Here is a 71,371-nt window from a genome sequence, read left to right as displayed (position 1 = left end):
TTACCTATTTACATGCCCACGGCTAGGGTATGAGAGCACTGGCATCTGTACAACTTGGCCATTCCTCAGTGTAATAAAAAAACGTTGTTTTGGCCAGGTGTGATGATGGCTCACACCTGTAATCCAAGCACTTTGGGAGGCCAAGGCAGGCGGATAACGAGGTCAGGAGTTCGAGACCAGCCTGACCAACATGGTGAAACCCCATCTTTACTAAAAACACAAAAATTAGCTGAGTGTGGTGGTGCACACCTGTAGTCCCAGCTACTCAGGAGGCTGAGGCAGGAGAATCACTTGAACCTGGGAAGCGGAGGTTGCAGTGAGCCGAGATCATGCCACTGAACTCCAGCCTGGGTGACAGAGTGAGACTCCTTTAAAAAAAAAAAAAAAAGAAAGAAAATTGTTGTTTTTGGCTGGGCATGGTGGCTCACACCTGTAATCCCAGCACTTTGGGAGGCCAAGGCAGGTGGATCACCTGACGTTGGGAGATCGAGACCAACCTGGCCAACAAAGTGAAACATTGTCACTACTAAAAATACAACAAAATAGCTGGATGTGGTGGCATGCGCCTGTAGTCCCAGCTACTCGGGAGGCTGAGGAAGGAGAATCGCTTGAACCCGGGAGATGGAGGTTGCAGTGAGCCAAGATCGTGCCTCTGCATTCCAGCCTGGGCAACAGAACGAGACTCCATGTCAAAAAACAAACAAACAAACAAACAAACAAACAAACAAAAAAGAGGTTTAGAGACTCAGAAATGTGATGTCCAGACTGCCTGCCAGTAGTGTATCCACCCTCAGAATGTGAATCCCACCCTCCCAGTTATACCTTGCTTGTCTACATGGGGAAGTTATCCCAGATATTATAGCAACTGTCCCTGCCTGTGGTCCACCTTAATTTAGGAACCCTTGCTTGCTGAAAGGAGGCCAACACTCATCAGTTGTAGACTCCAGGTCCCTTAGGATATTCCTGGGCTGGTCATGAGTTGCACCCTGAGGTCTCCTGGTTGGTGGCTAGAGAAGGGTAGAAGGCAATTCTGCCAGAAGAGCCAGTCCTCTTGCGATATATTGGAAAATTTTTAGCAAATATTCAGTCACTTTCCTCTCCTTGGAGCAGAGTATATTTTCCTGCCCCATTGGCTTTGGGCTTGGCCATATGACTTGCTTTGGCCAGTGAAATGTAGATAGATATGATGTGTTAGGAACAGAAGCTTTAAAGCTTCACGTATTTGTTATTAGTCATGGGAAGAATGTGCCCCAGACAGTGGATGGTTCAAGGAGAATACAGAGAAAAGGGGAATGGATTTGAGCCATAAAAGCCTAGAACCAAACCTAGAATTTGCAGACAGACACCTAAGCAAGAAAAATAAATGCTTGCTATTGTAACCTGTGAATTAAGGGGTGACTTGTTTTGTAGCATTACTGTGGCTATAGCTGACTAATACACCTTTCTTTGGGGGAGTCATCCAGGCCAAGAGGGAGCTTTCTGGGCACTGGTGATGGAGTGAGCAATGGATCCACAGAATGGGAACCTACCCTTATTGTGACTCAGGTCCAGCAAAGGGGCCTGGCAGGAGTAGGTCAAGGGCTTCAGGGCCCTGGGGAGGATGCATTTCATGACTTGATTCTAGCCCAAGGGGCTGTAGGGAATAGAAGCCAGCGGGCATTCTTTTAGTTCTAATCTATGAGATTGAGGAAAGATCTTCTGTCCCCACTGCCCAATTCTTGGCTGATGAGGAAGAACTTTATTCTAAATATTCAGAGCTAGCTGGGCGCGGTAGCACGCACCTGTAGTCTCAGCTACTCAGTAGGCTGAAACAAGAGGATTGCTTGAACTCAGGAGTCCAGCCTGGCAACATAGTGAGACATGGTCTCTAAAAAGTAGATAAATAAAAAAATTAAAAATAATTCAAAGCTGCTGGCTACTTCTCTTCCATCAGATTAAGACCTGAAAAGCTATGGTGTCTTACCCTGCTCTCAAGATCCCTTTTGATTCCCAACCCACAAACTGGTACAGTCCAGTGGACATGAAATCTTCACTGGATGTAGAAAGTTTCTGAAAGGGGCTGAGCTTGGTGGCTCACATCTGCAATCCCAGCACTTTGGGAGGCTGAGTTGAGAGGATCACTTGAGGCCAGGAGTTCAAGACCAGCCTGGGGAACATAGTAAGGCCCTGTCTCTACAAAAATTTAAAAATGAGCAGGGCATGGTGGCATGCACCTGTAGTCCCAGCTACTGGGGAGCCTGAGGTGGGAGAATCACTTGAGCCCAGGAGTTCAAGCCTGCTGTGAGCTATGATCACACCACTGCACTCTAGCTTGGGCAACAGAGCAAGACCCTGTCTCCCACAAACAAATAAATAAACAACAAAAAAGAAAGTTCCTGAAGGGGATCAGGAGAATGGAGGATCATAACTCTGTCCTCAGCTACTCAGAAAGTAATGTGTGGGCAACAGGACAGTGGCCGGAGGTTTGATGATTAGACGGACTCTTCTTGGAGTTAAGGGTGGGTTATATGCAGTGGAGAGGGCTGAGCCTTTTCCTTCCCCAGGGGTGACTCTGATGCACAGGGTAACACTCTGGCAAGGGCTCTGAGTCTTTTAATTCAGCTTCCTCAGCTCTGGAGTCCTAACTGTTTGCAGATGGCTGGCTGATATCCTCATTTTTTTAGATCTGTTTTGAATTTTTATCCTCTTTTTAGCTCTTTATTGGTATTTTAAGGGGAGGGGTCTTATAAAGGACTTAAATACCAAGATGAGTTAGTAGTATCTGTCTTTGATTAAAAAAAAAAAAATTGACTAGGTGTGGTGGCTCACGCCTGTAATCCTAGCACTTTGGGAGGATGAGGCGGGTGGATCATCTGAGGTTAGGAGTTCAAGACCAGCCTGACCAACATGTAGAAACCCCGTTCCTACTAAAAATACAAAAAAAATTAGCCACGCTTGGTGGCAGGCGCCTGTAATCCCAGCTACTCGGGAGGCTAAGGCAGGAGAATCACTTGAACCTGGGAGGCAGAGGTTGTGGTGAGCCGAGATCATGCCATTGCACTCCAGCCTGGGTAACAAGAGCGAAACTCCGTCTCAAAAAAAAAAAAAAAATATTTCCTGAGGGCTCCTAATAAGGCAGGCAGTTCTAGAGGGTAGCTTGGGAAGGGTGTGCTAAGCATGGGTTGAGCACATGGGAATGCTAGCTTAGCTCCAAAATCTTCGTCTCCAGAATCTCTCTGCCCGCTCTCTTCACTCCCACCCCAATTCCTCTGGCAAAGCCACCATCATCTCTTGCCTGGACGGTTGCAGTTGCCACAGTAACTGGCATCCTTGCTAATTTTTGACTATGCCAGTTACCCTCTTACGGCAGGACTTTTGCACTTGCTGTCTCCTCTGCCTTAGATGCTCTCCTCGGGGATTTGCATGGCTCACTCTTCACACATCACCTAGCTGAGAACTTCCCTGAGTGTTGGATCTAAAAGCACAATTTCCCCATCCCCAACATTTCCTGTTATATTTGCTTATCACCTTCTAACCTACCATATATGTTGTTTATTACCTATCACCCTGTCCTAGAACAAGAACTCCATGGTGGCAGGTTTCTTTTCTTTTGCACACTGATGTATCCCCATCTACTACATATATAGTAGGTATGTAGTAAATACTACCAAATGCATGCATTTGATGACCTCACCTGGCCATTCGTTGATGGTTGGAGAGTACTGGCTGGTTGAAGGGTGTCAGAGGGCCCCTGTGCCCCACCTGTGAAGGTGCAGTTCATAGCTGGAGTCAGGGGGACACCGACTACCTAACCTGTATGAAGCCCATGCATTCGGCATTCGTAGGCTTGTCCACTAGGGTGACTGTAAGATGCCCCCTAAGAGCTTGGAAAGAAAAGTTCTTAAGAGTGTCTTCTGTGAGTTCTACTCTGAAATGGACCCACAATGGAGGAGATTAGAGACAAGCAATGTGAACTTAAAGGCACAGAGCGAAATGAAAGGCTATGAATGAAGTGTGAGTCAGACGGGAGGATGGAGAGGGATGTATTGGAAACAGAGGCAGGATGCACCAGGAGGTGGAACCCTGGCCCAGGGACCAAGTCCTGTGCTTGGTGCACTAAATAAATAACCTTTCCCTAACTCCTCAGCTTTGCCTGTGAGCTCACGAAGCAGCTTTCAGACCACAGACTGGCTTCCCATCAAGCTCATTTATTGTCATAAATACATTGGCTTGTTGATGGTTAAGTTATATATCCCACTAAAAATTAGCACATTGGCCGTGGGCTTACAAACTTTATTTCCTAGTGAGTTAGGAAGTCCATGTCAGCTTATATGAGACTGGTCACCAGATCTGCTTTCTGGACCTGTAATACTGAAGAATAGATAAATGACTGGCTGGGGGAAAGTTCACTGAGCAAATAATACTGCACAGAGTCTTTTGGGATGCAGCTAGCCAGGGATTTCCTAGTGTCCCCCTTTCCTTTTCACAGCTGTCTTTCAAAATCCTAAACATTTGACCAGGGCTGTGGCTCATGCCTGTAATGCCAGCACTTTGGGAGGATGAGGCAGGTAGATCACCTGAGGTCAGGAGTTCGAGACCAGCCTGGCCAACATGGTGAAACCCTGTCTCCATTAAAAATACAAAATTAGCCAGGTATAGTCCCAGCTACTTGGGAGGCTGAGGCAGGAGAATTGCCTGAACCCTAGAGGGGGAGGTTGCAGTGAGCCAAGATTGGGCCACTGCTCTCCAGTCTGGGAGACAAAGCGAGACTCCATCTCAAAAAAAGAAAAGCAAAAACTCAAACCCAAAAACCTAAACATTTGGTCAGTCTGGGAAGATATCCTTGAGGCAGATGGCTTCTGGGATAACTTGTTTTTGCTAGGTTCTTGGTGAGAGGGGGACCTCTTAGCTTATGTTGCTTGCAAATTAGATAACTGGATACAGGCTTGAAATGTGTGATGGCATGTGTAGCAGACACCAGGAATGCCTACCTGAAATCTATTCTCTGTTTCTTCTTGCTGTCAGAATCCTGATTTTGGCAATGATCCTCAATCATCCTAAAGCGAGGGTTGACAAACTTTTTCTGTAAAGGGCAAGAGAATAAAATTTAGGCTCTGTGAGCCAAGAGGCAAACTTGAGAATATTATGTAGTAATGTTCATATAATTTTCATGTGTCATGAAATATTATTCTTTTGACTTCCCCCTCCAATCATTTAAAAATGTAAAATTCAGGCCAGGTGCAGTGGCTCACGCCTGTAATCCCAGCACTTTGGGAGGCCGAGGTGAGTGGATCACGAGGTCAGCAGATGGAGACCAGCCTGCACTTCAGCCTGGGTGACAGAGCAAGACTCCCTCACAAAACAAAACAAAACAAAAAATGTAAAACTCATTCTTAGTTTGTAGTGGGATGAGTTTGGCCTGCAACATTTTTGCACCCCTGCTCTAAGCCAACCACACCATCCTGTTCCTCACTTTACCAGTCTCCTGGGGAGAGTGGTCATGCCACCCAGTTCTGGCTCGTAAGACCCTGGGTGGAGGTATGCAGAGAGATGGTTTCAGGTGAGCTTTTGCTATCTTGATAAAAGGTGGTGGATGCAACAGCCCAGATCCTTCTCCTCTCTCTGCCTTGAACAAGAACATGAGGATCACAATGGGGCAACGAAAAGGTCAGAAGCCAACACACCACAGAATAAGAAGCAGTTAGGAAGAATTTGGGTCCGGCCAGGTGCGGTGACTCATGCTTGTAATCCCAGCACTTTGGGAGGCCGAGGTGGGTGGATCACTTGAGGTCAGAAGTTCGAGACCAGCCTGGCCAACATGGTGAAACCCTGTCTCTACTAAAAATACAAAATTGGCTTGGAGCGGTGGCTCACACCTATAATCCCAGCACTTTGGGAGGCTGAGGAGGGCAGATCACAAGGTCAGGAGATCGAGACCATCCTGGCTAATATGGTGAAACCCCGTCTCTACTAAAAATACAAAAAATTAGCCGGGCATGGCAGTGGGCGCCTGTAGTCCCAGCTACTTGGGAGGCTAAGGCAGGAGAATGGCATGAACCTGGGAGGCGGAGCTGGCAGTGAGCTGAGATCGCGCCACTGCACTCCAGCCTGGGTGACAGAGCAAGACTCTGTCTCAAAAAAAAAAAAAAAAAAAAAAAAAAAAAAATTAGCCAGGCGTGGTGGTTCATGTCTGTAATCCCAGCTACTTGAAAGGCTGAGGCAAGAGAATCGCTTGAATTTGGGAGGCAGAGGTTGCAGTGAGCCGAGATGGCGCCACTGCACTCTAGCCTGGGTAACAGAGCAAGACTCTGTCTCAAAAAAAAAAAAGAGCTTTAGTTCTTGACTGGCAATGCCAGCAACCACCTGTCCTATAACTTGTCAAGTGAGAAAAATAATGCCCCAGGTTTATGCAGCTATTGATCCACTTCCTTATTGCCTGCAGCTGTGCTCTTAGCTGATCCGGTGTGCTAGGGATGTCATCATTATCTGCCCCATCCCCACCCTCAGATGCTGGTGCCCAGACAGCTGTGTTTTGCCTCACATGATCCATCTCACTCCCATGTGCCCACCCTCACTGTTCAGACCTGACCCAAAGTTAGCCAATCCATAGGTTGGCCAGTGACCAATGATGTTTGTGGCTTGGCTCAGTGGATGAATGGGACCAAGCTGACTCCCTCTCTCAGGAAAAGGAACGGAGATTTCTTTTTTGGGTTCTGGCAGGGCAGAAGGAGGTGGACCAAAACAAAATGGTGGAGTCACGTGAATGGTGAATCCTGGAAGAAACATCCCTAAATGTCATGGCTGAGGTGTCTGCAAATGCTTCTGATGCATCCTTACCTCCAACTCCTGGCTCTGAAAGTTCAGCCTGTTGTGGCCCTAGCTCCTGGATTTCTTCTTGGTTCCAAGCATATCCCGCAAGTTCCACTTAGTTCCTCCCCAGACCGCAGCAATTTTAGAATGTAGGCTGGCGTCCTGCTCAGCATTCCCTTTGTTTCACTGCTTCCCGAAAGGCCTGGGGACTGGGGAAGGGAAGAAAGTCCTGGCCAGACCCTTGACAGCAGTGCCATGCCCTCTTGCCCAAAGGCCCCAGCACCACTTGGGCCCAGTGAGTACGGGTCCACTGGGCTCCCCAGAGAGCCATTCCGAGCAGAGAGGCTGCGGGACCAGTTTACCCTTTACAAGCATCTGGTTTTATGCTTTCCTGAAGCCACAAAAAAAAAAAAAAAAAAAAAAAAAGGAAAATTTTTTCCAAGTGGATGGTGAACATGCAACCCCTGTGGGTGTAGTAGGATGGGAATAGAAACAGGATCAGGAGGTCTCTGAGGAGTTAAAGCTCTGACAGGGCACTGAGGGAGGGTGACTGAGGTCCCAAAACTTTCTCCAGGACCTGTCAGCACCCATTGGAGGAGGGACTAAGGGTCTGGCTTGCAGCATGACAGTGAGGAGCCTTTGGGGGCAGGGTGGGGCTCCAGATGGGAGGGTTAGGTGACCTGGAGGGCGCGTAGAGCCCATGTTCCTGCCAAAGTCCAGGGCGCAGCTGGTTCCTTGCAGCCTCTAGCCCCCAGAGGACTGGTGGGACCAGTGGGGGTGAGGGCCTTGCAAGGTTGGTGATGGTGAGCCAGCCGCCAGACAGGCAACAGGGCAGTGTCCCAGAGAAGGGTCAGTGGGCCAACTCCCCAGATCCAGTATTTAGTAAACACTTCAGCCCAACCCCAAGTAGCCCAGGGGACAGAGCCCTGTCCCCTGTGGTGGATGCAGGTGCAGATTCTATCGCAACCCAGGATGACTGGGTGTGAGCTACGAGGGAGGCTGCAAGAAGTGCAGGGCTTGGCAGGGGATCTGTGTATGGCAGGAGGAAGATGAAGACTCTGGAAAATGGGGAGTGGAAAGGGCCAGCAGGGTCAGGGGCATCATCATGCCCAAAGACAGTAGAGGAGATAGGAGATACTACAGTAGGCGAGTGGCCTTGGGGCTTGTATTTGGGGTGTCTGGGGGTCACCCAGGGGAAGGACGAACACTAACATCTGGAGCTAGCGACAGCCTCTTGGGAGTCATTTCTGTACAAGTGGTCATTGAGATGACATGGAGTGGATGAAATTGTGTGAAGAGTTGAGAAAAAGAGGAATAAAACCCCGGGGAGCATTTAAGAGTGGAGAGAGAAGCCTGTGGAGGAGGCAGAGAGAGAGTAGGGTCAGCAGGTCAGAAGAGATCCCAGAGGCATGGCTCAGAGGCAGGGAGGGAACATTCCAGGAATCAGGGAGTGGCCACCAGTGTGGACTGCAGCAGAGAAGGAGGGGAGGAGACCAGGGAAATGGAAGGTCCCAGGTGACTTGCAAAAGCAGCCCTGGGGATGCTGGGGACAGAGGTCCCGGGAAGAGTGTGGGAAGAAAGCAAGGTGGGCAGTGACAGCCCAGCTGGAGAGGGAGGGCAGACTGGAGCTGGGGTCCTTGAGTGGGAAGCAGGAATGAGGCTCTTTAAGGATGGAGGTGGGCACTTGGGTGAATGCTAGTGTCCTTGGAGGCTTGCTTCTGTCCCTGTCACATCTCACAAGACCATCCCTTTCTCATTCACAAACTCCCTCAGGCCTCACCCCATCCCTTGAAGATCATGTAAAGAAATTCCTACTGGCTGGAGACAATGGCCCCATTTTTTTTTTTTTTTCCACAGGCGTCTCAGGGACAGTCTTTCTAATCAGATGTGTGGGCCCGGCTGGGGATCTGAGCTACCTGAGGACCCAGCAAATGGTACAGTGAATGCACTTCTTTCAGATGGTCCCCAAATCACTAGCAAGAGGCTGCCTCCTCCAGAAGGGCTGTTGTTATTTTTTCCCATCCTCTTGGCCACCCTATGACCCTTTGCCATGTCCCAGAATCAAATTCAGCAGCACAGTGCTTTACTGATGATTAGAACAAGGTACCTGGATGCCCTTGCTGTGGCATGGTCTCTCTGGGGGCTCTGAAGCCCTCCTGCACCTCCTGTAGGCTCACAGCCTGGTGCAGGGATACAGGAGGAGGTAGCTGTATCTGGGGCCCCTGTATCCCAGAGACAGGCTGAGGTTCAAACATCAGACATATTTTCCAGATTGCTTACCATGCCTAGAGCAAGTACAGGGCAAGCTGCTGGCCTTCCTGCCTCCACTCCCACTCGGTTAACTGGGGCAGGGAGGCCCACAAATCCTCCTGATGAAGGTTCCATTCCCTCCCTCCCCTTTTGCCCCACTGTTGACTTTCTGTGGGATCAGCTGCCCTGGCATGTGGGACTGTCAGAGGTGCTGGAACCAAAGTTACTCCATCTTAAATAGGGGCTGGGTAAAATAAGGCTGAGACCTACTGGGCTGCATTCTCAGGAGGTTAGGCATTCTTAGTCACAGGAAGAGACAGGAGATAGACACAAAATACAAGTCATAAAGACCTTGCTGATAAAACAGGTTGCAGGAAAGAATCCGACCAAAACTCACCAAAACCACGATGGCAAAGAAAGTGACCTCTGATTGTCCTCACTGCTCATTACATGCTAATTATAATGTATTAGCTGGCTAAAATACGCTCCCACCAGCACCACGAGAGTTTATAAATGCCATGGCAATGCAAGGAAGTTACCCTATACGGTCTGTAAAGGGAAGGAACCACCAGTTCTGGGAATTACCCACCCCTTTCCTGGAAAACTCATGAATAGTCCACCACTTGTTCAGCATATAATCAAGAAGTAAAAATAAGTATGAGCCGCTGAGCAGCCCATGCTGCTGCTCTGCCTATGGAGTAGCCACTTTTATTCCTTTTTTCTTTTTTTTTGAGATGGAGTTGACCAGGTTGGAATGCAATGGTATGATCTTGGCTCACTGCAACCTCTGCCTCCCGGGTTCAAGCGATTTTTCTGCCTCAGTCTTCTGTGTAGCTGGGATTACAGGTGCCTGCCACCACACCTGGCTAATTTTTTGTATTTTTAGTAGAGACAGGGTTTCATTCACCATGTTGGCCAGGCTGGTCTCGAACTCCTGACCTCAGGTGATTCACCCGCCTCGGCCTCTCAAAGTGCTGGGATTACAGGTATAAGCCACCGTGCTCAGCCTATTCCTTTACTTTCTTAATAAACTTGCCTTCACTTTACTCTATGGACTTGCCCTGAATTCTTTCTTGTGCAAGACCCAAAAACCCTCTCTTAGGGTCTCGATAGGGACCGCTTTCTGGTAACATGACCAACTTTCACTCTGCTTGGAGACCCTCTGCAAACCCAAGGCTGCTGTTGAAAGAGGTCTTGCTCTTCCCTGTCCCAGAGGCCAATGTTCAATTCTTTGACACTGCAGTCTGCCCCCTTACTCACCACTGATTTGACAGATGGCCCCTACCTCTGCCAGAAGACAGTGAGGCTGTCTCCTGGTGTCCCCAGCTTTGGGGCAGCCAATGTGCTGCAAAGTGGAGCCCTCTTTGGAGTATGCAACATTCTGTCAGCACCCAACATGCTCCCAGCCATAAACTTCCCTTCCTGTGCCTCCAGGGAGGCCAGGCCTGAAAGCCCAGAACCTGCTGTAGACTCACGGTGTGAAATGTCTGCTTCCAGGCCGTAATACTGGCTGCCTTTTTAACTCTGTAAAACTTGGGTGAGATGCCTGAAATTGTGGGTGACCTTTCAGATAGACTACCTGCCTGGTAAAGAATGGAAACTTTGGGCTCAAAATATTGGTCTATGTGGCCGCAGCAGCTGGGTCATCCAGTTCAGAGCACCCCAGACAGCCCAGTGTATTGTCTAACCCACTGTTCTCCCAAGGGTCCAGTGGGCCACAGCCATCACCTCCATGCTGGTTGGATGTATGTGGTTGATACTATCCAGCTGAAGACTGAAATGCCTGCAATCTCATGGGAATGTGACAAGTAGGAATATGACATTTTACTCAAAGCTAACAAGCATGATTCCTAGGTATGGGTTCTTTTGCTAGCCATGTACAGCTATCTACTCGGGCTTGTATATCTTTTCATGTAAAGTTATATTTCACCCATTTACCTGATGGCCACCTTCCTCACTGAGGCCCTCAGAGCATCACATAAGCATCAGGGGAGACTGACAAAAGGACAATCTGTGCTTAGGATTACTATTTGGTTCACAAGACTGATCATGTGAGTTTTAAAACCTAACAACCCAAACAACCCGCCCCCCCCCAGGTCCTTTGGTCATGCTAAAACTCCCAACAGACAGCAGCCATCAGTTAAGGAGTCAGTGAAGTTGAAACTAGAAAGGCGAATATAGACCCAATCTTTTCTGTTGCGGGTCTTTAGTTCTTGACAGACTTTAGGGGAAAAAAGTAGTTTTTTTTTTTTTTTTTTTTTTTTTTTTTTTTAATGGGTTATGAGCTAAAGAGGGACAGTTTGCACAGTTTGGACAAAATAGAAGTACTCTTACCAATAAATATGTCTCAAAATGACAAATAAAGCTCTCCAATTGGTGGCTCGGAATCCCAGCAAGAAGTGATGGGCACAGGCACGATGAGCTATGTACAGAGTGTAAACAGTAAGGCCCTTGAGGGGAAGTAATAAGGGCTAGGGCCAGGTGATGGGGTGTGCACGGAGGAGCCTGGGTGGCGGAGAGTGGGCCCAAGGATAAATACAACAGGCTTGTATGACGGCCATACAATCTGCCACCAAAGCTTGTGTGGTGGTGGTAGGTCCACTGGGTTCCTCCAGTCGGCAGTAAGAAGGAGAAATTTGTCCATTGAGGAGCCCTGGTCCCACTGACTTTTTCCCTAAGGGAGGCACTGGGGTAGCCGGCCAAAGCTTCTGTGCCCATTCCCCAGAAGAGGAGGGGCAGGCCTTCCTGGGCATGCTTGGGGCTGTCTACTCAGGGTTCAGGGCATGGAGGATGGGGCAGTGTTTCTCAAATAGGGATTGGGAGCAAATGGCCCCACGGAGCCCGCAGCCCCTCCCTTCTAAGAAAAGAGTTCTGGGCACCTGAGTCCAGCAGGGGGCCCCATTACTTTTCACCTTTCGAGGGCTCCAGCCTCAAGCTCCACCCAGTTCCTCAGGGATGCCACAGAGCAGCTGCCCTGATCAGTTTCCGGGTCTCCGATTTGCACGGGGTCTCTTAGAACAACGCCAGCCTCCCTCTCTAGTCCCCCTTACCCCCAAGCCCAGCACACTCCGCGGCCTAGCTCTGGGGTCCTTAAATATCAGTCTCCCGCAGGTTACTGTAGTCGGCCAATTCGTAGGCCTGGCAGGCGGCGCCCTCGGCCACCTCGTGGGGGACGCCTAGGGACACGGCCTCCACCTCTGAGCGCTGGGAGCACGCTGCCTCTGCGCGCTGCGCGCCCCCGGCGCGGATCTTGTGCGACAGGCTGGAGACTTTGGCGCGCAGCTGGGTGGTGGGTCTCCGGAGAGGCCCCAGCAGCCTCCACTCGCGGAAGGCGCTGGGTGGCTTTCGACGACTGGCCACGGGAGCCTGCATCTCCGGCGTGCCTGGGGGGTCGGGGTCGGGGAGCGCGGTGAGGGCCAGCGGCGCTCCGGGAGGCGCGTCGCCCGAGCTCCGGGTGCAATCCTGGCGCAGGCCGCTGGTGGAGGCCCGCCAGTGGTGGCCGTAGACGCGCCAGAGAGGGCGGCGGCGCCGGCGACGACGGCACTGGCAGCGCAGGAGACGGAGGAAGGCGCGCTTGAATTCGCGGCTGGAACAGGGGTAGATGAGCGGGTTCACGCAGCTGTTGAAGTAGCCGAGCCAGAAGATGACCTTGAAGACGCCCTCCGATGGCTTCAGCTGCGGGAACAAGGAGCCTGTAGGGAGCAGAGACCGATACTGGTTAGCTGCTTGGGGAGGGGGAGGCCAGGCGGATCTGGGCGCAAAGGGGAGATCCTTCAGTAGCCTTGGCTGAGTCATTGACTAGGAGTTCTCAAGGGATCCGTGCTGTAAATCAGGAGGTCCATGAACTTGGATAGAGAAAAATAATAATTGTTTTCACTCACCTCTACCTGATATTGAAGATTACCTTCAATGAATGTAGGCAACAAACCAGAGTAGTTAGACAAAACCAAGTGCAATTGCTGTATTTGTAGCTCAAAACCGGTTCAATATTGGCAGTTTCGAATTATGAGACAAAGTAACAAACATAGCCATGTTTGCTCATTTCTGCGTGCCAGCATAATTTCACAAAGTCCCCGACTCTGTGACAAAGTACGGCTCTCTGGAAAGATGCGTTGAAGATAAAATAGGATAGAACATATGCCCCCGCCTCCCTGCCACATCTCTTGTCTGAGTCACTATATTCCTGAAATGATAAATGACCCTAGTTCTTGCCTCTTCCTACACAGAAGATAACGTCTGACTAGGTTAGTAATTATCCTGCTATGAACAGATATACTCTTACACCCCAAACTCAATATAATTCTGCTTTAATAGAACTTCTGAACAAGTTCAATATAATTTTGTACATATGGAACCCCCACCACCTATATATAAACAGTAGATTAAAATACTGTGCTGGAGCAGTCTGATATAACCTCTCTGAAGGGCTGGGCTACAGGGCTTAGTCTATAGTCCTCAATAATACTTCTAAATAAAACTAATGTTAATTTTTAAAAGCTTTTTTTCTTTAATTGATAATATGATTCAAACGAATATTAGCAGTCCCCACAGATACTTTCCTTTCACTTTCAGTTGTTGCAGATGTTTTGAAATACTCTCTATGCTCACTTTTGGGAAGTGACAGTCATTAGAATGCACCACAGATCTTGTTTTTTTTTTTTTCAGACCCACAGAGTCAATTTATTTGTGATAAAGGTACAAAGATAATTCAATAGAGAAAGGGTAGTCTTTTCATTTGTCTTTTCAACAAATGATCCTAGAACAATTGAACTAGATCTTGTTATGTAATACCTTAATGCAGAAGCATATTCATTACCAAGTCACGCATTTCCTGTAAAAATATTTTGATGGCTTTTCCAATAAAATCAGTTTCATTTGTAATCTTTTGTATTTTGTTTTATGCTTTTGCAAGCGTGACTCTGAGAAGGGACCCATATGCTTCCCTAGGTGCCTAAGTAGTCTGCAACAAAAAGGGGTAAGAACCTTCAAATTAAATGTTGGCCAAGGTTTGCTCCCTGCCAGGTGCTGTGCTGGGTTCACACACATGAGGAGGCATTACACATGGCCCTTATTTCCTAGCTAGTATGTGAATCAATATCTTTGAGATGCAGGTGGGGTGATGATGGTGGTGCTCAGTGTAGACAGTCCCTGACTTTTGATGGTTTGACTTAATTTTTTGACTTTACAATGGTGCAAAAGTGATATGCGTTCAGTAGAAACCATACTTCAAGTACCCAAACAACCGTCCTGTTTTTCACTTTCAATATAGTAGTTAATAAATTACATGAGATACGCAACACTTTATTATAAAATAGGTTTTGTGCTAGATGATTTTGCCCAACTGTAGGTGAATATAAGTATTCTGAGTGTGTTTAAGATAGACTAGGGTAAGCTATGATGTTCGGTAAGTTATATGTATTAAATGCATTTTGACCTATGATATTTTCAATTTATGACAGGTTTAACAGGACATAACCCCCATTGTAGCTCCCCATTGCTGCTGTGTGTGCATGTAGGGTGGCAGCCACAGGCTCACAGGTAGCTTACGGGTTTTAGAGGATGTACAAGAGTCAGCCAGGATGAGGCATTGCAGAGGGTATTACAAGTGGAAGGGACAGGTGGGCAAGAAAATACCAAGTTTGGGTCCTGGGAATATCCTATAGGAGAAACTCAGAAAATCTCATTTGGGACAAACAGTGAAGGGGCTTACATGCTGTGAAGTTCAGCTTTCATTTTGTGGATGCTTACAAGCTGTGAATATTTTTAAGTAGGTGAGAGATAGAGCCTGGAATTAAGCCTCCATAAACACACTGCTCATGGGCTGTTGAAATGCAGGGCAATGGGGCTGTTCCAGTGGAAGTGGTCAGGAAAGGCTCCTGGGATGGCTTTGAAAAAGGAGAGTGCCAGGTAGGATGGGGCAGGGACACTAGGATCTGAGTTGTGCCAGGAAGACCCTCCTTTCCACAAACATCTCCCTTGACATCCCTACCATGGACCCAGAAAGGGTCATTTTTCCAGAAAGGCACGTGACCAAATGCAAAGGTACGATCCAGGCAGCAGAGGCCACTCTTTCACCCTCACTTACCCTCAGCAACAGTAGGGGCAAGAGAGCAGGGGGCCAGGGGTGTTCCCTCCTGGATAGAGGCTGCAGGTGCCTGTGAGACCAAGCAGGCCAGGGGTGGGGACGTCCTTGACAAATTATGGGACATTCTCTCTCTTCCTCTTGCCTTCAAAGAAAAAAGAGCAGGGATCCCTACTGAGGAGGCAGAGGCACCGTTCCCCTCTCTTCGACCTGGGGATTATTAACTTTACTGATCACTTCTCCTCCCATTATACAGGGACAGTTTCTGGTGCTAACAGCCACCGCAGGGGAAGAGGAGGGTCCCATAGCATCATGGCACAGGCTTCTCAAACCTTGGTCATGTGGCCCTGAGCAAGTTATGTGGCCATCTAAGTTTGTTTGTTTGTTTGTTTGTTTGTTTTTTTAGATGGAGTCTCGCTCTGTCGCCCAGGCTGGAGGACACTGGTGCGATCTTGGCTCACTGCAATCTCCGCCTTCTGGGTTCAAGCAATTCTCCTGCCTCAACCTCCTGAGTAGCTGGGACACGCCACCATGCCTGGCTAATTTTTGTTTGATAGAGGCGGGGTTTCACCATGTTGGTCAGGCTGGTCTCCAACTCCTGACCTGTGATCCACCTGCCTCAGCCTCCAAAAGTGCTGGGATTACAAGTGTGAGTCACTGTGCCTGGCCCATCTAAGTCTTACTTTTTTTTCTTTTAATATTATTTTTCTAGAAGGAATTTTGTGAAGATTCATATATTTTAGGTCCCAGCACTTAGCAGGTTCTTAAAAAGTATTGGTACCTATTACTTTTTCTTTTTTTTTTTTTTTTTTTGAGACAGTGTTTCTCTCCCATCGCCCAGGCTGGACTTCGGTGGTACGCTCTTGGCTCATTACAACCTCCTCCTCCTAGGCTCAAGCAATCCCCCTGCCTCGGCCTCCTGAGTAGCTGGGACTACAGGCGTGCATCATCATACCCAGCTAATTTTTGTATTTGTAGTAGTGTTTTGCCATGTTGGCCAGGCTGGTCTTGAACTACTGACCTCAAGTGATCTGCCTGCCTCAGCCTCCCAAAGTGCTGGGATTACAGGTGTGAGCCACTGTGCCTGGCCTATTAGTATCTATTACTTACCCCCATTTCTGTGGCTTTTGAGTGAAGAGACCTCAGATCTGGGAAGGGACCCAGTTTCTAGCTCTGGAGAGTGGCCAGAAACAGCAGCTGAGACCTAGTGGGTTTAGGGGCCACTGGTGCATCAGTCAGGATGTGTGAAGGAGATTATTTTCCCTGGGAGAGGGGTTGGGCCGTCCCTGGAATGTGGCGGCCACTAGTGTTGACCTCAGCCTCCAGGAAAGTGGCCCTCAAGAACAGCATTGCTCAATGGCTGCGAAGTAAGACAGAGTGCTGAAAATAGCCTTCTGACTCAGGCTACAATTCTTTTATATTTAGCCCAGGATGACAAATCAGTGGACTATGCTTTTCAGTGGTGAGCCTGAAGCTGGCCAGAGGGCATTGTTATTTGCATGGTTTTTATTCAGACTGGTGGGCAACATGGTATACTGTAGTATGGCCAGGTCACGTAAACATTAATGTGGTAATTTATGCTCAATCAACCTGAAGTCTGCTGTGAGCAGGGAAGTCCTTACACGAGAAGGAGCTGTAATACAAACTCAGCCTTTAACCTCCAAGGTTTTCCCACTGTATCCTGTTGAGGTTTTGTCTAACTTTGGGCTCTCCCAGAGCAGATTGACAAGAATAGAAATACAAGTTGTTAATTTGGGAGATAAATAAAACAGCTTGAGTGGAGTGGGAGAAAGAGACAGGGAAGAGAAGGAAACCAATAAAATGTGTGTTATCAAGTTATTGATCACTATGGGCAATGGGGTAGCTCCGGGTGGCTATGAAGAGGACAAACCTCAGTGTTCTCACACCAGTAGGGTAAGGGAGGTGGGGTATTTCTACGCCCATTCCCATCAGTCATTGTTTGGGCTGCTCCCTCTGGTGTTAATTTTCCACACTTTCTGTCTGCCACATGAGTGTGCAGAGAAGTCCCTGGGCAAAGAAATGCAGGCAGGTGCTTCAACAGAATTTGGCCCTCATGCACTAAAGCTCTGGGGGAGATGGGTGGGGAACCAGTGGCATCTGCCACAGCTTTGTTTTACGTGCTCTCTGCCCACTACATGTAGACATGTTGCCTGGAAATACAAACAATCTGTGCGTTGGGCTCCGGATTCCACAGGCAGTGGCTCTCAAGAGACTTCTCCTGTTCTGCTCACAGATGGCAGGTCTGAACTTCACACCCGCCTCTGCCCACAGTGCTCCAATCCACCACCTACACCTCCCTGCACTTGCCCACTCTCTTGGCTGCACCCCTCAGCATTCTCTCATGGGCCCACAGCCTCATGCAGGGATCTCTGGGAGTCAGAACGACAACTGGGCATTTCCTTCGCTGTGGCATACCATGCGTGTGAAATGGGGAACTGCCCCAAGACCCCTGAGCATGGGCACGTGGCTCACGGGTCTTGTTCTCTTGTGGCTCCAGTGTCTCTCTGCAGTCCTCTGTCTTCATGTGCAACAGCCAAGTGGCCATGCTGAGTCATGCTGCACTCTGGCCACAAGGGGCTCCCCAGTTTTGCCTCTAGGCTCTTGCACATGATTATCCTGGAATGCCCTTCCTCTATATCTGGTAGTGCCAGCTCCAGTGGCACCTCCTTCTGGAAGTCTCTCTTACGCCACCTGCTCCTGACCCAGCTGAGCTATTTTACTCCTCTCCCACCCGCAGAACATCACACTCCCTTTTAAGTGCCTAGAGCAGTATAGGTAATGATCAATTTCCTGTCTATTTCACCTGTAAAGGCTAAGCTCCCCCTACCATGCTTGGCATCTAGTAGGTACCTGATACATTCTTGGACTCTTTTCTGTGTATCGCATCTTGCAGCTCAGCCATCACCAACTCCTGTTGGCTCCTAAGTCCCCTCTACTTTGTATCACTTTCATGTTACTACCCTAGTCCAGGCTACCATCGTTGTCTACCTGCAGTGCCTCTTTCTTTTCCTTCCTTCCTTCCCTCCCTCCCTCCCTCCCTTCCTTCCTTCCTTCCTTCCTTTTTTTTTTTTTTGACATGGGGGTTTCACCATGTTGGCCAGTCTGGTCTCCAACTCCTGACCTCAGGTGATCCGCCTCGGCCTTGGCCTCCCAAAGTGCTGGGATTACAGGCATGAGCCACTGCTCCTGGCCCCTGCAGTGCCTTTCTAAGCAGGCTTACTGCTCCTGCCTTGTGCCCCCAAAGCTTGCTCTCTATACACAGCTGGGGATCCTTTTAAAATACAAGCCTGAGCATTTCACTTCTTCACTTAAAACCCATTAGCCACTGAGTGCAACTTCCTGCCTTCTCTCTCTCTTCCTTATCTGTACTTTGACCTCCTGCCAACTCCTTGGATTACTCCTGTCATCTCCTTCTCTGCTTAGCTGAGACTCCTACTCACCAGCACCTCAACTGTTCTCTTTTCCACCACCCCACCTCCTCATCCTTCTGGATCTAGGGAGACTCATCCAGCCAGATCCTGACTCTGGAGCACTCCCTGAACACGCTTGGGGTCTCTGACCTCAGCTCTCTGTCGCATATTTCCAGTGATCAAGGCTCCTGTCCTCTTCCAGCTCTCTCCCTTTTCCTGTATGGCTCTTTACTGCATTGTAGGTAGACAATGATGGGAGTGTTGATCAAGGTGGCATTAAGGAGGTGGCGCAAAGTTGGGGGGATTTGGCAGCCAAAAAGTTGGGGGGATTTGGCAGCCAAAGTTGGGGGGATTTGGCAGCCAAATGGATGAGGTGCAAGGTGTGATACAAAGAGTCCAAGAATGTATGAGGTACCTACTATGTGCCAAGCATGGTGTGGGGAGCTTAGCCTTAAAAGGTGAAATAAAGAGGAAACAGAGTTACCTACAGTGTAGCCTTTCCTATACCAAATCTTTACCCCTCTCTCCAAGCCTTGCAGCCTGCCCCTTCTTCTCCGGAGCAGTTAATCTTACCTCCTGTTTCACAGGGAAAGCAGAGGCCACAGAAACTAGGCACTCGCCCCGCCTTCCTCACCTCTCATCTTCTTTGGTAAGGAAGGGATATCTCCTCCCACCCAAGGTTAGTGTCCCTACTTGTATGGTGGAGCCCTCGATCCTTAAGCCGCCCATGAGCCTGCCTTGGTTATAGCTGCTGCCTCTCTGCTGGCTCCCTGGCTACCACCTTGTTCTCTCCACCTCTCCAGCCCTCACCTACAGTCTCCTCGTCCCCACCTGACCCTCACTCTTTGCTCTGATGCTTTACCCCACATGTTCCACCCCTCCCAGGCCTTCAACCTGCGGACACTGCCCTCATCCTCCTGGGTGCCGCTCATCTCATCTGTGGCTTCCAGGATGGCAGTCTCTTGGTTTTTACTACTCCTTGTCAGTTCCCTTGCTGCTCCTTCCTCACATCCTCACTGCTAAAATGTAGGAGTGCCTCATTTAGTCTTGCAGTTTCCTGTCTTTGCATTCTCCTGTCAATGTCATCCAGGCTCACGGTGTTAAATATTGACTTTACAGCTCAGATTTCTCTCCTTAATTCTCTAGACTCATAGATCCAGCTGCCTCCTAGACATCTCCATTTGGGTGTCTAGTGGATCTCACACTTATCCTGTCCTCATGAAGCTTACATTTCATTGGGGAAGACAGGAAATAAACAGGATAAACAAGGAAAATGTAAAGGTATCAAAGGGTAAAGGTATACTAGGAGAAAAAAATGAAGTGGGAAGGAAGATAGGAGGTGAATGTGCCTGTGATATGTGGCTGGGAGTGGCGGTATAAATTCTGGATAAGGTGGCCAGGAAAGTCCTGAAGAGAACGTGACGTTTAAGTAAAGAGCTGAATGAAGTGAGTGAATGAGGTATGTGGAGATCTGGGGAGGAACATTCCAGCAGAGGAAACGGCAAGTGCAAAGGCCCTGAGGTGGCCCTGGTATGTTTGCAGAATGATGACAAGGTTGGTGTGGACAGAATGCAGTGACTGAGGGCAGAGAGGAAGCAGACGAGGTTAGAATTCAACCACCCACCCTCAATGTGCCCTCCCACCCTGTCTGAGACACCATCATCACTTGCCTTGATGAATCCAGCAGCCCCCTCACTGCTTGTGCCCCTGCCCCCTGAATCTTTTCTCAACCTGGCAGTTAGAAAGATTTAAAAGACTGGTCATGTCACTCCTCTGCTCAGAACCCTCCAACAGCTCATCTGCCTCTTCCTGGCAAGAGCCTATGACCTACACAGCTCAACATGTGCCCCCAAATCTCTCCTCTCCTCTCCTTCCCCTGCCTACTCTGTTCCAGCCACACTGCCTTCCCTGTTGCTTTTTGGACATGCCAGATGCACACCCACCTTGGACCTCTGCACTTTTCCCCCAGAATTTTCTTCCTCCAATATCCACGTGATTCACACCCTCACCTTTGTGATGAGATCATGCTGACTTCATCTTTATAATTGCAATATCCCCCAACTCTGTGCTCCCTGCCTGGCTCAGCTTGCTCTGTTGTGCCTCATGGTACTTGTCACCTCGTGTCCTATTTGAGTCACGATTCATATGTCTATTGTCTCTCTCCCTGCAACGAACATCCCTGGGGTGGGGCCGGGGTCTGTTTTGCTTGGTGCTGCATTCCCATTGCCGAGAAGACCTCACAGGCATATCATGCACACAGCAGGTGCACAATACTTGCTGAGTTTGCTGAATGAATCCCTCCTCTGTCTCCTACACATCCAACTGGTCACCACGTCCTGTGCGGTAGATGTGCTTTTTAGCAGGTTCCCCGCACTTCACCATGTTCGTTAAGCCTTGGCTTGCTCTGTCATTTCATTTTGCTTAGGTGGCGACAGCAGCCTCTGACAGCCCCTGGTCTCACAGCCCCTGGCCTCAGCCCATATCCTTTCCACTCTGCACACAGCTGCTGGGAGACTTTTCCTTAAAAGCTGGTTTCTCTCCTTTCCCTTCTGAAAACTGTCAGTGGCTTCCGGTGGCTCAGAGGAATCAATCGAAACATGTTGCTGCGCACAAGGAAACACAACGTTTCTAGGGCCAGTGCTGTCTTTGTCCTGCCTTCCTCCAAATTCAGTCACGTTAAGCCCCAAGCAGATCCTCCCACAGCTGGGCTTCTTCTGCCTTTCTGCCAGGACTTGCTGCTCCCAGGAGCCTCCTCCCCCAGTCCCTGCAGCCCCAGGTCAGGTGTCTCCCCACCCAGCCTGGCTCAGCTGTCCTTTCCCATGTAACTACAGGTTCAAACAATTTGCTATTGCTCCATCTACTCTATGTGACTCTTGGTTTCTTGAAGGCAGGGATGGAATTTCCCTCCCTCCCTCCCTCCCTTCCTCCCTTCCTCCCTTCCTCCCTTCCTTCCTTCTTTTTCTTTTTTAAGTTTTTAGAGACTGGGTCTTGCTGTCACCCAGGTTGGAGTGTAGTGGTGCAATAATGGCTCACTGAACTCCTAGGCTCAAGTGAGCCTCTTGCCTCAGTCTTCCAATTAGTTGGGACTACAGGCACGTGCCACTGCACCTGGCTAATTGTTATTATTATTATTATTTTTTTGTAAAGACAGGATCTTGCTATGTTTCCTAGGCTAGTCTTGAAACCCTGGCCTCAAGTGATCCTCCCGCCTCGGCCTCCCAAAGTGCTGGGATTCCAGGAGTAAGACACTGTGTTTGGCCTGAGAAATTTTCTAAAAGGCATGTTTTTGCACTGTCCAATATGTTTTTCTTTTTATCCCAGCCTCTAGCACAAGTGCCTGACTCAAACGAAGCAGGGACTCTGAAATATCTGTTGAATGAACAAGTAAATGGCACTTGAATAGGTGGCTTCTAATGTGCAGAGGAAGGAAAAGGGAGCTGATGTTTTCCGAGTGTTCAGTACCTTCTAGGCACCGTGCTGGGCCTTTTATGTAGTTCTCAATGAATCCTCATGGCATCCCGCTTTGCAGAACGATTCTAGTTACCCAGAGAGCAAGTAGCCCTTAGGGTCACGACATGTATCTGAGTTGGTCTAGTCCTGAAGCTCCTGGTCCTCTCCTGATGTCACTTAAACATAGAAACAGAACTCCCCTTGGGCTTCCAGGGGCACTGGGGTCAGGAGGCACAGCCACTCCCTTTGTTCTTCCTGGTAGCTGCCCCACCAGCGGTGAGCCCATCCCACCTCTGGGTTTTCTCTCTCTGTCTTCCTTTCTTCTTCCTTTCTTCTTCCATTCTCCTTCCTTCCTTCCTTCTTCTTTTCTCCTTCCTTCCTTCCTTCCTTCCTTCTTTCTGTCTTTTTTTTTTTTTTTTTTTTTACAGAGTATTGCTCTCTTGCCCAGGCTGGAGTGCAATGGCGTGATCCCGGCTCACTGCAACCTCCGCCTCCCAGGTTCAAGCAACTCTCCTGCCTCAGCCTCCCAAGTAGCTGGGAAAACAGGCGCCCATTACCACGCCCGGCTAATTTTTTGTATTTTCAGTAGAGATGGGGCTTTGCCATGTTGGCCAGGTTGGTCTTGAACTCCTGACTTCAGGTGATCCACCCACCTCGGCCTCCTAAAATGCTGGGATTACAGGCATGAGCCACCACGCCCGGCAGCCTCTGGGTTTTCACAAGGCTGGTCTATCGAGGAGGCTAGTCCTCCTCCTCTCTCCATAGGGGGCATTTCCCCTGGAGCTCAGCCTCGGCTCAGCCTAGAACCTTCTCCAAGGATGTTCCTGTGATTGCCTACTCTGCTGGGGTTTGAGGGGGTGATAGCGGCTTCTGGAGCGTGTGTGCTTGGAGCACGCTTCATTCTGCTTACACCAGGCCATGTGGCATTTGCTGGCCTGCATGTCCTCAAGGGCGCCTTGCAGGGCCTGCCACATCAGGTTCAGCTCCATGTCTATCCATCCAGACTGCTCAGAAGGGTTGGGGTGGGGCTTGCTAGCTGGAGAGAGTATCAGAATGACCCCAGACTCCTGGGAGGAACCCAGAGAGCTGCTTGGCCATCTCTTTCACCTCCTTCAAGTCTTTGCTCACAAAGTCTCTTTTGGGCTTGAAGTCAGGTGCTGTTGGTGCCCTGCCCAGGGCCCCCCAGGTGCTGTGTTTGCTGTCAGAGGCTGGCCATTGCGCCTTCTCTGGACAACTGCCCTCAGTCAGTGGGAGCTACTTCAACTGGATCCATGACACCTGCTTCCCAAGGGGACAGCCTGCAGCCAATGACAGCCAGTGTGGTGATAGAGAAGGCTGGGCCCCTTGCCTCAGCACAGTCCTGTTCTGCCTTTCTTGCACCAGGGATCCCTGTGGGGTTGGGCTAAGGCCAAGCTTTGCCTCAACCACATCCTGGCTTTAGCTCTTCCCCTCTGGCTTCCTGCCCTCCGTCACAGGTGTCTCCTGAAATCCCTCTTTCAAAAAATTCCTAACTGGGCACAGTGGTGCACGTCTGTAGTCCCAGCTACTTGGGAGGCTGAGGCGAGAGGACTGCTTAAGCCCAGGAGTTCAAACCCAGCCTGGGCAATTTAGGGAAACCCTGACTCTAAAAAATAAAATAAAATATTTATTTTAAAAAAAATCATCCAGGCTGGATATGGTGGCTCACGCACATAAATACCAGCACTTTGGGAGGCTGAAGTAGGTGAATCTCTTGAGCCCAAGAGTTCCAGACTAGCCTGTGCAACATGGTAAAACTCCATCTCTATAAAAAAATATAAAAATTAGTCAGGTGTGGTGGTGCACATCTGTAGCCCCAGCTACTTGGGAGACTGAGGTGAGAGGATCACTTGAATATGGGAGGTTGAGGCTGCAATGAGCTATGATTGCACCACTGCACTCCAGTCTGGGCAACAGAGGTGGGTACATGCAGCCACTATGCAGGTGGCTGCATGTACCTGCCTTTTTTTGAGACGGTGTCTCGAAAAGAAAAAAGATCACCCAGCACCATGATATCTGTTAGAAAAAAAAAAAAAAACAAAATCCTTCAAGAAGAAGCCCCATCTCAAACTCTGCTTCTAGGGAACCCGACCCAAGACATTCTTTGTCAGCGCATGGACATGTCTTCAAGTGTTTTTGCTTGATTCCCCAAAACCTTGGGGCCAGGGATTAGCCCTTAATGGCCATCATCACTCTTCTGCCCCCTGCTGGGGAAAGGTGGGACCTGAGTGTGTACGTTTGTGTTCATTTCTCCCCATTCAACAGGAGACTTGCAGTGGGGTAGGGGTGAGCATGGCTGCATGAACCCACCTCTGAGGAGACCCAGTAAGGACGCAGGGAGGAGACGGCCAAAAATAGCACTCCCGCCTGCTCCTCTCTGTTTCTTGTTCTTGTTCTCCCATGTGGCGAGTCGCCATCCAGCTGGCTGGGCTGCTCCAGCCTGCCTTCCCCATTCCCTGTATTGGGGTGCCCATGTCAGGAATCTAACCTAACGTTTGGGGGACTGTGCATCCTCTGGTCAGAAGAAGTGGGGCCTCTCCTGTGTCAGCAAGAAAAGCCACTCTCTGGCGTGTTGGCTGGGCCGACCTGGCCCACATATTGCTGGGGAAACTGAAGCAGGCGGTTGTTTACAGCCCGGATTATCATAAGCCAGTCCGTTTTCCTAAGGAACAGGAATGGCCAGGCCTGCAGGAGCTGCTGAGATGCTGCTAAGGCAGGGAGGGACATGGCTGGAGTCGAGCAACTGACTGGCCAAGGCTTGCTGAGGACAGACGGCGCTGAAGTCAAGGGGCGGACTGTGTGATTAATAGCACTCTTTTGGCATCACCAGAAGGAACTTGTTCTTGGCAGATTGACAGAATTCACAGCCAGCCTTGCTCCATAACTTGTAGACGACCATGAAATATCAGGCTGCACCTCAGCCTCCCCCATCTTCCTACCCTCTCCTCCACTGGGACTTTTCTATCCATAGTAAGCCATTCCCCTGGCCACAGAGATACAGAGGAGTAAAAACACCCCATCCTTCTAGATATTCAGTCTCCTCCCAGGGCTAGAAGAGAAGGAATTCCCAGTCCCAGACTCCCTTCCTCTCCCCCAGTTTGCTCAGCTGCTCACGCAATGGCCCAAATCTTGGAGCTCAGTAGCAGCCCTCCCCAGGAAAGGCTGGGACCTCTGTCGTTCACAGGCCTCTTTGCTACATTATAAAGGGTCAGCAAGCCTCTCTAATACAGTACACTTGAGCTGAGACCTGAAGACCCTGTGAGGGAGTGAGCCACGCATCTATTGGAGGAAAGAAAATTCCAGGCAGAGGGAAAAGCATGTGCAAAGGCCCTGAGGCAGCAGGGTGCCTGACAAGTTGGAGAGACACCCAGGAAGTTAGGACTGCCAAAGTGGAGAACGGGAGGAGAGGAGAGTGGTAAGAGATAAGGCCGTTTTGAAGGGGACACAATCATGGAAACCTGTCAGGAGGAGGTGACCTGGATACGGTCCAGATCTCAGATGGATTGTGAAGACTTGAAGGGGTGAGTCGAGGGCACCATGGGGCCTGCTGTGCCAAGCCAAGTCTCTTGCCTTCCTTGTATCACCAATTTTCTGTGGTGAGAGGTAACTGACAGGGTCCTCTCACTTGAGATGCACCAGGTGTAGGTCAGAAGTCCTTCTGTGCCCTTGTGTTTGCTTTGGGATCCTTGAGCTACCTGGGGCTGGCCCCTGACTCCCTTCTGTAGCTGAGGGGCAGGTGAAGGGAGGGCAGTTCCTAGAGCAACGGAGGCTGCCTGATGGAGCCCAAGTTAGGGAGATGAGCCACAGGCCTGTCCCACATCCTCTTGCCTCCTCTAGGCCTCCACCACGCCCCACCCATTTCTCTTTGACTCTTTGTTTGCCTCCTCTTCTTCCTTCTCTCTTCCCACACTCCATCTTTCTCCCCCTTCTTTCTCCTCTTTGTTGTCACTTCTTAACTCACTTATTTCCTGATTTGTGGTTTCGGAATGGCCACACCCAAGCTCTGAGTGACCCAGGCTGCAGTTCTGCCCCACGGCCAGGCTGGACCCTGATCCAAGCATGAGCCTCTCGGCTCTGGGGCCACACTGACAAATGGCTCCTGGGTGTGAGCAGAGCAGCACTAATAGTAGGGGAGAGAAGGTTCTCAGGCAGTGGCTGTGCTGTCTGGGAGTCCCAGCACTGAGCCGCCTGGGCTTTGCCCACTGGGCTCTACACTGGCTTTCAGAGACTCAAGACCCTGTTCTCCTAGGTGACCAGTTGCAAAGTGAGGGAAGTCCTACCCTCCAGCATGCACAGGGTGCATGGCGGGGCTGGGGGGTGCACGGCAGGCCTGGGCTCAGGTGGGGGCAGAGATGGGCTTAGGGACTCAGAGACTTCCTCAGGGACTTTGGGGATCTGCCAGGGTCTGGGAGAGGATCGGGCCATGCAGGAAGGGGCCATGTCCCATGGCAGTCCTCAAGATCCCCTCGTGGCCAGTATCCAAGACATGGAAGTGAGCCTGGGGGATGTGTGTAGGGGCTTTGGGCTTCGGTGAGATGGAAAGCTGAACACGTGGCTTCTAACTACGGCCCTTAACCCTGGCCCCAGCCCGACCTCTGACCCAGGCAAGAAATAACATGGACTCTGGGGCCAAAGTTGTTGGGTTACAATGCTGGATCTGACGCTTATAAGCTGGGGGGACTTTGGTCATATTACTCAACCTCTCTGGTGCCTCAGTTTTCTCATCTGTAAATGGGGCTGCTACTAGCATCTGCCTCATAGGACTGTTGGGGGATAAAATGATTCGAACAGCACCTGGCACGCAGGATATATGTGTTTGTGATTAATTAATTAATTAATTAAGGTGGGAGAATGGGAATGGGAAAAACAAAACAGACTGAGGGATGTTTGGGAGGTCGGAGTGTCTGAGTGGGGCATGAGGAGGAGCTGAGGCTGATGCTCAGGTTCCTGGCTTGGACTCCAGAGGACAGACAGAGATGCCATTTGCCAAGATGAAGAATTTGCGGGGAGTGGCAGGCTCAGGGGGAGAAGCAGAAAGGTGGGCCTAGAAGAGGAGGACAGTGTGGCTGGGGTGTGGGAGTGTGGTAGATGGAATAATGCCCCCAAGACGTCCAGACCTGTGAATGTCACCTTCCATGGCACAGGGATCCTGAGATGGGCAGATTGTCCTGGAGGATCCAGGTGGGCACAAAGGAATGACAAGACTCCTCAGACAGGAAGGAGGGAGGCAGGAGGCTCAGAGCCAGAGAGGGAGAGGTGGCAACAGAAGCGGCAGTCGGACCATTCTGCGGATGGATGGAGGCAGGGCCACGAGCCGAGGCATCCAGTGGTCTCTAGAAGGTGGAAGGGGAATTCTCCCCAAGTCTCCAGAGGAAACGTGGCTTGCTGAGGCTTGGATGTTTGGACTTCTGGCCTTCAGAACTGGGAGGTAATATATTCTTTGAAGCCACTCAGTTTATGGTAATTTGTTACAGCAGCAACAGGAAATGAATACAGTTTGTCTGAGGGGCTGCTGGCACCTTAGCGGCTGGACTTGGGGCTGGAGCTGAAGAGGGCTTGTCTGGAAATGTGGATCTGAAGGGGAGAGGGGTCTCCGAGGAAGGCTGAGAAGGAGCAGCCAGAGGACCAGGATGGGGATGGGAGAGAGATATTAAGGATCATAAGAAGAAAGGGGAGAGGGACAAACTGATATACAGGAGTGAATGAAAGGACTTAAAAGAGACCCCTAGCCAGATGTGGTCTCAGCTACTAGGGAGGCTGAGATGTGGGAGACTGCTTGAGCCCAGGAGTTGGAGGCTGCAGTGAGCTGTGATCATATGACTGCACCCCAGCCTGGGCAACAGAGTAAGACCCTGTCTCTTTCTTTAAAAACAATTAAAACGAAAATTTCACTCCATTATTCTGCTCTGATAGACTCTGTCTCTTGAAAAAAAGAAAGAAAGAAAGTAAAAAGAGCCCTCTGAATGTGAGGATCTGGCAGCCTCCGGTGACAGTGCCAAGGCAGATCCAGGGAAGTGTGTGCCCTTAGCTCTGGGGCAGGTGTGAGAATGGCAGGAGCTACCCTGAGTGGGGCTGATGCATGTGGCAGGTGGAAAAAGGTGTTCTAATCAAGACAATGTCAGGACTTTTTTTTTTTTTTTTGAGATGGAGTCTTGCTCTGTCACCCAGGTTGGAGTGCAACGGCTCCATCTCGGCTCACTGCAACCTCCGCCTCCCAGGTTCAAACGATTCTCCTGCCTCAGCCTCGCAAGTAGCTGGGACTACAGGTGCATGCGACCGTGCCTGGCTAATTTTTGTTTGTATGTATGTATGTATGTATTTATTTATTTTAGTAGAGATGGGGTTTCGCCATGTTGGTCAGGCTGATCTCAAAATCCTGACCTCAGGTGATCCACCGGCCTCAACCTCCCAAAGTGCTGGGATTACAGGTGTGAGCCACCACGCCCAGCTGACAGGATATTCTTTTAAGAGTTAAGAGGGTCGGCCAGGTGCAGTGGCTCAAGCCTGTAATCCCAGCACTTTGGGAGGCCAAGGTGGGCAGATCACTTGAGGTCAGGAGTTTGAGACCAGCCTGGCCAACATGGTGAAACTCCATCTCTACTAAAAATTTAAAACATTAGCTGGGCATGGTGGTGGGCGCCTGTAGTCCCAGCTACTTGGGAGGTTGAGGCAGGAGAATCACTTGAACCTGGGAGGCGGAGGTTGCAGTGAGCAGAGATCATGCCACTGCACTCCAAACTGGGCGACAGAGCAAGACTCTGTCTCAAAAAATAACAAACAAATAAAATAAAATAAAATAAAGCAGCTATTAATCTTTAAAAAAAAGATTAAGAGGGTAAGTAGCAAAGAATATGAAAGACTACAGCACTAAGTGGGGGAAGGCTGAGGACAAAGGGGTCCACGGGTTGAGGGAGAATCTTTAAGAAAGCTCTGGACATGTCAATGTGCTGTGTGTGTGGACAGGAGACAGGTGGGAGACAAAGACATTTGAGGAGTAACTGAAAGAGTAAGTCTCTTTAGAAAGGAAAAAGGGTTGAGCTCTAGAGAGTCAGAGCTCACAGAGAATCTGCAGGACTTTTGGGGAGACCCTGAGGGCTGTGTCGAGGCAGCAGCCTGACTATGGAAAGTGTGACTTTTCTCCAGCAAGTGCTCAGCTAGACCTTGGTTTGCACTAGTTTGCTACAATTTCAGAAATGCTGTGATCTCTCTTTGGAATATTTACACCATGAAAATAGGCAGACGCTATAAATCAGCCTCCATCTCAGAGCCAATTGTAAAAATTTACCAGGACATCATAGGGAGGAATGGTGTAATTCAGGATCTGGGGCTCACAGAATTAGGAGGAAGTGAGGGAATTAAAGACGGCAAGAGAGGATGAGGCGACAGATCATGGGAGCTGGCTGAGGAAGGGATGCATAATCGACTGGGAGACAAGGTGAGGGCAGGAAGGTGAAGGCTTGGTCAAGGCTGGGGTTGATAAGCAGGTGTAATGGGAGCCAAGCAGGGAGGACAGGAGCAGATGGACTCAGGAGGAAGAGCTTCGCCGAGAATTCTGGGGGAGGGAGATTAAAATGGGCACATGGACCAGGGCATAGGCCTTGGAGGAGAGGAGGAGGGGAAGGTCACTGTAGTCTCAAGGCCAGAGTGTCATCATGGGTCATCCTCAGTACAGTGGAGTCACACTGATGACCAGGGTAGGGGTGGGAGTGGGGAAAAAACAGTGTGATTCCGATGCCCAGATCTTTAATGAATGGAGCAGGGTGATCAACAGTTCGTCAGATGTTTGGGACAAACATATCAGCAGGAGCTGGGCAGAGGACAAGATCTTCAGGGGAGGTGGAGGAGGAATATATGCCCAAGGACAGAAGCCCCCAACAGTGTTGTGTTTTTCTTCTACCGAAAATAAAATGTATTTCCTAGATCTGTCCATTGAATCAGTGACCAACTCAGTATCAATGAACAGCTCACACAGTCATCTTCCATTTAAAGAGACTAGGGCTCTTTAGAGAAATGGCTAATTCCAGGTCTAGGGCAGAAAAAAATGCAAGCTGAGCCTGAAGCATCTTATCAGACCAGAAAGTGAAGAAGAGCTCAAGATGCTCCAGGTTCTGCCAAACATCTCTGAAGCCAACTGGAAGGAGTACCCACTGGCCAAGCCCAAAACAATGATGTCTGTGATGTGCTGGAACAGCAAGGATGTCTAAAAATAATGACATTACCATGGTACTAAAGCAGCCTCAGTGGTCACGTCTGGAAAGAATGCTAGAGAACTGACTCTTTCTCTGATAAATAAAGAGGAATATTGAACATCTTCCCTGCCTTTGCTGTACAGATTCTATTTAAACCAAATAGTTAGTGGTGAAATCATTTTAGAATGCTAGTGAATAAATGCAGAAGGAATGACAGGATTAGAATATCCCTACTTCAAGCCCCAGTGATATAATGGGTCCAGGCCATTGGTCAATGGCTGCCAAAACCAACGGGTGAAAGGCTGATGGGTCACTTTGTAATGGACAGAGCAGGCTGACAGCACATGAACTCTGGTCAGTCTTCACATCACAAAAGAGAAGAATTCTTGCCAGACCAAACCTGCACCCAGGAAGGACAGGGAACAGAGGGACACGTTAAATGGCACTGTGGAGATGCAAACTCCAGACTGTGGGATACACCTGGGGACAATCTGGTTTCTTCACTAAATAAATGGAAAGAAAAAAAAGCAGTGGAGGCTTCCCAAGTAAAGAAACCTAGTAGGCAAATTGACCATATGTGATGTGTGCTCCTTCTGTGGATTCTGCTTCAAACCAACCAACCAAAAATTTACGAGGCAGACAGCAACATTTCAACACTAGGTAGATATTTGATGATATTAAATGATTTTATTTTATGTGTTATAATGGATTGTGGCCCTTTTTTACAGTTATTATCTCCTAGAACTATACATTGAAGGGTTTATAGATGAAGCGATACCGTATCTGGATGTTCTTCAAAATAATCTACACTGGCCGGGCACAGTGGCTCATGCCTGTGATACCAGCACTTTGGGAGGCCGAGGCAGGTGGATCACCGGAGGTCAGGATTTAGATATCAGCCTGGCCAACATGGTGAAACCTCATCTCTACTAAAAATACAAAAATTAGCTGGGCATGGTGGTGCACACCTATAATCCCAGCTACTTGGGAGGTTGAGGCAGGAGAATCACTTGAATCTGGGAGGTGGAGGTTGCAGTAAGCTGAGATTGCGCCACTGCACTCCATACTGGGAGACAGAGAGACTCCATCTCAAAAAATAAAATAAAATAAAATAAAAAAATAAAAAAAATAAAAAAAAAATCCAAAATAATCTGGAGTGATGGGAAAGTGGGTGAGGATGGAAAGAATCGAGGTTAGCTTTTGGGTTGAAGTTGGGTCACAGGTACACACGGGTTCATTATACTAACAGGGGTTCTTTCTACCAATGTATGTGTTTGAAACTTTCCATGATAAAAACATGAAAAAACCCCAACCCTAGCTCATTGTTTACTCATAATAATCACTCAATAAATATTAACTGTTCTGTTAAAGATTTTTTTTAGGTCACAAAAATGGGGAATCACCCCCAACCCATGACAGATAAGAAGAGTTGTCTTTAAATAGAGGGCTGTTATGCTAAGCGAAATAAGCCAGTCACAGAAGGAGAAATACTGCATGATTCCACTTGTATGGGAGTCTCTAAAATACTCAAATTCATAGACTCAAAGAGTGGGATGGTGGTTTCCAGGGAGAAAGGGGGCCAGGAAATTGGGGATTGCTAATCAACGGGCATAAAGTTTCGGTATGGCAAGATAGATAAGTTCTAGGGATCTGATATGCAACAGTGTGCGATAGTTAATGATATGATATTTACACTTAAAAGTGTGTTAAGAGGGTAGTTTTCATGCTACATGCTCTTGCCACAATAAAAGAAAATTAAAATAATAAATAAATGGAGGGCTGTGCTTTGCCACCCAGACCCTTGGCACGGCAGGATGGGAATAGAACATGGGTTCTACTGTTTCCTTCTTCTGCACACATTTACTGAGCACCTATTATGTGCCAGGTGCCACAAAAGCACAGACAGGAGATGTAATGCCAGCCCTTTCTTCAGGCTTTTGGGGCAGGTGACAATGATGCCATTACTGAGGACCTACCACAAAGCACCCCTCGCGTCTCCCCTTCATCCACAGACTCCTGCACAACCTCAGGCAGCCTGTGGAGATGAGTCCTTTAGCACCTGGCCGACTCTCAGACATATGCATAATCCACTCTCCACATGGGGCCACCAAAGTATGCCTTCCAGCCTGGACACCAATCACTAAGCATGGCTCACAGTCTCCCTCCTGCCTCTTCCTGCCTTCTCTCTAGCTATAACGAAGGCATAACATGTAGACAGTTAAATTTAGAAAGCATGTGTGTCTGAAGCACACAGCCTGATGGCCTTGTATATGCAGGCACCAATGTCATCACTGCCCAGGTCAAGGTATGGAGCTGTCCCAGCCCTTCAGAAAGTTTTCTAGCATTCTCTTCCAGTTAGTACGCTCACTGCACACACACAGGTGGGTAACCACTATCCTGGATTTTATCACCATTGATAAGTTTCCCCTGTTTTTGAACTTCATCTACACAGAATCATAAGTGTACACTTTTAGTTTCAGATCTGGCTTATTTTGTCCGGTGTAAACATCCATGAAATTCATCCATGTGCACATCAGTAGTTTGCTATTTTTCCTTGTACAGTGGTCCAGTCTATGAATACATGGTTTATTTATCCATTCTCCTGCAGCCGGCATCTGGCCTCATCTCTTGACCCCTCTTCTCATAGGCTACACATTTTTGGTCTCCCAAACCACATAGCAACCCAGCAATACTGCTACTCCTGTGCCTACATATGTGTAGTTCCCTTTGCCCTCACACTTCATGATACATATCTGAATATTGACAATTACAGTGCATTGTGATAAAAGTTCATGCAGAGTGTTTCAGGAATACATGGGACATCTAAGTCTGGGGGTGGTGAGGGACACAGGCACTGCCACAGAGCACAGACTGACAAGATACGAGAGAGGCTCAGGTGTGGCTCTCAGATGGCTGGAGTGGGACATTGGCTGGGCTGTCCTGGGACTTCTGATATCAGAGCCTCTGCCCAGCTTGTATGCCTTGAGGTGCATTTGAGAGGGGGCCCTTTGCTGTGAGTCTCTGGGCTGCTTTGAGTGGATGGCATTTGGAGGGCGGAGGTCAGTGATGCTCGGTGACCTGTCCAACAGGAGAGAGCTGGGATTGAAGGCCTGGGGTCTGTGAGTGGTCACTAGGAATGACAGGGGTGGGGCTGGCGTGTGTGTGTGTTTGTGTGTGTACGTAGGTCTCAGCAGACAGTCCACCTCTGGGCATGGCTGGGGGACACTTGCCAGGCAGCCCAAAGCCAAACGCAGTGAGATGCTGCCGCCATGAAAACAGGCAGGAGGGACACGGCCTCTGGAGGCTCTTGGGAGAGGAGGAAGCTTTTCTGCAGGTGGGTGCTTGCCTGGGGCAGGGTTTCCCCACCCCCTCCGGTACCCCTCACACCCACAGGGAGGATAATCTGCATTCTACACCACACAACTGGCCTAGACCTCTAGGGTCAGGGGATTCTCGCACGAAGTGTCTCTGCGCAGAGGCTGCAGAGGCTTTTATCAGGGACTTTTCCAACAGGCCCACCTGTCCCAACGACGCAGCCACGCCCCCTCTCTCTGGGTCCTCCCTGGAAGTCCGCAGGCAGCAGGCTCTCACTGCGGCCCCTCCCACACTCACTCTGCAAGTCTGGGCTCCTCAGGGCATCCGGCTGAAGGATCCCGTTGAGGAGGGCAGATTTAGACAATTCCCTGTGATTTTCCATGGCACCCAGCTCTGCACCAGCTTGCTGCGGTGAGGGTAGGGGATTGTACCTGGCATGGGCGGGGCTGCCAAGAGCGCCTCCTCCATAGGCCCCGGGGATTGGTATCCCTACGTTCCATCTCCAAAGTGGAGCACCTCTGACTGAAAGTGGAGCACTACTAGCTATCCCCCCCCCCCCCGTCACAGGCAGGGAACAGGACTGTCGTGGGTCACTATGCACGGAGCAGATGGCTCAACTGGACATCACCACGGAACGCGGCAGGAGGGTGCCCTCCCCTCTCTCTAGGCAAGGGGCGTTCTACATGCACCTCCGCACCTCCCGCACCAGCAGCTTCCTGGGGGTCCCAGAGGAGCCGGTGCTGCCCTCCCTGGCCTTGCTCCCTGAAATCGCAGCATCCGGGCACTTGAGGTCTAAGGTGCTCGGTGACCCTCTGCCTGCCTTGGGGACATGCCCTGCAGTTTGTCCTCACAGGGGAAGTGGGGCAGCTGGAAGTGTGGGGGATGATCCCCAGCTACTCTCTGGGATTCTCTGGATTTTAGGTGCCCACATCTGTGTCCCAGTCTCTCCCAGCCAGTGACTTGGGTCCTTAGATGCCCCCACAGTTCAGGACAGCCCGCCTGTGGTGCTGCCTCTCTGGCCTGACCACAGCATTCCAGGTTTACAGGTGACAGCCCATGGCTCACAGTGCCAATGTTCCTCTGGGACTCCAGGCCCTTCCCTGAGGCTCTTGATGCCCTCCAGGCCACTGTGGCTGCTGCTACCACCTGGCTTTGTGTACGGAAGTGTGAGTGAGGGCACCCCAGTCTGCTGTGGCCCTACTGGGTGCCTTTACTTCCAGGGCCTAGGTGGGCCCATTTCTTGCTGGCATACACATTGTTTCTCAATCTCTCCATCTGTGGTGCTTGTCACAGCTGGTGTGGTGATCAGGACGTGGAAGAAGGCAGGTACCACCTCAACAGCCATCCTGCTCCTCCTGGCTGCCTCTTTTTCTGCCTCCTTTGGGTCTTTCAACATTAATGCTCCCCGAAGCTCTGTCCTGAGATCCTTTCTTCTCTTTTCTCCCCTCCTCTTTCTGGGAGACTGCACCCCATGCTCCTGCAACCATCCCAGTCTTTGATCCCTGCATCCAAGTTTCCAATGTTCTCTATCCCCTACCACATACCTGGTACCTCCATACCAACAAATGCCAGCCCCTGGGATTTCCCCCAAAAGTTGCTGCTCAGTGTTCCCTGTTCCTTTAAAGGCGTATCCCTCCTCCCAGGCCTGGGCCTCATGCTGGGGGTGTCAGGACCTCCTGGCCCCCTCTCCTTCCTGCACAACCTTCAGACCCCTCCTGCTCCAAATGGGCTCTGCCCTCCCTCTCTGCTGCTTCTGCCCTCCAAGCCATACTGGGGCAGATCGCAATATTTTGTTTCCTTGTTTGGCCTCTGTCCTGTTTGCTCATCATTGCCAGATTCAACTCAATTCAGCTTCACCAGTGTCCCTCGGCCCTGCTCTGAGGCACTCGGAAAGGTGCCTTGAGAAGCCTGGTGCAGCACAGACCATTAGGAAGGAGGAGGTAGGGCCTCCTCCACCCCCAATTCCCTACATCACATGTGAGGCACAGCAGAAATGTAAGGATTGAGAAAGAGCTGTGTGTGCCAGCAAGGAGCAAAGGTCATGGAAACTAAGGGATGACTTCCTGGAAGAGGGAGTCACGTGATGTGGACCTCAAAGAAAGCAGTGGCCTTTTGCAGTGTTGATTGGAACAAGGAAGAGGTAGAAAAACCTAACATTCAGCAGGATCAGCACACTGTGGAATACTCTCAAATGTACTGCTGTGAAAATGGCCCAGCATGGATAAATCTCAGCCACATAATGTTGGGTGAAATGGCAAATTGAAGAATGATGATATGCATGGCATGGTGCCATTCATATAAATCTCGAAGACACACAAAACAATATATTATTATGGATACAGATGTTTGTAGCAAGAGTATAAACATCTGTATAAGAGTGATAAACTCCAGATTTATCTCTGGGGAGGCAGGGAGAGAAAGAGGAAGGGACAGGAGGAGGGGATCTAGTTATGGCTTGTTCTATTTATTTGAAAAGAGAGAGGAAGGGGTCTAAGGCAAATATGGCAAAACGTTAACATCTGTTCAATATACGTGATTACAGGTATGTGGATTCTTGCGTTATTGTTTTCTCCTTATTTGTGCATTAAACTAAAATTTTAAAGGAAGTTAAAAGGAAAAAAAAACAGGGAGCTGGCATTCTACACAGGTCGGGCATTCCCTACAGGGGCCCAGTGTGAACCAAGGGGCAGGGGTTGAATGAGGGTACCCAGGAGCCCAGCACAGCTGGGCAAGGCTGGAGCAGGGGTTGGGGCGATGGGCCTGGGGGATGGGCTTGGGTGTCTAAAGGGGTGGGCACCAACTTTTTCCTCCCTGCTTACTTACCTCCTTCTCCTAGTGTGTTGCTTAGGTTCAGCTGCTTGCCCCATCCCTGCAACAACCTTTGGCTGGCTGATTTTCAAGGGTTACTTATTCATTTCTTACCCCGTATTGAGTATCCACTACAAAAGCTACATTTCCACGATGGCCCTATAGATAGGCATTATTACCATCACCTCTTCTCTATTTTATAGATAAAAAAGCAAGCAGAGAGGGGTTAAGGGATTTGCCCATGGTTACACAGCTAGCAGGAGAGAGGCAGAGCTGGGATTGGCGCCAGAGCCTGTAGTCCCCACTGCAGTGCTCTCTATTGCTCCCCACATACCAGGCACCGTGCTGAGTGCCGTGGACTCAGTGATGACCCAGGTGACACCGCCCTGCCCTCACACAGCTTCTGGGCCAGTTCCAGAAACACACCAAGCAGCACACAGATGTAATTACGACCGATGATCTAGTGAAGGAAGAGAACCTTGTGCTTCAAGGGAGAAAACAAGGACACGACTGAGGGTCAAGGGTCCAAGAAGGTCCCTCTGAAGAGGGAACATTTAAGACCTAAAGGATAGAGTTGGCCAGGAGGGATTGGGAAGGGCAGTGAAGACAGAGAGAACAGCAAGTGCAAAGGCCTGAGGACAGGCATGGGCTCCGGCAAGAAACCCGGGAAGGGTCAGAGGGGAGGAACCCAGAGCAGAGGGAAGCGGCAAGGCCGTGAGGGCAGAGGGGGAGAGGGCAGAGAGGGAGACAGCTCTCATTTGAGATCTCCATTGTAGGAAGGGGGACCACATGTCTGCATGGCTCCAGTTCTAGCCTGTGGTCCCGGTGTAAATATTCATAGTGTCCTATTTTGGTTTGGACAACAATGCATTTGAAGGTCACCCTCTCATAGGTGATGATAGAGAGTTTGGATTTTGTTCTCAGGACAGTGGGAAAGCACTGAGGGCTTTTAATAGGAGAGTGACACATCTAATTTATAATATATAAAGTTCACTGTGGCTGCAGTGTGGAAAGGGCTTTCGGGGGCACAGGAAGGAGGCCATTGTCTCTTTCCTGACTCAGCCTGGCAGTGTGGAAGGGTCCAGGCCTGGGAAAGGCAGAGAAGGCCCAGCTTGGGCCTGCGGAGGTTGCAGCCATGGGTGGATCTGACTCCCGGCAAATTTGTCCCCAGAGATGCTCTTCCCCCTCTACTCCTTGCACTGGTCCAGCCTCCAGTCCCAGACCCGGGGCTTCCAAGAGAGGCCTCAAGGGGTAGAAGGCGGCCTCTGAAAACAGCTGCCCACCTCCCAGGACTGCAGGGCAGCTTGTGAAAGAAGCAGGAAAGTTCCCCGGAAGAGCTCAAGGACTCAGTAAGCTCAAGAAATAACGATTAACAATATGAACTTTCCGTTTGATAATTTATCCCTATCCCTGTGCTTCTCATCGCTACACAACCTCCTTCCTTTCCAAGAGGGGATTTCAGAAATGAGAGCCCAGGGCACTCAAAAACACAGCTGGGGAGGGTCTCAAAATGGGGCCAGCTTCCAAACTGAATGAGTGCTGGGGAAAAGCGGGTGGCTTCTGGCATCTGCTAACGTACCTGTTGACTGGCCAGGGCTCGCTGCCCGTGAATGAACACATGGAGGCCCACCCACTCTGTGCACCCACCTCCAGGGAGGGGGATCTGTAGGGGGACACACACACTGCCGACCACATATGGGCAGATGCCTGCCCAGATTTTCACAGACGTTTTATTTTTAGAGGGGCCAGCAGCATAAGCCCAAGGCTTGGAAGAGAAGAAGGGAAGGACAGAAAAGTTAGAAGCCTGTGAAACAAACCTGGCGAGGATGAAGACCCTCTCTTTGGCACTCCACAAAATGGTGCATGCACACCTGCCTCTTAGGAGACTCAGGACTTGCTAAGCCAACTTTCCAGGTTCAGGTGGGGGTCGCCCAAGTCTGGGTGCCACGAGGACACCGCCATAGGCTCAGGGAGAACAGGAGGGGCCGGTGGGAGAGGGGTCACTCACCGAGCGGCAGGACAAAGAAGAAAGGGAACCAGCAGAGCACGAAGACGCCCACGACGATGGCCAGCGTCTTGGCCGCTTTCTTCTCACGGGAGAACTTGAGCAGGCGCACGGAGAGCGAGCTGCGGAAGGTGTGGCCCTTGGCGCTGCGCAGGCCGTGCGCCCCGTCGGCGCCCGTGGCCGCGCCACGACAGTGGATGCGCAGCACCACCTCGGAGGCCTTGCCTCGCTCGCGCTTGACGCCCGCCTCGAGGCTGCGCGTGGTGCTGCGCGCGACCACGTACACGCGGCAATACATGACCACGATGACCGCCATGGGCAGGTAGAAGGAGCACACAGAGGAGAAGACAGCGTAGCCCGCCTCCTCGGTGATACCGCAAAAGCGCTCGTCAGGGGGCACGGGCTCCTTCCAGCCCAGCAAGGGCCCTACGGACACCACCAGGGCTACGACCCAAAGCAGTGCCAGGATGGCGGCCGCCTTGCGCTCGGTCATGATGGCTGGGTACTTGAGTGAGTGGCGCACGCCCACGTACCGGTCCACGGAGATGGTGCAGAGGCTGAGGATGGAGGCCGTGCAGCACAGCACGTCCACGGCGGCCCACACGTCGCAGAAGGCCCGGCCAAAGGCCCAGAAGCCCAGAACCTCCATGGTGGCCGAGAAGGGCAGTACCGTGGCACTCAGCAGCAGGTCGGCCACGGCCAGGTTCACGATGAAATAGTTGGTGACAGTCTGCAGGTGTCGGTTGCAGGCCACTGAGAGGATGACAAGCAAGTTACCTGCCACGGCCATAAGGATGAAGGCTGCCAGGAAGACGCCCACACCCACGCCCTGCGCGCTCACCACCAGTCCCCCGACGGCCGCCGTGCCATTCACGTCGCTGCCCGGGCCAGCGCTCCCCGGCTCCCCCGCGGAGCTCCGGTTGTCCTCGCCGCTGCCTGCGCCAACCACGCCGCCACCGCCGCCCGCGCCCCCCGGCACGCCGCCCACCGCCGGGCCCTCCGAGGGGGCCGCGCCGCCCGCGCTGCCCCCGCCGCCGCCCGCGCTGGAGCCCCCTGCGCTGCTGTCCGGGCGGGGTCCCTCGAAACTGACGCTCAGGAGATCGCGGAAAGTCATCTCAACGCGCGGCCGTCGGTGGCCGGGCCGGGACGCAGAACGAGCGGCCGGCAGGGAGGGAAGCACAGGGCATAGCCGCGGGGCTCCAGATGCAGCTCCGCACGGTCTTGTTGGGGTCCTGCCTAAGTTCCTGTGACGCGGAGCGCGGCTGTCCGAGAGCGGAGCTGCCTGGCCCGGGCGGCGGCCGGGCTCCCCGAGGCCGGCAGTGGACTAGCACCGAAGAGCCGGGGCTGGCGACGCGCGCGGCGCTCTGATCGTGCCCAGCAAGCGGGCAAAGCGGCGGCTCCGGGGCCGGGCGGTGCAGGCAGCGGCCACTGCGGCGCTCCCAACTCGGCGCGGGGGGCGGGACCGAGGAGGGGCAGCGCCAGGAAGGAGGAGGGGGCGACCCGGGCCGAGAGAGGGGCGCCACACCCCAGGGGAGAAGGGACCCTTCGCTCAGGACAAGCGAGTGTGTCGGGGTCTAGGGGGGCTGCGGCGCTGGCGCGTGCTCGGGTCCCGCAGCAGCCACCCACGCCTGTCCGCAAGTGCCCAAGCCCGCCCTCTCCCCTCGCGGTGCCCTTTGCTTTCCTTCCCGCTCCTCTCCCGGACCCCCTCCCCCTTGGTCCTCAGCGGCGTCCCTGTTTCTCCCGCCCTCTCCCCCGAGTCTCTCGGTCACTCGCTGGTGCCCTTGGGCGCGCGGTGCGTTGAAGGCGCGAGTCCCGGGTCTTCGGGATACCGGCTTTGGCCGCCAGAGAGCAGCAAGCGCCTGGGATCTGGGGACTGCGGACCGGACGGCGCAGTGCCGCTGCGGGTTGCCTCCTGGGACTGCCCATATGGATCTGCCGCACCTCCTTTTTCTCAGGCCACTGGCCAGGGCAGGGTTTCAGACACCTCTGCCCAGTGCGATGTCGTGAAGAGCGCCCAGGAAGGGTTGGAAACCTGTTCTGGGCTGAGGCTGGGTACGATGGGCTCAGGAGCAGGATGCTGTGGCTACAGCCCTCGGACCCTGCCCAAGACACGCTGGTCTACATACACTGTTACTTTTCTCTGTATCAGATGCGGGAATAAATCTTTCTGTAGCTACCTACCCTAAATAAGGGGCCTTGTTCTTGTTCTGGCCTTGTTAAGAGGGAGGGTGTAAGTGCCGGAGGGTGGGAAAGGGCACTTGGCAGGATGGTTAAATGGGGCGGGTGTGAGACAGTCTGGCTCCGCATCTGAATCCAGGCTCCGCCCCATATTAACTGTGAGACCTCTTTGTGCCACAGTTCCTCATCTGTAAAATGAGAATAAGAAGTGATGTCTACCTCCTGGCCTGAGGGTTAACTGAGTAAATATGGGTGAGGGCCCCAGAGAAGTGCTTGGGTATGTCAGCGGAGTAGGGCTTGTTCAGGGCAGGCTTTTAACAGGGAGGATGGAAGGCAGAGGAGGTGTGGGGCTGGTATGGACTCCGGATGCAGGTGTGGGAGAGGGTATGAGAAGCTTCTTGAGCAGCAGCAGGACTGGGTAGGGAGAGGCTCAAAGAAATCATACAGTTAGCCAACATAAAAATACCAGCTGCTGGCACATGGCAGGCACCATGCTGGATACACTAACTGTAAGGAGGGTAATGCCATCTCATAGTTGCAGAATGAGGAGGGCTTGAGCCCTACCAGGGAGATGAGGGCCTGTTTGCAGAAGTGTCTGGGAGGGGACAGAGAACCCATAGCCCTAGTGTCCACTGGTTGTGGTTAACACAGGGGCAGGATGTCTGAGTTTTAGATGAGAAGCTGCTTTGGAGAAAAAGTAAAAAACTGGAGAAATGTTGAGAGATGGGTGACCTCCCTCCTCTCCATTGCCCAGTCCAGGAAGATAAAGCTTTTATAATCATATCTTGGAAACAGCTCTTCCATGGCCTTCCCCATTAAATCTTTTATTTTGGTTTTTGGAAACTTACTATAGTGAGTTGAAATGAAAGCAACGTGACTTCTAGGGATTAGCCAGCAGCTGACCAAAAGTAAAATCTTGGGTTTGGGCTTCCTCTCTGAGAGGGAAGGGACAGTGGGAACTGAAAGAGGAGGCCAGGAGCTCCTCTCTGGGGAGAGTTAGATGGCAGGTCAGTGTCCATGGGTGGCTGCTGTCACATAGTGTGGAATAGGTGCAACCCTGGTGGAATCCATTCGATTCTGGGATTGGCCAGTTTTCAAAGACTGGGAAGAGGAGACATAGTTAAACCTAGAGCTGGGGCTGGGGTGCTGGGGACTACTTGACTGGTGTCACATAGAGATGTGTGCCTGATTCTGGTGTGGGGAGCCAGCAGAAGGCTGGTTGGAGGTGTTCCTGCCAGCAGGGTAGGAAGAGTTGTGGGATAGAATGCCTGGAAGAAGATGGGGAAGTCTTTCCCCATTTCAGGTCTTGGTGGTCCTCAGAAGTTCTGCAAGATGATTCCAGACGTTCTGGAGCTCTTGGGAAATGAATATGGAAGGACAGTGGTTGTGAGATCGTTGTGAGTTTCCTGTACCTGCTTATCAGACGCTGAAATCCGGGAAGGGGCCGGCACAACGTGCTGGTGGCAGGGGCAACAAGAGAAAGAGCTGTCTCTCTCTGAAAGGAGATCTTAGCAGTGGAGGGCTGGGATAAAGCTCAATATCATCCCAAGCACACCATTCACACCCAGATCTTTGCTTGGATGCCTCATGAGCACCTCGAATTAAGCATGTTCCTAAGTTAAACTCACCATCTCTGACACTAAAATCTTCAACTTACTGTATTCACTTATGAAAATGGAATCAGCATCTATGCAATTGCTGCAGTTGGAAACCTAAACTCCTTCTGTTTTACTGTCCACCCCAAATTTAGCCAGTCCTAGAGTGGTGTTGATTATGTTTGCCTACTTGACTTTGTGAACCCATCCCCTTCTCTCCAACATCTCTGCCTAAGGTCGGGCCCTGATCATGCCTCACTCAGATTTTCATTCATACTCCAATAATGCCTCCTAGTCTGTTGCCATATGGGTCTTCCCAAATCTGATCATTTCACTCTTTCAAAAATATTTCTTTGATGACTCACCACTGCTTTTAAGTTCATAGCACACTTAGTCTAGTGGGACTGGACTCTTTCCTGTTTCTTACTTTTTTTTTTTTTTTTTTTTTTGGTGGGGGAATGCTCAAAGTAAGTTGTTTGGAAGGCGATTTGTAGGAAGCATGTTGAGGTGGTTGTTTCTTTAAAATGGATGCTGCTTTGAAACTGGGCCACATGGGACCCTGGGATTTATTTGGATTATAAATGAATGAATGTGAATCAGAGGCTTTTGTTCCTGAAATGATTCTTACATGAGATTTGTGTTATAGCATCTCATACATGAATAGAATGCTATCCAGAGGGACATGCTCTGGAAAAATGACTAGAACCTTTCCTATCTGAACTCAGGGTCCAGAAACTGAGTCTCTCAGGCACATAGGTACAGCATTTTGTTTGTTTGTTTGTTTATTTATTTACTTAGTTTTTGTAGTGACAGGATCTCGTTATGTTGTCCACGCTGGTCTCAAACTCCTGGGCTCAAGCGATCCTCCCACCTTGACCTCCCAAAGTGCTGGGATTACAGGCATGAGCCACCATGGCACCCGGCCTCCAAAGCATTTTGATCTGGAGTCTGTCACCTCCAGATTATCCTTAAGGATGATTATCCTTAAGGGCTTCCTGGAGGAAGTGAATTTTAGAGAGAGCTTAAATGCCCTTTGGGTCAAGAATTAACTTCCTTCCTTCATCATTCCCTACTTTGACTTGGTCTGTGAAAGTGGGACCATCTTTCTCTAAAGAAATGTTGGGGCTGGGCGCAGTGGCTTACGCCTGTAATCCCAGCACTTTGGGAGGCCGAGGTGGGAGGATCACGAGGTCAAGAGATCGAGACCATCTGGCCAACATGGTGAAACCCCGTCTCTACTAAAAATACAAAAATTAGCTGGGTGTGGTGGCGCGTACCTGTAGTCCCAGCTACTCAGGAGGCTGAGGTAGGAGAATTGCTTGAACCTGGGAGGCAGAGGTTGCAGTGAGCTGAGATCGCGCCACTGCACTCCAGCCTGGCAACAGAGCAAGACTCTGTCTCAAAAAACAAACAAACAAACAAAAAAAAACAAAAAAAAAAAAAAAAGAAAGAAAGAAAAAGAAATGTTGGTGGGCTTTCCGAAACTACCATGTGTATGACCCGTCAGTGTTCTCGGCTGAAGGATACTACTGGGTTTATTCCTTTGGGTAAAATATTTGCCGTAGGTGATAGAAGAAGAATGATTGGGGCTGGTGGTAGCATCATTTGTGATATTGTGATATGATGTGAACTCCTCTCCCTTATTCCATCAACTATCCTCTCAGCTGTCCCCATTAAAGTCAAGTTCCTAGCAGGCCATATATTTTCTAAATGCAGAGCCTTTCCTGGGACAGCAAGGGAAGTCATCAGCAGTTTTGGCAGGAACTCTTACCTAAGAGCCAAACATTGGTGTTCTGTGCTTCCTCCCTATATAGTCTTTGGCAAATATTTGGACCTGGTTGTGTCCTTTATAAAATGGGGCAAATGGGATTGAACTAGATCAGAGATCAAAGCAAGGTAATTCTTTAAGTGAAGCCTTCATAGAAACCCAGTATAGCTTGGAGTATGGGAGCTCACGTCTGTAATCTTAGCAATTTGGGAGGCCAAGGCAAGAGGATTGCTTGAGCCCAGAAGTTTAAGACCAGCACGGGCAATATAGTGAGACTTTGTCCCTACCAGAAAAAAAGAAAAAGAAAAAAAAGAAAAAGAAAAAAAGAAAAAGCTGACTGTGGTGGTGTGCAGCTGAAGTCCCAGCAACTCTGGAGGCTGAGGTGGGAGGATCGCTTGAGCTTGGGAGGTTGAGGCTGCAGTGAGCTGTGATGGCAGCACTGAACTCAGCCTGGGTGACAGAGTGAGACCCTGTCTCAAAAAAAAAAAAAAAAAAAAAAAGAAGCCCAATATAAACAAGCAGATATTTGTGGAGAGGCTTTGATTGGATCATAGGCAAAGTCCTGAGACCCTTGAGGACTCCCTGTCACGGTGCATCCTGTTCCCTGAGGCATTCTCATGGCCTTGTGAGTCCAGGAGCCTTGCGGGCAAATTCCTGGCCCAGTGAGCCTGGAGACCCTGTTGGTCTATGGGTTCTGTGTGATTTGGCAGTATGGCGCCCAGTTTACATGGAAGACTAAGCACCTGCATTTATCTCTTCTCCCTTATGAGACATCTTTAGAGTGACAGCAAATAAAAAGGAGCGGTTTGTCTCACAACTGAGAAGTTAACTCCTATACTGACAAACCCTGGACTGTAGCCCCTAAAGAGGAGGCTTGACGGAACCCTGCAAGGGGTCATGAAGACAATGAGGAGTTCTGGACCACCTCCTTGCTTGTGAAGATGATACAGATTGGTTGGCACTGTCAGAGTCAGGATGCCAAATGGGAGACAATGGTGATGGAGAAGAAATCATGACAGATGTATCCTGTTTGCGGGAACCAGCTGGTCAACCCCCAGTTTCCTCCCACCTCATCAAGCCTGGGCAGCCTTTATTCATTCATTCAATACAAGTTAACTAAGCACCAGCTATATGCCAAAGAACTGTTCTGGACATGTATATGTATATATATATATTTTCTTTTTTTTGAGAGAGAGGGTCCCACTCTGTTTACCCAGGCTGGAGTGCAGTGGCATGATCATAGCTCATTGTGAACTCAACCTCCCAGGCACAAGCCATCCTCTTGCCTCAGCCTCCTGAGTAACTGGGACAACAGGCACGTGCCACCATGCTCGGCTAATTAATTTTTTTGTTTTGTTTTGTAGAGACAGGGCCTTGCTATGTTGCCCAGGCTGGTCTCAAACTCCTGGGCTCAAGCTATTGTCCTGCCTCAGCCTTCCAAAGTGCTGGGATTACAGGCATGAGCCACCTCGCTCAGCTCATGATGGTAAATAAAGCAAATTCCCTGCTATCCTGGGGCTTGATTCAAATGGCAGAGAGTGCTACCCAGAAGAGTTAGGAGGAGAGTTTCGCATTGCCATGGGCAAAAGTTTTCTCTGGGTTTGATATCTGGGTCTTGAAGATTCTTTGCAATGAAATTGCCAAAGAAAATCTAAATCTAAAAGAACCCTTTTCCAGAACCTCCCCATCCTAGAATAGCAGTGGGAGCTGATTGCCAGAGCAAAGGGTGCAAATTCATGCATGTCATTGGAAGACTTCGTTAAAGCTGCCAGTTCCTGGGATCAGCTCCTATGAAGAATATGGACATCCATTCCATTCTTCAGCTGCACATTGATCTCTGGCCCTGGCTTGACCTTTTACCTTACCATGCCTGATCCTTACCCTGGCTACATCCTAACCCATAATACTGACTGACCCAAAACCTTCCTGATCCCCTTAATTAGGCCATTCTTCCCTAGATCCATGCTGTGGTAGGGAAGGGCACTGGGTGAAAGGGTAAGGTCTCAGTGCGACCCTCCCATACCTTCAGGACAGCACAGTTTGGTGCTCAGGTCATGGGCCAGGGAGTATCTGGAGAAAGAATGTGATTTCTGCAGGAAGGAATTTCTGAGTAGTCTCAGCCCCATTCCTATGTCAGCAGAGGCTGGAGGGAACTTGAGCCAGTTATGATTTGATGATTTGTGCTAATATTTGCCTAAAATTAATAGAGTTGGAAATTAATAGAAATGGTAGCGGGTGGCAATGAAATGAAATTCCCACTCAGAACCTGGCTAGCAGCCCACCGCTCTAGGGACCCTTGGAATGGCTCTTTGCTTTGCAGCTGTGTTTGCTTCTGCTTCTAAGAGATATTCTTTTGTTTCTTTTTACTTTCTTCAGGAGAGGAGATAAGCTGGGAAGCAGGATAGTGAACAAAGTTGGAACACACACTGGAGTGGAAAACTCTCAGGGCAGAGATTAGTCAGGATATGTTAAAACCCATAATGAGCAATGCCCACATTTCAGTGACTTAACACAATACAACTTCATTTCTCATTTACTCAAAGGCCAATGTGAAAGTACCTGATTGAACAGCTGTCCTGGACAGATCTCCTCTATGGGACCACTCAGGGATCTAGGCTCCTTTTGATGTGTGAATTCATTGTTTTCTAGAGACTTGGAATGCTCCAGAACCCTGGAGATCTCTTCTGGATTGTCTATAAAAGACATCCAAAGAAGAAAGGGAGACTGTGGAGAATTACATGGATATTTTAGAAACCAAAAACAACAGTTGTGTCTAAACCCATTAGTCCCATGCCTTCACTTACTTGCAAGGGGGAAATGTGGTTTAGCCAGGTACCTAGGAATAGGGAATGGGTTTGGCAACTGTCCAGCCTGTCTATAGTGCAGGACAGCAAGCGTCCCAGGAATACTCAATTTGGGTCTTGGCTAGGAAATGCCTTATGAGGTGCATAGTGAAAAGAGCAGAGAGATTGACTGCCCTGAACACCCCCCCCCCCCACTAGAACTCTACCCAGGCCCAGTAGACTCTTCCATGACTTTTCATGTTTGCTGTTTCTTCCAGACCAGGCTCAACATGTACATTTCCAGCATGGCTTGCTAAAAAGGGCTAGAATTGGGAATGCCATTTGGGGATGTGCTGCTGACAGTTGGTGACAATTCCAACTCACTCAGCTCTGGGAATGCAATAGGAAAATTAAGGTGGGCATCAGGGGCTCAGCTAACATTGCCCTAACCTTCACAGAGAGTAAGCAATCAATCCCTCCCTATAGAATCTACCTCATGAGATTCTCTTACCTTCCTTTATCAGGAATTTTACCTGAAATTCCACCCCTATAATCTGGGTTTACTAACTCCAAGAGCAAGTGTGTTTCTCATTATATTAAATTCATCTCCTAGTAGACGTGACATACAAGGTCACTATCTCCTCCAGCCCCTTAGATCTGCTTAGCCATTGTGGGATGGTGAACTAGGAGGAGTAGGGAACCCATCCAATGGGGATATTCGGTGGTGATGGAAGGAAAGGTGAGAAAGTTCCGGGGATAAACTTTACTAACCTGACAAGTGCTCTGGCTCCCAAATGGAGCAGCAAGTGCTAATGAGGGAGATTTCCTAACACAGAATTAAAATAGGCAGTCCATTCAGAGGAAGTGACCTATAATCAGGTTGAGAGGCTAGGCAGGGTTGCCTGACTCCAATCCCAATTAGGGAGGCTGAGATAACTCCTGCTGGGATGTCAACCCTCCAGCTCATGAATAAGATGGCCCAGAGCCATTTTCCATTTCCTTTCTCCTGGGCCAAGATTCAATATCTGGAGAAGACAGTGAAGAAGGACTTCCCTTGATAATGATTCCCTGGAGAAATGGAAGAATGGAGAAAGCAAAAAATTCCAACTGTCCCAGGAAAGAGATTAGGAATTGAGGCTGGCCTTTCCTACTTCGGAGTTCTCCATGCCTGATCCTTTGGGCTCCTACAACTCTCCTTCCTCTCCTCTCTGTGAGTTAGTCACTTAATCTTTCTGATCTTATATTTTCCCATTTGTAAAATGGTGATAATAACCCTGCCCCTTTGGGGATTAAGTGTCTGCGAAGCTCCCATTTATCTTCTCCATTGTGTCCCTATTGTCTTTGATTTATTCCTCTGTAGAGTACTATTTAGTAATTTAGTTGCTTAGCTGTCCTATTCCTATCTGGAGATAGTGAACTTCTTGGGTTTTTCAGTGATTATAACATATTTATCTTTTTATGCTCAGCAGCCAGTGCAGTGCTCGCTTCTTGAAGTGGCTCAGTGAATGTTTGTTGAGTCAGTGGATGAAAACATGCATCAACAAATGAGTAAACAAATGAATGCATGAAGGACTGTGTACCTCTGAGTGTCACTGAGGGTTACAGTATATGTCTGTGTTCCAAGGTGTCAGCTCTTCTGCAAGAGATGATTGGAGAGGGCTTTCATTCATCCCAAGGAGCATAGTCTGTCGAGGGTAGGACTGGGGACCTTTCTCCTAGGAGGAACACTTTGAGAGGCACGAACACAGAGTTGGATCAGAGGAGTACATGCCCCTGGTGTCAACGTGGGGGTGACTGTCCCATGGAATAGAACTTATCTCTGATGTAAGCCATGAGCCCTACCTAGGAATCCCTTCCTTAGGAGCAGTCCCTACATTCATGTAGATAGACCTGTGTAGGAATAGTGTTGCCTGGTAGCGGGTGGATAAATCTGCTTAAGCATGGGGCTCTTGTCTCATCAGGCTTGGGATTTAGCAGAGAGGTTGGAGCCTAGCACACTGGATTTTCACCTCAAGGAAGATGCTGCTGCATACTATGTGGGTGGATTTTTTCCCCAAAGCAATTGTGGCTGAGGCAAAGATTGGTCTATAAGTGCATGAAGATGGAATAATTAGTGACCACATTTCACTCCTCTGTAGTAATATTATACATCCGTACCCCTTCCATAGCCTCATGGTGGGAACAATAATTGTCTCTGCCCCTTGATATTGAGGTTGGTCATATGACTTACTTTGGCCAAGGGGATGTTGGCAGATGTGACAAAAGCAGGAGCTTGAATTTGCTTGTGTGATTGGGTTTGTGTTCTTGTGCTTCTGCCATCACCACAAAAATACCATATTTCAGGTTGCCATTGCATCTTCATGTCAGACACCAAAATGAGACATCTGGAGTGAAGCTATGCCAACCAATCTGCGGACATATGAACGAGAAATAAATGTTTCTAGCCACATGTTATGGAGATGTCAAGGGAGTTTGTTATGTAGCAAAAGTTGACTGATACAAGGCGAAATGAGTTTTTTAAATTTCAGGCTTTTTGACATCGACAGTTGAGGAAATTATTTACTGCCTTTAATTTGCAAGGCAGCAGTTACTAAAGCTTAATATACATATAGCCTGTGATCTAGAAATGCCTACGGGGGAGATAATCAGCTTATGTCCCCCCATAGACATGTATAAAAATATTCATAGCAACTTCGGCCATAATACTAAACCTGGAAATAACTCAGGTGTCCTCCAGTACAGCACAGAAGGCCAAGGGGGGAATGGGAATGAGAAAGTAGAGGCAGGAAGTTGTGGCGGATGCAAAAAGAGATGAAAGAACAAATGAGAGCAGAATCTTTCTGATGGAAGAGGTTTGAGTGTGTTTATAAGCATTGAGAAAAGATTCAATAAGGGGTAGAAGTTGAAGGTTCAGGAGGAGGTGCAGAGGGATAGAGTCAGATGTTCAATAGGTAGCAGGGCGTGGTATTCTAAGCCCAGATGCAGGAGTTTGCTTCAGAGAGAAAACTGGAACAGAGGGTAGGAAGATGAAGATGTTTGTAGGTTGCTGGGGTCAGAAATCCAGAAGTGTCCTTCCTGATGTGGGTGGTGGGGAGTTAGGGGAATTAAAAAGAATAACGAGAATTTGTAATAACCATTGTGGGAAATGATAAAGGGGCCAGTAAGATTGTCCAGGGGCAAATATGATTGCTAATAAGTTCCAAAAGTCCAGCTGAGAGGCTGGAGACCAGGAAATTGTGATGCTTTCTAACAAGATTCAGCAACCTGAATATGGGAACCAAGAAATTAAGAGATTGGCCTGCTCTATGTCTGGGATTTTAGGGTATAGAGAAGCCTGCGGAGCTAGTGATTCTGTGGGAGGAATACATGTTGGACTCAATAGTCCTACTCTTTTATTTTATTTTTTTGAGACGGAATCTCACTCTGTCACCCAGACTAGAGTGCGGTGGCATGATCTTGGCTCATTACAACCTCCACTTTCTTGAGTTAAAGTGATTCTCCTGCCTCAGCCTCCCAAGTAGCTGGGATTACAGGCGCCCACCATGACATCTGGCTAATTTTTGTATTTTTAATAGAGGTGGGGTTTCACTGTGTTGGCCAGGCTGGTCTTGAACTCCTGACCTCAAGTGATCCACCCTCCTCAGCCTCCCAAAGTGCTGGGATTACAGGGTATAAGTCATCGCGCCCAGCAATAGTCCTACTCTTTTTAGTGATATAAGGAGATTGGTGCCTTAGACCCTGGTGAGTCTGAGGATCTAAGAAGTCATTTAAGGCAGTGGATGAGGCCTTGGAGGTCTCTCCCTCTATTGCTCCAAGCAGAGTGGCTCAGCTGTTATCTTTTGGGTAAGATTGACTTTTTTTTTTCAGACAACTTTATTGAAAGATAATGGGCATCCAGTTAATCGTGAACATTTAAAGTGTACAATTTGATTAGTTTTACCTTATACGTACAACTGTGAAACCGTCACCATAATTAAGATAATCAACATAAACATAAGCCCTCAGATTTCCTTATGCCCTTTTGTAATTCTTCACTGATCTGCTTTTTTCACTATAAATTGGTGTGTATTTTAAAGAATTTTATGCAAATGAAATCATAGAGTATGTACTTTTTTATTGTCTGGCTTCTTTCGTTCAGCTTAATTATTTTGAGATATTGTTTCATGTATCAATAATTCATCTTTTGTTGCTGAGTAGTATACCATAGTGTGTAGATGCCACCATGCATTCACCCATTCACCTGTTGATGGACATAGCCAATATTTGGCTATTACAAACAAAGCTGCTGTGAACATTCAAGTACAAATCTTGGTAGGGACACAGGCTTTCATTTCTCTTGGGTAAATATCTGGGAGTAGCATGGTCATGTGGTAGGTGTTTGACTTTTGAAGAAACTACCAAACATTTTTCCAAAATGCCATACCACTTTAAATTTCCATTAGCCCTGTATGAGTGTTCTAGTTGCTCTAGATCTTCTCTGATGTTTTAAATTTAGCTCCTCTAATAGGTATGTGATAATATCTTATAGTGGTTTTAATTTGCATTTCCTAATGACGGTGAGTTATTTTAAGGAGCTTATTTGCCGTCCATGTATATTTGGTGAAGTATCAGTTCAAACCGTTCCCCATTTTAAAAAATTGGGTTGTTGGTTTTCTTATTATTGGCTGTTGAGAGTTCTTAATATATTCTGAATACAAGCCACTTATCAGATATATGATTTGCAGATGTTTCTCCCGGTCTGCGGCTTGTCTTTTCATTCTCTTGACAGTGTCTTTTGAAGAGCAGATGTTTTTAATTTAGTTGAAGTTCAAATGATCAAATTTTCTTTTATGGATCATGTACTTGATGTTGTAACTAATAAATCTTTGTCTAACTCTGATTCACAAAGGTTTCCTCCTATGTTTTCTTCTCACTGGAAACAATGCAGGAAAGAATGCAGCAAAGCAATATCTTTAAAATACTGAAAAAAAAAATGGCAACCTAGAATTTTGTGCCCAGCAAAAATTTATTTCAAACACGAAGAACAAATTAAAAATGAGATGACAGATCTAAACTTAGCTATATAAATAATTACATAAAGTATATATTTCCCTATCCTTTTGCTTTAACCTATTTTTGTCTTTATAGGTAAAGTATTGAAAGTCATGGTGAAAACTGCAATTACTTTTGAACCAACCTAATATATTTGTTGTAGCCAGCCTGTAGTTTGGTGTGCTGTCATACTTATCTTTGTTCCTCTATATGTCATACATCTTCTCCCTCAGTCTACTTTTAAGACTTTCTCTTTTACACTTAAAAAATTTGGTTATGATGTGTGTTAGATTGCTAGATTTATAGTTTGCATCAAATTTGGGAAATCTTCAGCCATTATATCTTCAAATATTTTTTCTCATCCTTCCTGCCTGCTTTAGGGACTCCAATTACCCATATATTATACCACCTGAAGTTGTCTCATACCTCACTCATGGTATATTTTCCCCATCTTCTTTCTCTTCCTTCTCTTTGTCCTCCTTTTCCTCTAATTGTTTTTTTTTTCTCTGTGTGTTTTATTTTGGACAGTTTATCTTGCCATGTCTTCATGTTACTAATCTTTTCGTCTGCAATGTCTAATCTGTTGTTAATTTCCTGTAGTATATTTTTTATCTCAGATATTTTAGTTTTCCTTTATACAAGTTTGACTTGGGTCTTTTAAATACTTTCCATGAATCTATTTAACTTTTTGAATATGTGAAATACTGTTACAGATGTTTTAATGTCTTTTCTCACTTAACATCTATGTCAGCTGTGGTGTGATTTTGATGCGCTGATTTTTCTCCTTATTACAGGTGATATTTTTCTACTTCTTTGAAGATCTGGTAAATTTTAGTTGTGGATTGAATTTATAGACATTGTGGATTTTGCCTGTTTGAGTGCTGGATATTTTTTGTGTCATTATAAATATTCTTGAACTTTGTTCTGGGATGCAGTTAAGTTACTCGGAAATAGTTCGGTCCTTTTAGATATTGTTTTTATGTTTTTCTTTTAGATGGGACCACCACAATGCTTGATATAGGGGTAATTTTGCCCTGCTACTAAGTCAAAACCCTTTTCAGTACTATTCCTAGTGGTCTGTGAATTGTGAGCTTTTCCAGTTTGGTTAGTGGAAACAGGTACTATTCAGGGCCATATGTGAGTGTCAGGAATCATAGGTCTAATCCTTTAGGGTGTTTTTTCCCCCAGCTTGGGTAGTTTCCTCACATTCATGCACAGATCATTGCTTTGCTGAGTGTTGAAGGGGGACTGGGTGCACATCTCAAGAGCTCTCTTTCCATTCGGCTGTCTCCTCTTTGGTGCTCTATTCTACACATTCTAGCTTCCCTGGCTCCCTGAGTTCCTTGCCCCATCTTCTCACCTCAGGGAGTTTCAGGACTCCACCTGGGTGCCCCTTCTCTTTGGCTTGGCCTGGAAAATCTCTCAAGGGAGTAATGTGAGGCAATTTTAGGACTCATTTGTTTTTCATCTCTCAGGGATCACTGTTCCTACTTATTAATGTTCAATACCTTGAAAGCCATTTTATTATATATTTTGTCCAGTTTTTTGTTTGCTTCCAGTGGAAAGTAAATCTGATCTTTGTTAAGCAGTCTTGGCTAGAAGTGGAATTCTGATAAGGCCAACTTAGAAAAAAGCTCCCTGCATATCTTCAGCTCTCCAGAAACAGATCTTGACTCATGTATAATGATTCTCCCAGGAGAAATAGGTAACGTTTGGGACACAAGGCAAGGGAGAAAGCCAAGCAAGGGTATTGTCTCCCGCAATGTCCCACAGAGGAAGCTTTAACCCGATCCTGCAGGGAAGCTCTGAAATATACATTATGCCTCAGAAATGTCTCCAGAAGAATGAAGGAGCCGGATTCTTAGTTCCACCCCCACTTGGCAGTCATTAATTCAGGGCCGTCATTTAAGAAGGGCCCAAAGGTTACATTTAAGGGCTAAGACATCGGGAAATTTTGTGGGCTATTTGACATATCTGCCACCTGTGTGGTGTGTTTAAAGAAGAGGTTGAACGAAGGTGGCAGCATTCATTGTAGAAATAACAGCACCCATGTCTACCAGGAGTCAATGAGGTTGACCATCTATATTTATAATAGTTAATTTGCCTTAGATGTTTAAGGGTAAGGCAGGATATTGAGTACTTTTTCTTTCCTTAGAGAACCCTCATCCCTCATTCATCTAAATTGAGAGACTTTTTTTTTTTTTTAATGGGATGTTTTTTTTTTTTCCAGTGTCCCTTCTGTTTATGATATCTAAATATATCGTCATTAGTACAGGTGACCAGTTTGGTAGTGAGCCATCCAGAGCTCTTTGATCTGCAGGGTTGTAACAGTTGGGTTCTCCCACTGTCCCTCTCCTGGCGGAACAGAACCAACAGGATATATATATGTGTGTGTATATATATATACCTGTTTGGTCTGGGTCTGTTTCTCTGGGATATATATACATATATATGTGTGTGTGTGTGTGTGTGTGTGTATAACATTTTTTTCTTTATTTTAAGGAATTGACTCACTCAATTGTGGGGGCTGACAAGTCTGAAATCTGTAGGGCAGGCTACAGGCTGGAAACTCAGGCGGCATTTCTGTTACAGTTTTGAAGCAGAATTCTTTCCTCTCTGGAAAATCTCAGTATGTGCTCTTAGGGCCTCTTAAGCTGATTGGATGAGGCCCACTCACATAATGGAGGGTAATCTCTTTTACTTAAGGTCAGCTGATTAGAGATGTCAGTCACATCTATGAATACAAAATACCTTCACAGGAGCATCTAGACTAGTGTTTGAGCAAACAATGGGGTATCATAGCCTAGGTTTTCTTTTTTTGCATGATGAGATTATAGTCCAATAGATTTTTATCGGAAATATTTCAGGTAGGGCTTTTAGGAGATTTTGCCCTACTTTTTGGGCCTGTTTTTTCATCTTGAGGTTTGTTGTGGAAAGAGGGATCCAGGTCGGTCCAATCACCTTTAGTAGGATTTAGCATCTGATCCAATTTTCTTTTATGGATCATGTACTTGATGTTGTAACTAATAAATCTTTGTCTAACTCTGATTCACAAAGGTGTGTAATGTGTCACAAAGGTGACCAACGTGTGTAAAATTGATAGAGGTCTGGTAACCCTAGGTCACATGCACCCCAAATAATTCTAAATTCATCTGTGAATAGTTGCTGGTCTTGTCTGGGTTTAGGAAAATCTGTTCTTATGGTTATTAATTCAATTCCGTCCCAAGGTTTAAATTCCACAGTTGCTTGCCTATCTGGCTCATGGAAGGGGATGTATCTTTGAGGCACCTGGCATTTAAAGATCTTAGGAATTGTTGACAAAGGATTGGGAACTGGGTAAGGGAAGAGGAGGGAGGAGTCAGTAGAAGTGCAGAGGGAGAGCAATAAGGGGGGAGAGCGAGGACTGGATCCAGGGAAGGAACTTGAGGACAAGGAGCTGCAGATTGACTAGGAGAATGTGTCTAGTCTGCTGTTAAGTTTTTCAACTTGCTCATTACCTTTGGGTAGATAATGTTTCAGTGAAGCAATTTTAAAATCGGAATTGTATCTGCAGGCCTCTGCACCCTGATCAAAGTATCTTATTCTCTTTGCTTTTTAAGGTGCCTCTCAAATGAACAATTTTGTTCAAGTCACACATTCTCCACAGTGGCCATTGGAGATCCAAATGATTCTTGATGGAGTTTGGCTATTAAGAGAGATGAGGCACAATAATTAGAATTCTAATGAAGGTTTATGTAAGAATCAGGAGTTTTTCCTGGAAGAGGAGAGGATTTTTATTCAGATGACCCCATGAGAGCCCTTGGGTACCTTGTGTCTTGGGTCCCCAGCCTGATGGCTAATGGTCTCCAAAGGGAGACCTAACAATTTGCACTTCTTGCAGAAAACCAGAGAGAACATTCTCTCTGGACAAAAGATGGCAGACAAACCTTACCCAAGTTTATTGGAGACTCACAGCAAAGTTTGTCTGAATGGATTCTGATCCACTAAGAACCACAAACTCACCAGTCTAGGAGGTTGACTTGATCAACAGGCCTGTGGGATGTATGCCTGTGTTCTACCCTGTGATTCTTGTTCTGTGACAAACAATAATTTTGACAGCACAGCAGAAAATGGAAGAACAAAAGAAAAGAAAAAGAATGGTCTGATTGTACCAAAGATGCAAACAAATGGGAAGAATAATAAAAATCAGGGGCAAAACTAATAATAAATAGCTGAGAACTCACTGCAAAGAGAGTGGAGTTCAAACCTAGCGCTGACTTCCCACGCTGGTATGGATTTGACAAGCCACAGGCGACAAGGCACAAGAAACCTCTGCAAGTACTGCACCTGGCCAGGGGCTGAGGTCCGTGGTGATGGGCAGTGCAGACTGTATCTCAGCAGGACCTCCAGGAAAACCGTGGAGATAAATGAAGACCACCCACATGAGAAAAGACAGAAGCCATTTACTCAGAACTTGCAAAGGAGTCAGCCATCATTTGCATTTGGAAGTGACTCAAAAGCAGGCAGAGACTGGGAAACTTCACAGTGGGGAAAAAAAAAAAAAAGGGAAGACTGCAGGTATGCTGTGATTGGAGGTTGCTGGCATGGGGACACCAGAGGTGGGCAAACTGGAAGAGGGCCATCTTATATGGTTGACTGGGGAGCATATTTGACTTTTTCTAATTGGTCTTGAGTTGGAAGCAGGGGCAAAAAATAGGGAAGCTGAAAGTCATTGACCAATTCCTGGCCAGGTGCAGTGGCTCACGCCTGTAATCCCAACACTTTGGGAGCCTGAGGCCAGTGGATTGCTTTGAGACCAGCCCTGGGCAATGTGGTGAAACTCCATCTCTACGAAAAAGACAAAAATTAGCTGGGTGTGGTGGTGCATGCCTGTAGTTCCAGCTACTTGGGAGGCTGAAGTGGGAGGATTGCTTGAGCCTGGGAGGCAGAGGTTGCAGTGAGCCGAGATTGTGCCATGGTATTCCAGCCTGAGTAACAGAGGGAAACTCTGTCTCAAAAAGAAAAAAAAAAAAAAAAAAAAAAAAAAGAAAAGAAAGTCATTAACCAATTCCTGCCCACCATTCTGGGTTGATTACTGCAGGGATTTGGCTTCCTGCGCTGGTTGCTGCAGACTCTATTGTTGTATACAGTCTGGCCATTGTGGATTTGTATGTTAAGTCCCTGAGGAGGTATTGTTGCGTTGTTCCAAAAAGTTCACAGTCAGAGTAAGACAATTAGATGTACATTCAAAAACAAGATAGTCTGTTCCCGGGATCAGGCATCTGCATGAGGCCAGGCTGAAGGTCAGGCTGCAGGTAGAGGGAGGGCTGGGTTGTATTCAGGTGAGGGTTTGGGCTGTGGATAGGTGAGTGGTCAGAGTAGGGCAAGGGAGTTGGCCAGAAGCTTCTTTCAGAGGGTAGGTCACCAATGTAGGACTGACTCAGTGACCCTGGCCCAATTAGCCCTGTCTCTGACCAGCTCTGATTTAAGGTCATGCTCTTCCTACTTTCCTAACATTTCGTTGGCATGAAGAAACTTCCTCCAGCTGCACCTGGTCCCTTGAGGGAATTCTTTTAGGCATAGTCTAAGGTTGGGGAGGAAGTGGCATGGCTTTGATAACAGGCAACTAGGGTGAAACTGCAGCCTGCAGTCTCTCCCTGCTGTGTGATGAAAGCGTCATCTCACCTGCACAGGAAGGTGCTCTTAGACCCCCTCCTCTGACAAGCCGGAACTGCCCCTGTGCCATTGTGTTAAGAATCGAGATGCTGTGACTGGCTGATCTCTCAGGTTGGTAGGGGTGTGAGGAGATGGTGGGAATGAAAGGGGGCTTTGTTCCTTTCATTATGCTGTTTAATGCATTTCCTTCTCCATGAAACGTTGGCTGTCGGAGTAACTATCATCCGTAATTTTCGCTCATTGCCTATCTAGGGTGATTGAATTGAGGGGTAACCTCACTTACTGTCTTATCACAGTGCCTAAAAGGCTACATTATTGCTCTACTCTTTCAGGTTGAACATTGCTTTCTTTGTTTTTTGTTTTTGTGCCTCAGCCTCCTGAATATCTGGGATTATAGGCATGTGCCACCATGCTGGCTATTTATTATTTATTAATTTATTTATTTTTGTATTTTTAGTAGAGATGGAGTTTTGCCATGTTGGCCAGGCTGGTCTTGAACTCCTGACCTCAAGTGACCACCCACCTTGGCCTCCCAAAGTGTGGGATTACGGGTGTGAGCCACCACACCTGGCCAACGTTGCTTTCTACATCTTCATTAATTCATGCCACACATATTTATTACAGGTGCAAACTATGTATCAAGTACTTTGCTGGTTATTGGGGATAAAATGTTGAGTAGGACAAAGCCTTGACTTTCATGGATCTCACAGTCTATTATAGGAAACAGGTGATAAGAATAAAAGTGCAATGAGGAACACACACAGGGTACCGGCCAGGATAATGGAGGGGATGGGTTACTTAGGTGGAGGGGAGAGGGCAAGCCTATCTGAGGGTGGGACGTCAAATGAGATTGGATATTGAGGAAATGCCAGGTTCTGAAGAGCAGATGAAAAACATGTGGAAAAGCCTTGGCATTCCTGGCACCAAATGAAGGCTGGTGAATTTAGAGCACAGAGGATGAGATTGAGGGCACGAAGTGCAGCTGGAGAGGAAGCTGGGGGCCACTTGGAGATGCAGAAAAGTGCAAATATAAGAGGAGGCCCAGGAGGAGTTTAGGTAGGAATGTTACAATATGATTGGGTTTAGGCTTTATAATAGTTTCATTTTATGGCCAGGCACAGTGGCTCATGCCTGTAATTCCAGCACTTTGGAAGGTTCAGTCAGGTGACTCACTTAAGGCCAGGAGTTCAAGACCAGCCTGGGCAACATGGTGAAACCCCATCTCTACAAAAATACAAACATTGGCTGCACTCTGATGGTGTGGGCTTTGTGGCGCACACCTGTAGTTCCTGCTTTTTGGGAGGCTGAGCAGGGAGGGTTTCTTGGGTTTTTTATTTTTTTGAGACGTAGTCTTGCTCTGTCACCCAGGCTGGAAGTGCAGTGACGCAATCTTGGCTCACTGCAACCTCTGCCTCCCGGGCTCAAGCAATTCTCCTGCCTCAGCCTCCTGAGGGAAGATGTCTTGAGCCCAGAGGTTGAGGCTGCCATGAGCCATGTTTGTACCACTGCATTCCAGACTGGGCAACAGAGTGAGACCCTGTCTTAAAATAAATAAATAAATGGTCTCATCTATAAAACAAAGTCATGATTGTTGCTTTTATAAAAATGACCATGTGCATTACAAACATTTCACAAAATAGGGAAAAGTAAACTAAGAGGAGCAATGATTCACCGTGATGTCTATTTTTAACCCATTCCTTTGGGTGCCAGGCTACGAATGGCAAGAATAGGAGTGGGAACTCATTCATTAGTCACTTATTGATTAAACAAATACCTGTGAAGCACCTACTCTGTCACACACTCTTTTCAGCTGTGGGATGTGGCGAACACAGCCAAGCAGGTTCCTGCATTCTTGGGGAGGTACAAGGAAACGAACAAGTTGGATGCAGCTGGTGATTAGTGATATGCAGACAGCCAAACAGGCTAACACAACATGGAGGCAGTGTCTTGAGATTCCTAATGAGAGGATCTCTCTTTGAAGGGGTGACATCTGAGCTACGATATGAGTGACAAGAAGGAGCCAGGAGAAGAAGCCAAGGCTGTGGGCAGGAACGAGTGTGGGGGCCGGGCTATGGTGGGCTTTGTGGGTGGTAATGAACTGCCTGGGCTTTGTTTTAGATGTGATGGGAAGCTACAGAAATTCATTCAGAACTTGGTACACCACCAGACAGGAGCTGGTGGTGGCTCTGAGAGGGAGAGGAGTCAGTGTTGAGATGTGTTTTGGAGGTGAACTGACTCCTGATGAACTGGATGTGGAGGGGGATTGAGGGAATGGAAGGCGTCAGGGATGACTCCCAGATTTCTGACTTACATAACTGGCTGAATGGTGGGAGGTACTATTTACTGACATGGGGAAGAATGGAGAGGGGGAAGAAGGACATTTTTAGTGAACATTGAGTTAATGTTGGGACAAATTAAATTTGAGATGTTGTGAGACAGCCAAGTGGAGGTATGGAAGCATTTGTTTTTCTTGAGACAGGGTCTTACTCTGTTGCCCAGGCCAGTGAGTGATCTCAGCTCACTGCAGCCTCGATCCCCTAGGTTTACGTGATCCTTCTGCCTTAGTCTCCTGAGTAGCTGGAACCTCAGGTATGCACCGCCACAACTGGGTAATCTTTTTTTTTTTTTTTTTTTTTTTTTGTAGAGACGAGTTCTCCCTATGTTGCCCAGGCTTGTTTCAAACTCCTGGGTTCAAGTGAACCTCTCGCCTCAGCCTCCCAAAGTGCTGAGATTACAGGTGTGAGCCACTGCACCTGGCCGTCAGGAGGCATTTTGATACTAGATTAGAGTCCTGAGGAGAGGTCTAAGGGAAGTTAATTTGGGAGTGGAGGGCACACAGATGGCCTTGGAAATGGCTAAAGTCACCTGGGAAAATAATGCAGGTAGAGAGCAAAAAAATGCCTCTGGAGGTACAAGATAAAGGAGGAAGAGCTGGCAGTGGAGCAGAGGAAGAACTGCTAGGGAGGTTGGTGGAAACCTGGAGCGTGGCGACATGAAAGCAGGAGGGAACGAAGCTTTAAAAGGGAAGATGTGGTCGAAAATACTGAATGATGCTGAGAAAAGAAAATTATCCGTTGGTTTGGTAACATGGAAGTCCCTGGGGACCTTGACAAGAACATCTCCCGTGTCACGTTGGAGGAGGAGTCAGGTTGAAGTGAATTGAAGAAGGAACACGCAGGCAGAAAAGGAAGCTTGAAGAGCCAACACGTATGTGAAAAGATGCACAGTGCTACCACTAATTAAAGAAATGCAAGGGAGGCAACAATGAGACATCATTTCTTACCCATCTCATTGGCCAACAATCAAAACATCTTATGGTAGGTGTTAAAACTGAAGTTTTGACTGGGGCTCCCAGTGACACGGATGAGACATCCCAGAGAAAGATCCCTGTAAGTAGAGTTTAAAAAGGAAATGGTCCCCAAGGCTGTGATTCTTGGGCCCCAGAATCAGAGCAAGGAGACCAGAAGGGCCAGACAGTGAAGAAGAGAGGACTGGGTGAGGAGATTCCTCTGGAATGTGTCAGTGCTCTGTGGTGAGGCCTCACCATGGATGCCAGGTGGAGAGGGGTGCAGGATGTAGCCTCCTCACTTTAAGGTTAGTGACTTGGTCAGCTCATGCTGCTGTAACAAGTACCATAGACTGGGTGGCTTAAACAACATTTATTTCTCACAGTAATGGAGGCTGGGAAGTTCAAGGTCAAGGTTCTGGCTGATTGAGTGCCTCCTGAGAACCCGCCTCCTGACTTGTAAACAGCCGCCTTCTCACTGTATCTTCGCATGAGGAGGAGAGAGATCATCTCTCATCTCTTCTTATTTTTTATAATATTTTATTTATTTATTTTTTTGAGACAGGGTCTCACTCTGTCACCCAGGCTGGAATGTAGTGGTGCAATCACAGCTGACTGCAGCCTCAAACTCCTGGGCTCAGGTGGTCCTTCCAACTCAGCCTCCTGAGTAGCTGAGACCACAGGCACACACCACCATGCCAGGCTAATTTTTGTATTTTTGATAGAGATGGGGTTTCACCATGTTGCCCACACTGGTCCTGAACTCCTGGGCTCAAGTGATCCTCCTGCCTTGGCCTCCTAAAGTGCTGGGATTACAGGGGCAAGCCACCATGCCCAGCTCATGTCTCTTCCTATTAGGGTGCTAAATCCCATAATGAGGGCTCTATCGTTTGGAATAATTACCTCCCAAAGGCTCCATCTCAAAATACTATCACGTTGCGGACTAGGGCTTCAACATATGCATTTTGGAGGGACACAAAAAGTCAGTCCATAGCAATTAGCAAGCCTTCTGGGGAGGTTTGCTGTGTGTTCACTACAGTTTAGAGGCACAGAGAAAACTCACACGGAAGAAAGCTAAAGTGACAACCAGCAGTAGGAACTTTGTCTCATTTCTGATCTCAGGAGGGACATGTCTTAGTCAGTTTGGACTGCCATACCAACATACCATAGACCGGGGTCCTTAAGCAACAGAAATTTATTTCTCACGGTTCTGGAGCCTGGGAAGTTCAAGATCAAGGCACCAGCGGACTCAGTGTCTGGTGAGTGCTCCCTTCCTGGTTCATAGAGAGCCATCTTTTCACTGTGTTCTCACATGGCAAAAGAGGCCAAGGATCTCTCTGGGGTCTTTTCTTTTTTTTTTTTTTTTTTCATAAGGGTACTAATTTCATTCGTGAGGGCTCTACCTTTGTGGCCTAATCGCCTCCCAAAGGCTCTACCTCCTAATACCATGACATAGGGGATTAGGTTTCAAAAACATGAATTTGAAGGGGATACAACACTCAGTCTATGGTAGAAAGGTTTAAATTTGTCGTTATTTTCTTTTTTCTATCTTTCTTTCTTTTTTTTTTTTTTGAGATGGAGTCTCTCTCTATCATCCAGGCTGGAGTGCAGTGACGCAATTTTGGCTCACGGCAATCTCTGCTGACTGGGTTCAAGCAATTCTCCTGCCTCAGCCTCCTGAGTAGCTGGGATTACAGGCGCCTGCCACCGCGCCTGGCTAATTTTTGTAGTTTTTTAGTAGAGACGGGGCTTCACCATCTTGGCCAGGCTGGTCTTGAACTCCTGACCTTGTGATCCACCCGCCTTGGCCTCCCAAAGTGCTGGGATTACAGGAGCAAGCCACTGTGCCCAGCCTCAGCTTTTTATTTTATGTAGGGCTTTTGTTGATATTATTCTTTAGCTTAAGGAAATTATACTAAATTATACTATTAGTTTGCTAACTGTGTTTTCAAAAATCATAAACAGGTGTTGAGTTTTATCAAATGCTTTTTCTGCATCTATCGAGAATCCAACTCTGAAACTAAGTAGAGTCTTTGGAATTCTCGTGGTGCTGAGGAGGCAAAAATAAATTTTCAAAGCCTTCCAACAGGGAGGGACATCAGTGAACATCCAGACTTTCAGATTAGACCCGTGAAGATACCTCAAAGCATCTCCATCCTTGGTTGGATTAAGGCAATTTTCTCTACTGTGTGCCATAAAAAAAGGGTTATAACATAATCCTAAACTGTCTATAATTTTTCTTAAACAATGTCTGATATTCAATCAGAAATTACCAGGGATATCAAGAGGTCAAAGCAATTGACTTGAAATCAAAGGAATAAAAAAAGCCCACAGGAAATCTGGATACTGAATGTATCAGAGTTTTAAATAACCATGGTTAGCATGCTTAAGAATATAAGTGATAAGATGGAGAATTTCACCAGAGAACTAGAATCTAATTTAATAAAAATTAAGAGAAATTATTCTCTAAGCTTATCTGGAAATTTCATTTATACTTTCCACTACCCTCTTTTGCCAAAGTATTTTAACAAAAATCTGTGAATATCGATTCATCTGTAAACACTTGGTGATGTCCTATATTTTTTCCTTGCACAAACACATGAGTGCTTTATGATCATTTGAAACCTGTACATATATGCTTTCACATTTTTGGGTTTATTTTGTACAGTTTACAATTAAATAAAAAGAGTGGTCTATATTCACTGTCATCATTTCTTGTAAACACCCCATCTCTACCAGTTCCCTCCCTCCACCCTCTTCAAATATTCCTTGCAATGGAATACATATTTTTTTCTTCAGAGACAGAGTCTTGCTATGTTGCCCAGGCTGGAGTACAGTGACTATTCATAGGGTATCATAGTGCACTGCAGTCTCTAATTCCTGGGCCCAAGCAGTTCTCCTGCCTCAGCATTTCAAGCAGCTGTGACTACAAGCATGTACCACCACACCTGGTTGGAATATTTTTAAAGTAAACTTTGTATTAAAGTAATACATATATAGAGAAACATGCACATATCACAGGCAAACAGCTTGCTGAATTTTCATAAAATAAACACACCTGTGTAACCATCACCCAAATCAAGAAACAGAATGTTTTCTCGCTCCTTTCCTGTTGGAGACTTCCAGGGGCATCTGGACCTTCTCAACTGCAAGTGTCCGGCAAATATTTATTCAAGTAATTAATAAAGGAATACTGGCTGGCTTTCATTTTAGTTCCACGTTGAAACTTGAACCAGCGAGCGACCCGCTATTAGTGGACCTCCATCAAAGGCATGAAGGCTGACTCTGAATGGGAGCAAGGAGTTGTTATGGCCACCTGCAATCAATTTCTTCACAAACAAAGTTAAAGTAGACATGGGTTTATAATTACAAATGCTTGCAGAGTCACTTTGGGTGTGAAGAAGCCAGTAGGCAGCATTTGGCAAAGGAATTATTCTTTTTTTGTACAGTCATTCTTTGGCTGCTCTTCTTTGCTTAGGCCTAGTCTTTTTATTTATTTAAAGATGACAGCTTTGTTGGTATAGATCATATACCACACAGTTCACCTATTTAAAGTATACACTTCAGTGGTTTTTAGTAAATTCACAGATGTGTAACCATCATTAAAGTCAGTTTTAGAACATTTTTATCATCCCTTTATAAAACCTTCTATCCATTAGCAGTCACTCCCCATCCGTCCACAGCCATTTTCCCTCATTCTAGGCAATCATGAATCTATTTTTTTATCCCTATAAATTTGTCTATTTTGGATATTTTATATAAATAGAATCATATGATCTTTTGTGACTAGCTTTTTTCACTTAGCATAATGTTTTCAAAGTTCATCCATGTTGATGGATGGAACTTTAGCATGTATCATCACTTCATTCTTTGTATGGCTGAATATTATTCCATTCCATTTAAAATAGCTGATTTAACTGGGCATGATGGCTTATGCCTATAATTCCAGCACTTCGGGAGACTGAGGCAGGAGGACTGCCCACGAGTTTGAGATTAGCCTGGGCAACATAGTGAGACCCGTATCTCTAAACAAACAAACAAAATAAAATTGCTGAGTTGAAGTCTTTGTCTAGTAAATTTGCCATCTGGATTTCTTTAGGAGCTGTGTCTGTTGATTGCTTTATTCCCTGTATATGGATCATATTTTCTTATTTATTTGCATGTCTCCTTTTTTGTTTAAATCTATATGTATAAAATAATATAGTGTGGCAACTTCAGAAATCAGATTACTGATTAGCTTAAGGAAATTACTTCATACTACTAGTTGACTAGCTGTGTTTTTAAACATCATGAGTTTGTTGTTGTTGCTTGTGGTGTAGATCTTGTTGCTGTCTGTTTAATGACTTTTCTGAACTTATAATCTGTATTCTTTGTCATGTGTGGTCACTGAAGTCTCTACTTGGTGAGTTTAGTGGTCAGATGATGACTGGGCAGAGATTCCTTACATGCCTGAAACCAGTAAGTCTCCCAGTCTTTGCCAAGGGGTCTCTATGTGAGTGTTGGGAAACACTTTTAACACTCAGCCAGGCAAGTGACATGCCTTTCTCAGCCTTCATTTGCTTGTACAGGTCCTCAAATTCAGCCAGAGGTGAGGGCCGAGGGCCTCCACAGGGCTTTCCTGAGCATGTGCACAGCCCTGAGCATGCATGTGGCCTTTTAGGTTCCTGGAAATATGTCAGAGATTTTCAAAGCCCCCATGGACATCCCATTCCCCAGCTCCTCCTTTTTGGTTAGTCTAATGTTTGCTCCAACTGTTATCCACCACCTTACATAGTGTGAAGTTAAACATTTGTCTTTAATTGTTTTCAATATCTCCAAGGGGAAAAAACCTTTTCACCCTGAGAAAGTACTGAGTCAGGTTAAAAAAAAATTGAAATAAAGAGAGTCTTGCAAGTGGGATCTTCCAGGGAATTACCACACATGTCAAATAATGACAATTCTTTAGGATTGAGACTTTGAAAGTGTTCCAGCTCTGTCTTGCTCTGTCTGGTGGCTGCCAGGATGCTACTTCGCTCTGTGAGTGCAGGATGTTCTTTTTCTTTTTTCTTTTGAGATGGAGTCTTGCTCTGTCACACAGGCTGGAATGCAGTGGCACGATCTCAGCTCACTGCAACTTCCGCTTCCCAGGTTCAATTGATTTTTCTCCCTCAGCCTCCTGAGTAGCTGGGGTTACAGGCATGTGCCACCATGCCTGGCTAATTTTTCTATGTTTAGTAGAGATGGGGTTTTACCATGTTGGCCAGGCTGGTCTCGAACTCCTAACCTCAAGTGATCCACCCGCTTTGGCCTCCCAAAGTTCTGGGATTACAGTTGTGAGCCACCGTGACTGGCCTAGGCTGTTATTATTATTATTTTTCCTTTTAGGCTGTTCTTTTTTAAGGCAATTAAGGAGCGAGGGAGTGGAAAATAGGAAGAGGCAAGTTAAAATGCCACAAAGCTTGCTGTTTTTAATGAGATTCGGTCATTTTTCTTGAATAAATGCTCTGTTAACAATGAACTCTGGTTAAATTTCAGAGTTCTAAAAAAGTTGATTCTGACCATTTTTTTCTCAGCCAGTTTTTCATTGCTTTTGTGGAGGACAGAATTTTCAGAATTCTCATTTTTGCTGACGTCACCTCTTGTATTAATCTGTTCTCATGCTGCTAATAATGACATATCTGAGACTGGGTAATTTATAAAGGAAAGAGGTTTAATTGACTCACAGTTCAGCATGGCTGGGGAAACCTCAGGAAACTTACGATCATGGCAGAAGGGGAAGCAAACACATCCGTCTTCACATGGTGGCAAGAAGTGCCGAGTGAAGTGGGGAAGAGATCATCAGATCTCATGAGAACTCACTCACTATCATGAGAACAGCATGGGGGAAACCACCCCCATGTCTTTTGGGGACTTCTGGGAATTTTTTATCATTCTTAAAAAAAGACACAGGGAAAAGACAGTAAGTTTTAGAAATGATTGTTTCTGATGTAATGCTTGGAATACGTGCAGCCATCTTGGGACCATGAGGCAACTCAGATTGAAAGGTTAACGTGCCGGGGCTGGCAGAATAAAAAGATGGAAGGATTCTGGGTTCTTGATGATTGTGTTGAAGTACTTAATCAATGGCAGCCCTGGAGCTGCCATTTTGTCATGGAAAACAATACATGTCCTTATACACTATTTTGAGTTGGACTTTCTGTTATTTGGATCCATAAGTGTCATAACTGACACCATGAGGCTGGAGGAGGTTGGAAAATGTACATATATCTTCAGACATATTGCCATCCCCAACCACAGAAGGATTTGCCACTAAATACATATAAAGAGATACATATGTAGATGTGTGTGTGTTCATGTGTGCCTGTGTGTGTGCATACATTTGTGTATAGATTATCTCTAGAAAGATTCTAAGAGACTGGTAATATAATTCTTACCTACAGGGGCAAGTTTGGAAGACGGACATACTTTTCACTGTTTGCCTATGTGTTTCAATATGTGTTGAAAGTGGTTAAGAACCTGACATTGTGGAATATAAAATCAGTTATGGAGGGAGTGAATGCAGGAAAAGCTTCTAGGATGCCATGCAACAGGCCAAAGAGATGAAATTAATAAAAGGAAGGATGACAGTTCCTGAAGAGCAAACCAGAAAGCCACCATAAAAATGGAAAGGAAGTAACAATCAAAGGCATAAAATAATATTTTTCTGGGATGAGAAAGGATGATCAAAAGAGCTGAACTGTGTTTCAGCAACACATATTGAAAAATATAAAAAATATTAACAGAGTCTGATATTTCAATGCATCCTGGTGAAGATTTTATGTTTTGGGTAAATGGGAAAAGAAATTCAGTCTGAACTTGGATCTCTCCTCTATCAAGAAAATGGGGTGAATAGTACAGCATCGGTTCTTAAGTAGATGTTATGCCCATCATTGTTTTGGGAGACCAAGAGGTATGCTCGGAAAGGAAGATATCTTAATCAATCAAACATGCTTGGGAAATGCTATAGGCTTCCTTTGGAAATTTACAGAGCTTATTAGCTCAGTAAAAAATGATTTATCTTTGTTTATCCATATTTTCAAATAAAGTTTTTTAATTTTTAATTTTATGCAGAGATGGAGGTCTCACTAAGTTGCCCAGGCTGGTCTCAAACCTGGGCTCAAGAGATCCTCCCACCTCAGGGTCCCAAAGTACTGAGATTATAGGCATGAACCACTGTGCATGCCCTTACAAGAAAAAATTTTGTACTTTTATTAATGTCCATATAAAAGTGTCTCAGAAACTGCTACTTTGGAAATTATTCAGCAGCAGAGTTCCAGGATTGTGACCCAAAAATTCTTGGCTCCACCAAGTTGTTCATATGTAAAGGTAACAGGACTTTGTGTATTTATATTTAGTTATAGCCAAGATACGCAAAGTTTTAGACAATGTATAATTCTATGCACCCCTCCTTTAAGGTTGCTGCCAACATGAGCTCTAGGGCTGAATTAGCATGCAGTGTTCATTTAGAGATGGGAATGACCAGAGGTAGTAGGGTGTGGTGGAGATAGTACCAGGCTAGGAATCAGCAAAGCCGATGTTAAACACAATGCAAAATCCACTGGCTACTAGTCATGTGATTTCAGCTGGATATCTTAACTTTTTGGATATCAATTCCAAACCCTAACAATGAGAATAATTCCTGCTTCTTTAGACTGCTGGGAGATTAAATAGGATAAAAGATATGAAATTACACTCAAAAGGATAAGATACATATTATTTCAATTTGAGTTCCCAAGAAGCAGACAATGAGATAAGATTTTCAAGTACAGGTAGTTTATCTGGGAGATGATCCGAGGAAACACTGGTTGGGAGTGGGGAAGGGAGACAGAGAAGGGAAGGCAGTCAACAAAGATGAGATCTCAAGCCAGTTACCACTGTGGGCATGTAGGGCTCTGTCCACTGCAGAACTCTGGGACCTAGCATGGAACGAACACCTTACAGTTATCGCCATAGTGGGGTCAGGGAGGTGAGGTATCTACATGCCCATTCCCATCAGTCACTGATGTGGGCTGCTGGGGGTGGGCGTTAATTCCCTGTTGCTCCTAGCCTGCCCCCAGCTCATGCAGGGAGAGCTCCAGCAGCCCAAGGGGAGCACCTAGGAAAGGAGTTGCAGGTGCAGGCAGTTGGAAATCATGGAAATTGTTGGTTCTGATGGGATACAGGTGGAGCACTGATGGTATCTACTACTGTAACTATCCTTCAAATTCCATTACAGCATACTAATTATCATAATCAAAATAGTATTTGGATAGAGGTGCTTGCGTTAGTGTTTCCCCAAATCTCTTTACAATTACTGTCTCAAAACCTACCTTGTCCATGGGAACGGCTCCGGCCCACGCTCAAGTCTAAACTCCTATGACCCAGTGGCATGGCCTCATTTAGCCTTTCTCATACTTGTTGGTCTTGTCCTCTTTGACACTGTCTCCTCCCCCTCTCCCACCTCCCACCTAGCAAGGGATTAGGAACACGCAGATGCTCAGGAAGGACTTGTTAACCTAGAGAATTAAATTCAGGATGTGACATGAGTTTTCACTCATGTGTATTCCCATTTCCATCCAGAAATTTCATTTTTGAGCCAGATACCTCCTGATGAGAATGATGTGTCAGGGAGGCCTGCATAAATAAAAGTCACGAATGATGGCCAAACCTCTTCTTAAAAATTAGATTCCATCTTTTCCCCCAGCAAAATGTTCAGTGGAACTGCTCACACGAAGGAAAATCAGCTGGCTTGAGTTTCTCCTCTGCCACTCTGGAGCAACCCTCTTGGGACATTTATGTTTTAAAAACATCTTCTTATCTCAAAATCTTCTCTATCCCCTGTTGCCAACCCCTCATACCACTGGTCCTCAGCTCCTGGGTGCTTGCCTCTTTCAGTAAAGACCAGGGCTCCTGCAGCCTTTGTGGGGTTGGCAGACTGTTCAGGTGTCTCATTCCCACCCCACTGCCCACCACCCCCATGCCAACCCATGTGGCGAGCTTTCAAAATTGCTTCTTAACTGACCTTCCCAACGGAAGGTCCGCTGGCCTGAGACCTGCTGTGAGTGAGGGGTCAAGAGAGAGATAGGCCCTCCTCTGCAAGAATATCTGTCTTCTTCCCTCGTAAGCTTGACATCTCGAAGCCATATTTACTCCTGGGAAACAACTGAGGGCCTTGGTTTTTCCATTGTCATCTTTTTAAAAAAATTGGTTCATGAGAGGTGAAAACCTTAGATAGAAAAACTCAAAACAGTGCCTGGAACAACCCACTGCACGTTCTCAAAAACACTAGTGATCTGCCTGCAGCTTAATTTTTTTGATAATACACAACAGAGCTGTCTGCATTTTTTCCCACTCAATTGAGTGACTTTTTGATGGATTTGACTGGTTGTTTTGGCATCGCGTAGGCACAAACTCGAGCTGGGGCTCCACAGAGGCGGCGAAATCAGACATGAATAATAATCATAATAAACCTTCAAAACATTTGAAAGTTTCCAAAGTGCTTTCCTGCACATTTACCTCGTTCCATCCTAAAGCACTCTGCGACATAGACAGAATTGGTGTTACGGCGTCCGTTGTGCCAGTGGGGGACAGAGAGGACCAGAGATGGGTGCTGGCTTTTCCTGGTCCTGATCAGAACTAGACTTCTCATCCAGGGCCCTTTCCACACTGGGAGAGAGTGAGAGAGAGGCTATCTGGTGGGGCCTGCAGGGCAGGAGGCTGGGGCAGAGACTCTTCAGAATGTTAGCTTGGGTAGGGTCAGCGGGATTCAGGGAATGAGGTTCTGAAGAGGAAAGCAAACAGTAGGTGTTGGACACCAGCTTGGGACCAAGACCTGGATGAGATGTGTGAGCCAGCATTAGGGCTTGCAGAGCACCATATGTGAAGAGGTCTGCAGGGCACCTTACCTCCTCATCTCCTAGGGCTAGTGCCAGGCATAGCTGTGAGGTGGGCACACTTCATCTCCAGTGCCCCTTCTGGGCTCCCTGCTCTTGTGGGCTGGCCTTTCTACCAGCTCCATTGGCCCCAGGCACATCTCCTGTTCATTCTTGGCCCCAGGCTCTCTTGCTTTGGCCCACTGTTTCCATCTGCCTCATCCCCAGGGGAGCTCCCTACCCCATCTCCCCCTTCCTGGGATCCAGCTCTCTTTGCTTGTGGATGTAACAAACTGCTTGCCAGGGAACATCTCCTCAGTCCCCTGGGTAAAATTTATCTGTTTTTATAGGAGCCTTCTCAGGATGGTACTGCCTCTCAGCTTGGCCCAAGCTATCATCCTGAGATGTGAACTTCCCATTGACCTTTCCTTGGAGGACTTGCTCAAATACTGCTTCCTCCAGGAAGCCTTTGTTGATTGCTCTGGTCCACATTGATCTTGGGCTTTTGTGATATACTGAGAAGGGGTTGTGGTCCCCAGCTTCTTCTTATTCTTTTTCTTTTTTTTGAGATGGAGTCTTGCTCTGTTGCCCAGGCTGGAATGCAGTGGCACGATCTTGGCTCACTGCAAGCTCTGCCTCCTGGGTTCACGCCATTCTCCTGCCTCAGCCTCCTGAGTAGCTGGGACTACAGGTGCCCGCCACCACGCCCGGCTAATTTTTTTTTGTACTTTTGGTAGAGATGGAGTTTCACTGTGTTAGCCAGGATGGTCTCGATCTCCTGACCTCGTGATCCGCCCTCCTTGGCCTCCCAAAGTGTTGGAATTACAGGCGTGAGCCATGGCGCCAGGCCCCAGCTTCTTTATATTCAT

At 47.7% G+C, this 71,371-nt stretch overlaps 1 protein-coding gene across 1 annotated transcript; it reads right to left on the bottom strand.

The window, feature by feature from the left end:
• Positions 1-12,034: 12,034 nt before the first annotated feature.
• ADRA1D (adrenoceptor alpha 1D) lies at positions 12,035-39,855 on the bottom strand. The gene is made up of 2 exons (XM_002798210.4): positions 38,341-39,855; positions 12,035-12,731 (listed from the first exon to the last, which is right to left on the bottom strand). The coding sequence occupies exons 1-2, from the start codon at positions 39,449-39,451 to the stop codon at positions 12,130-12,132; spliced, it is 1,713 nt and encodes a 570-aa protein (XP_002798256.4). The 5' UTR covers positions 39,452-39,855; the 3' UTR covers positions 12,035-12,129.
• Positions 39,856-71,371: the final 31,516 nt, after the last annotated feature.

This window comes from Macaca mulatta, chromosome 10, assembly GCF_049350105.2.
Source record: "Macaca mulatta isolate MMU2019108-1 chromosome 10, T2T-MMU8v2.0, whole genome shotgun sequence".
In the NCBI taxonomy this organism is placed as follows: Eukaryota; Metazoa; Chordata; class Mammalia; order Primates; family Cercopithecidae; genus Macaca; species Macaca mulatta.
This window is presented reverse-complemented; position numbering and strand designations above follow the sequence as displayed.

Excerpts from the sequence above, each read along its gene's own strand:
- ADRA1D (XM_002798210.4), bottom strand. The coding sequence starts at position 39,451 with ATGACTTTCCGCGATCTCCTGAGCGTCAGTTTCGAGGGACCCCGCCCG. Across the intron at positions 12,732-38,340 it reads CTTCTTTGTCCTGCCGCTCG|GCTCCTTGTTCCCGCAGCTG; the intron begins GTGAGTGACCCC and ends TGCTCCCTACAG.